Raw genomic sequence first — 71,843 nt, 5'->3', positions numbered from 1 at the left:
TTCCTTGCTTCTTTTTTGTTTTTCTTTCTAGTTTAATTAGTTGTAGTATTTAAAAGAAAACCCAAAAGGATTTCCTTGTTCTTCTTTTGCTTGTTGGGAGCTTTCCCGTGTAAATAGTTTTTCTTGTTTTTGTTTCTATCTTTAATTTGCTTTGCTCAAGGAAAACTAAAAACTCCAAAAATATTTCAGTGTGTTTCTCTGAAATTCTTTTCCTTTCATCGAGTCATACCGAGGAGAAGACCACGATGAAAACGTTAAGTGGCTCTCATATGCATTATTGTTGATCTAACAAAGAGCTCAAATTGCCTTGTCTTCTCCTCTTGAATAAAATGTTAGCAGATTCCAGCTTAGTCCATGGCACTCTTGCACTATTATTATTTTCATATCATTCGTTCGTGCAAGTGAAAGGCAATAATGACGATATTTGATGAACTGGCTGTGGCAGAGAGAAACGGGTATGAACTCAACTTGTTTTCTTTTTGTAAATATGTTTAACCTAGTGTCCATGATTCAGCCTATTATGATCAAACATGTTTGTAATGACAATTAGAGATTATAGTTTCTCATGACATGCTTAAGTAGCTAGGAGTGGATAATGATTTATCTTGGATGTCAACATGCATTAAAATGATTGTGATGTGGTATGATGATATGGTATCCTCCTCCGAATGTTTGAGTGGCTTGACTTGGCACATGTTCATGCATGTAGTTGAATCAAAACCAACATAGCCTCTATGATATTTATGTTCATGGTGTTCATATCCTACTCATGCTAGTATCCAATGTCACTTATGCATAATGCATGTTCATGACCGTGTTTGCTCTCTAGCTGGCTACGCTTCTCAACCTATTTGCTAGCCTTCGCCTGTGCTAAGCGGGAATACTACTTGTGCATCAAAATCCTAAAACCCAAGTAATTCCATATGAGTCCATCATACCTACCTATATGCGGTATTACCCTGCCGTTCTAAGTAAATTTGCATGTGCTACCTCTAAAAACTTCAAATAAACATATGTTTTTGTGTGCCTGGATTGTTCATAGAGTGATAGGAGGTAGTCAATATCTTCCATGCTAAGCGGGTTATTCTCATGATGAGTGTTTATTCACTCGTCCTTGCACGAGAGGGGCGGTAATAGGGATTCCCAGTCCCGAATTCAAAAATTGCAAATAATTAAACAAAACTCCCCCAGGACTGATGTTGGTATGGACGGTACCCGTGGATTTGGCTAGCCGTGGAGTGTGTTTGTTGGTGGAGGGGGAGTAAACCTTTACTATTATCGCTTGGGAACTGCCACTAATGTGTTTAGCATGGAAGATATCGATAATCAATGGTCACGAAGTAAACAGGAAGGGTGCATTTCTCAAAATTTCATTTATCTCCGTTTTAAAATATGAGCTCTGGCACCGCTGCAAATCATTGCTTCCCTCTGCGAAGGGACTATCTATTTACTTTTATGTTGTGTCATCACCTTCTCAAATAAGCGCCAGATCTGAGAGCACTATTGTCATCCTCATTCATTGTGTGTAGCTAATGTTGGATGTATCATGACTGGATCTTTTCTACCATGAATTATAATGTTTAGTCGCTGCTTGAACTTTGGAGGTGCTCTGTATTTATGCTTTGCGGTCTCAGAAAGGGCTAGCGAGATAACACTGTTGTCATATTATATCATGATTGCTTTAACAAAGTGTTGTCGTTTGAGATGCTTTATTATTGCTTGCTAGTTGCTTATGCCATTGATATGAGTTAATATAATTTTTAAGAGTTATTGTCGACATGGTTAGTCATAATCTTTGCTGAAAACCTGGGTGCTATCAAGCTTATTATGTAAACAAGAGCAAAAGAGTTCGTAAAAGTTTTTCTTTTTCACTTTCAGTTTATCAACTGAATTGCTTGAGGACAAGCAAAGGTTTAAGCTTGGGGGAGTTGATACGTCTTCGTCGTATCTACTTTTCCTAACGCTTTTACTCTTGTTTTGGACTCTAATTTGCATGATTTGAATGAAACTAACGAACTAACGCTGTTTTCAGCAGAACTACCATGGTGTTGTTTTTGTGTAGAAATAAAAGTTCTCGGAATGGAACGGAACTTTTTGGAGATTTTTTATGGAATAAAAGAAAAATACTAGAGCCAAGAACCATCGAAGGGGGACCCCTGGGTGAGCACAACCCACCAGGGCGTGCACCCCCCTCCTGGCGCGCCCAGGTGGGTTGTGCCCACCTGGTGGCCCCGCTGACCCTATCTCCGATGCTATAAAATCCTATTTTCAGAGAAAAAAATCAATGAGGAAGAATTATCGCGTTTCACAAGACGGAGCCGCCGTCGCCTCCTGTTCTTCATCGGGAGGCTAGATCTGGAGTCCGTTTGGGGCTTCAGAGAGGGGTATCTTTGATCTTCATCATCACCAACCCTTCTCCATCGCCAATTCCATGATGCTCCCCAACCGGAGCGAGTAATTCCTTCGTAGGCTCGCTGGTCGGTGAGAGGGTTGGATGAGATTCATCATGTAATCGAGTTAGTTTTGTTAGGGCCTGATCCCTAGTATCCATTATTGAAAGAACATGCGGTGCCCCCATGTTTGGTTTTGGTAATTGATGACAATCTCTATGGACTAATGGTTGCCTTGAGTTATATTTGAAGGATTTGTCCATAGGCATTTCTTGAAGTTCATGTGTTGGTTTCAAGGAGTTTATGTGGTGACCAAGGTGTTATTAAGGAATTATCCAAAGATTGGTCATGTGAGAGTTGAGCTTATTGCAAGCATGTCTTGTAGAAGAAGATTGTGTGATCATTCATGTATATCTTCAAGACATCATCCAAATGAAGAGAGTTGAAAAGATTCATGGTTGATCAAGACTAAGTCAAGAGTGAATCAACTTGATCAACTCACAAAGCGTAGAAGATGTACCGAGAGGGATCAAGCGATCCCATGGTGTGGTGAGCATTGTCAATTACGCTTTGTGTACTAACCCATGATCTTCGTGAGAGTTCTTTGTGGGGTTAGGTTGCGGTGTGCAAGTTCAAGCGAAGCATCATGAAGAGATCAAATGCTTGAAGCTTGCCGTCCATTGTGGTGACAATGGACTTGTGAAGATGTTGCGGTGTGCAAGTTCAAGTGAAGCATCATGAAGAGATCAAATGCTTGAAGCTTGCCGTCCATTGTGGTGACAATGGACTTGTGAAGATGTGCGGAAGAGTGGCTCACCCATAATGGAGCATGGGAGAGCAATCAACTAGTCTTCATCGAGCCAACGCAACCAAGAAAGGTGGTCCAACTTGAGGGAGTCAAGATCGTCATCATCTAGCTCAAGTGGACCATGTGCAAGGCAAAGGTTTGCTCTTGATAGGTTTTCTATTTTACCGGTCTCATGATGGTAGGCGGGAGACCGGGTTATAGGATCGATTGCCGTACTATCAAGGGGGGCTCTCGATGAGTAGCTTGATCGTATCATTCGTAGAGAGCTCAAACCATTGCATCCTTGCATCATCTTTATTGGTTCTTGTTTGGTTCTTCTCTTTGTGAGTTTTGGAGCTTATGGTCATCTTGATGACAATCTCGAGTTCATCGAAAACGGAGTTCACTCGCATCTTCTATGATGTTTTCGATGTTGGAGGTTATGCCGGTTCTTCTCGGTTGGAGGTTTCACTCCTCTATTTGTTGGCATACCTCCCCTGCCTCTTCTCGGTTGGAGGTTTCACTCCTCTGTTTTGATGCTACTCGTCTTCCTCAATCCAACAAGCTTGAGTTTGCTCAATTCGGAGCTCATATGCAGAAGTTATGGCAATTTTGGTTTCCTGGCGGTAGTACCGCGGGCCGGAGCGGTAGTACCGCTTGGGTGCTACAAGCGGTAGTACCGCTCTAGAGCGGTAGTACCGCTCCTGAGCGGTAGTACCGCTGGTAGCCCCCAGCTGTAGTACCGCTGCGGTCTCGTGCTAGTACCGCCTCGATTCGAGGGGTCTTTTTCGTGTCGGGTTTTACGGTACTAGCCGCGGCAGTGGGGGCTGTAGTACCGCTCGTTTGCGGTAGGTCCGCCCTGCCACCGCGGTAGTACCGCTCTGGGCCCAGCGGCAGTACCGCGAGGGGGAGCGGTAGTACCGCTTATAGGGCCAAGCGGTAGTACCGCTGGCCGAGCGGTAGTACCGCTCTCTGCGGGGCTGAAGTGGGGGTAACGATTGGATTGTTCCCCCCACTATATAAGGAGGTCTTCTTCCCCAATGAACCTTATCCTTTGAGCTCGTGTTCTTCCCCCATTGTTGACCTTCTTCGAGCTTGCTAACTCTCAATCCCTTCATGGATTCTTGCTAGTTTTTGAGGGAAAAGAGAGAGGAGATCTAGATCCACATTTCCACCAATCACTTTCTCCTCTATGTGAGGGGAACCCATTGGATCTAGATCTTGGAGTTCGTGGTGTTCTCCTTCTTGTTCTTCCTCTCATTTTCCTCCCTAGCATTAGTTGCTTCGGTGGGATTTGAGAGAGAAGGACTTGGGCACTCCGTGTGCCCTTGCCATTGCATTTGGTGCATCGGTTTGAGTTCTCCATGGTGATACGTGGAAGTTACAAGTTGAGAAGCTTATTACTCTTGGGTGCTTGGTGCCCTTGAGCTTGTTCCTCTTGGGTGCTTGGGCGCCCTAGACGGTTAGTGGTGTTCGGAGCTCAATCATTGTGGTGTAAAGCTCCGGGCAAGCGTCGGGGTCTCCAATTAGGTTGTGGAGATCGCCCCGAGCAATTTGACGGGTACTGGTGACCGCCCCCAAGGGTTGCCAAAGTGTACGGGTTCGGTGACCGCCCCCAAGGGTTGCCATTTGTACGGGTTCGGTGACCGCCCTCAAGGGTCCCTTAGTGGAATCACGGCATCTTGCATTGTGCGAGGGCGTGAGGAGATTACGGTGGCCCTAGTGGCTTCTTGGGGAGCATTGTGCCTCCACACCGCTCCAAACGGAGATTAGCATCCGCAAGGGTGTGAGCTTCGGGATACATCATCGTCTCTGCGTGCCTCGGTTATCTCTTACCCGAGCCCTTTACTTATGCACTTTACTTTGTGATAGCCATATTGTTTCTTGTTATATATCTTGCTATCACCTAGTTGTTTATCTTGCTTAGCATAAGTTGTTGGTGCACATAGGTGAGCCTAGTTGTTGTAGGTTTTGTGCTTGACAAATTAACCGCTAGGTTTATTCCGCATTTGTTCAAGCCTAAACCGTAATTATTTTAAAGCGCCTATTCACCCCCCCCTCTAGGCGACATCCACGATCTTTCAATTATGTTCTGAGATTGATGTTGCTATGACTTTGCCATGCTTAATGCTTGTCACTTTGGGCCCGGGTGCCATGATTTCAGATCTGAACCATTTATGTTATCACCATTATATCTATGTTCTAGATCCGATCTTGCAAGTTATGGTCACCTATTACGTGTTATGATCCGCAAACCCTGGAGTGACAATTGTCGGGATACTTTCCGGTGATGACCGTAATTTGAGGAGTTCATGTATTCATTTTGTGCTAATGCTTTGTTCTAGTTCTCTATTAAAAGGAGGCCTTAATATCCCTTAGTTTCCTTGTGTACCCCGCTATCACGGGAGGGTAGGACAAAAGATGTCATGCAAGTTCTTTCCATAAGCACGTATGACTATTTACGGAATATATGCCTGCATTATATTTATGAACTGGAGCTAGTGCCGTATCGCCCTAGGTTACAACTGTTATATGATGAATATCATCCAACGAATTCACCGATCCAATGCCTACGAGTTTTTCATATATTTTTCTTGCTAAGTTACTATTGCTATTTCTATTGTTACACTTGCTACAAAATCATTGCTATCATTGTTACCATTACTGTTACAACTACTATCAAAATTACCATACTACTGTGCCACTAATCATATTGCTGCAGATAATTAATCTTCAGGTGTGTTTGAATTGACAACTCAGCTGCTAATACTTGACAATATTCTTTGGTCCCCCCTTGTGTCGAATCTATAAATTTGGGTTGAATACTCTACCCTCGAAAACTGTTGCGATCCCCTATGCTTGTGGGTTATCAGTCACCGCCGCGTATGTAGCCTCCGGCTCTACTCTGCCGTCGTCTCCTCTTCCTCCTCCTTGTCTACCGCCTCCAACTCATCTTTCTGCCGCTGCAAAATCTTCTTGCGGGCGGCTTGCACGATCATCCTTGCGTCGGCATCCAAAGACTCCAAATAGAAGGATAACATCTTGGCGTCCTCCGCATCGGCTGCGATCATCACCTTCTTTTCTTCGAGCATTGCCTTCTTCTCCTCGAGCATGACCTTTTTCTCTTCGATCATGGCCCTCTTCTCTTCGAGCTCTATCTTCTTCCCTGTCGCCTCCATTAATCATTTGGACCTCTCAGCCTTTTTTCCTTATCGATGTCCGAGCACTTGACGTATGCCTCCTCCTTGGACAAGATGTCCTCGAACCTCACCGTCATCTTGACCGCCGCACCTTCTTGCTTCGCCCTCTCCTCCTCCCACTTCTTTCCCCGAAACTCTCTTCTAACCTTCTTGGTTGTTCTTTTGTTGGATCGGTTGGGTCACCGGTTTCTTTCTCGGTGGCTTGGGCAGCGGTCTTGGCTATGTATACGTTTCATTTTGGTCGCCCATTCAACTCCAACCAACAATGCATCATGGTGAATTTTTTTTCTCCAACTTATTAAACACCGTACACGCACGAGAAGGCTACAAAATAAAACACTGTCAACAAAACTATGCATATCCGGCCACAAAACTATGCATATCCGGCTAGTGATCAACAAAACTATGCATATCCGGCTAGTGATCAACAAAACTATGCATATCCGACCACCAAACGATGCATATCCGGCTAGTGATCAACAAAACTATGCATGTCTATCCAATGATCAACAAAACTATGCATATCCGGCAAAAGATCAACAATACTATTCATATCCGGCTAGTGATCAACAAAACTATGCATATCCATCTAGTTATCAACAAAACTATGCATATCCGGCTAGTGATCAACTGAACTAGGCATATCCGGCTAGTGATCAACTAAACTATGCATATCCGGCCAAATGAACTTACTTGCTCGGTGATTTGCGCACCACTAGGCCACCATGTGATGAGATGCGCCAAGTGGCCGCAATACTTCGACACGACCTATTGGATGGTGTACCATTGATGGTTGAGGCACTTTGATTCACGGCCGCAGGCGACCGCGTCGGAGTAGGGCGCGAAATGCTTGTCCTCATGGAACCATGTGTGAATGTTGGCCCAAGAAGTTGAGCCCTTTTGCTCTGTGCCATGGATCGGGTCGAGGCTAGTGGAAACCATGCATCGCACAAGTAGCTCATCCTCTCGCATGTTGAAGCTTTCTCCTCTACCCTTCTTCTTCGAATCGCCAGCAAAATCATCCGGATCATCGTCCTCGCCATCCTCCTCCTCCGTCGCCTGTCAAGCAACCCAATCCTGTTGTTGTGTACCCATGCTGGTCTGGGTGTAGGACTGCGTATCGGTTTGGGTGTAACCCCGCTCTGTGTGGGTGTAGTTGTTGGGGAACGTAGTAATTTCAAAAAAATCCTACGCACATGCAAGATCATGGTGATGCATAGCAACGAGAGGGGAGAGTGTGTCCACGTACCCTCGTAGACCGAAAGCGGGAGCGTTAGCACAACGCGGTTGACGTAGTCGTACGTCTTCACGATCCGATCGATTAAGTACCGAACGCACGGCACCTCTGAGTTCAGCACACGTTCAACTCGATGACGTCCCTCGAACTCCGATCCAGCCGAGCTTTGAGGGAGAGTTCCATCAGCACGACGGCGTGGTGACGATGATGATGTTCTACCGACGCAGGGCTTCGCCTAAGCACCGCTACGATATGACCGAGGTGGATTATGATGGAGGGGGGCACCGCACACGGCTAAAAGATCAACAATCGATTGTTGTGTCTATGGGGTGCCCCCCTGCCCCCGTATATAAAGGAGCAAGGGGAGGAGGCGACCGGCCAGGGAGAGGCGTGCCAAGGGGGAGTCCTACTCCCACTAGGAGGGAGTCCTACTCCCACTAGGAGTAGGACTCCTCCTATTCCTAGTAGGAGTAGGAGAGGGGGAAGGAAAGGGAGACGAGGAGAAGGAAAGAGGGGGCCGGCCCCTCTTGCCCTAAACCAATTCGGTTTGGGCCTTGGGGGGGCGCCCCACACTCCCCTTGCTGCCCTCTATTTCCACTAAGGCCCATGTAGGCCCATTAAGCCCTCGGGGGGTTCCGGTAACCCCCCGTACAACGGTATATATCCGATAACCCCCGGAACCATTCCGGTGTCCGAATATAGTCTTCCAATATACCAATCTTCATGTCTCGACCACTTCGAGACTCCTCGCATGTCCGTGATCACATCTGGGACTCCGAACTATCTTCGGTACATCAAAACATATAAACTCATAATATAACTGTCATCGAAACTTTAAGCGTGCGGACCCTACGGGTTCGAGAACTATGTAGACATGAGCGAGACACGTCTCCGGCCAATAACCAATAGCGCAACCTGGATGCTCATATTGGCTCCCACATATTCTACGAAGATCTTTATCGGTCAAACCGCATAACAACATACGTTGTTCCCTTTGTCATCGGTATGTTACTTGCCCGAGATTCGATCGTCGGTATCTCAATGCCTAGTTCAATCTCGTTACCGGCAAGTCTCTTTACTCGTTCCGTAATACATCATCCCGCAACTAACTCATTAGTTGCAATGCTTGCAAGGCTTAAGTGATGTGCATTACCGAGTGGGCCCAGAGATACCTCTCCGACAATCGGAGTGACAAATCCTAATCTCGAAATACGCCAACCCAACAAGTACCTTTGGAGACACGTGTAGAGAACCATTATAATCACCCAGTTACGTTGTGACATTTGGTAGCACACAAAGTGTTTCTCCGGTAAACGGGAGTTGCATAATCTCATAGTCATAGGAACATGTATAAGTCATGAAGAAAGCAATAGCAGAATACTAAACGATCGTGTGCTAAGCTAACGGAATGGGTCAAGTCAATCACATCATTCTTCTAATGATGTGATCCCGTTAATCAAATGACAAGTCATGTCAATGGCTAGGAAACATAACCATCTTTGATCAACGAGCTAGTCAAGTAGAGGCATACTAGTGACACTCTGTTTGTCTATGTATTCACACAAGTATTATGTTTCCGGTGAATACAATTCTAGCATGAATAATAAACATTTATCATGATATAAGGAAATAAATAATAACTTTATTATTGCCTCTAGGGCATATTTCCTTCAGTCTCCCACTTGCACTAGAGTCAATAATCTAGTTCACATCGCCATGTGATTTAACATCAATAGTTCACATCTTTATGTGGTTAACACCCATAGTTCACATCGATATGTGACCAACACCCAAAGAGTTTACTAGAGTCAGTAATCTAGTTCACGTCGCTATGTGATTAACACCCAAAGAGTACTAAGGTGTGATCCTGTTTTGCTTGTGAGATAATTTTAGTCAATGGGTCTGTCACATTCAGATCCGTAAGTATTTTGCAAATTTCTATGTCTACAATGCTTTGCACGGAGCTACTCTAGCTAATAGCTCCCACTTTCAATATGTATCCAGATTGAGACTTAGAGTCATCTGGATTAGTGTCAAAATTTGCGTCGACGTAACCCTTTACGACGAACCTTTTGTCACTTCCATAATCGAGAAACATACCCTTATTCCACTCAGGATAATTTTGACCGCTGTCCAGTGATCTTACTCCTAGATCACTATTGTACTCCCTTGCCAAAATTAGTGTAGGGTATACAATAGATCTGGTACACAGCATGGCATACTTTATAGAACCTATGGCCAAGGCATAGGGAATGACTTTCATTCTCTTTCTATCTTCTTCCGTGGTCGGGATTTGAGTCTTACTCAATTTCACACCTTGTAACACAGGCAAGGACTCTTTCTTTGACTGTTCCATTTTGAACTACTTCAAAATCTTGTCAAGGTATGTACTCATTGAAAAACTTACCAAGCGTCTTGATCTATCTCTATAGATCTTGATGCTCAATATGTAAGCAGCTTCACCGAGGTCTTTCTTTGAAAAACTCCTTTCAAACACTCCTTTATGCTTTGCAGAATAACTCTACATTATTTCCGATTCACATATACTTATCAGAAATGCTGTAGTGCTCCCACTCACTTTCTTGTAAATACAGGCTTCACCGCAAGTCTGTATAAAACTATATCCTTTGATCAACTTATCAAAGCGTATATTCCAACTCCGAGATGCTTGCACCAGTCCATAGATGGATCGCTGGAGCTTGCATATTTTGTTAGCACCTTTAGGATTGACAAAACCTTCTGGTTGCATCATATACAACTCTTCTTTAAAAAATCCATTAAGGAATGCAGTTTTGTTTATCCATTTGCAGATTTCATAAAGTGCGGCAATTGCTAACATGATTCGGACAGACTTAAGCATAAATACGAGTGAGAAACTCTCATCGTAGTCAACACCTTGAACTTGTCGAAAACATTTTGCAACAATTCTAGCTTTGTAGATAGTAACACTACTATCAGCGTCCGTCTTCCTCTTGAAGATTGATTTAATCTCAATGGCTCGCCGACCATTGGGCAAGTCAATCAAAGTCCACACTTTGTTATCATACATGGATCTCATCTCAGATTTCATGGCCTCAAGCCATTTCGCGGAATCTGGGCTCATCATCGCTTCCTCATAGTTCGTAGGTTCGTCTTGGTCAAGTAACATGACCTCCAGAACAGGATTACCGTACCACTCTGGTGCGGATCTCACTCTGGTTTACCTACGAGGTTCGGTAGTAACTTGATCTGAAGTTACATGATCATCATCATTAGCTTCCTCACTAATTGGTGTAGTAGTCACAGGAACAAATTTCTGTGATGAACTACTTTCCAATAAGGGAGCAGGTACAGTTACCTCATGAAGTTCTACTTTCCTCCCACTCACTTCTTTCGAGAGAAACTCCTTCTCTAGAAAGGATCCATTCTTAGCAACGAATATCTTGCCTTCGGATCTGTGATAGAAGGTGTACCCAACTGTCTCCTTTGGGTATCCTATGAAGACATATTTCTCCGATTTGGGTTTGAGCTTATCAGGATGAAACTTTTTCTTATAAGCATCGCAACCCCAAACTTTAAGAAACGACAACTTTTGGTCTCTTGCCAAACCAAAGTTCATAAGGTGTCGTCTCAACGGATTTAGATGGTGCCCTATTTAACGTGAATGCAGCTGTCTCTAATGCATAACCCCAAAACGATAGTGGTAAATCGGTAAGAGACATCATAGATCGCACCATATCTAGTAAAGTACGATTACGACGTTCGGACACACCATTACGCTGTGGTGTTCCGGGTGGCGTGAGTTGCGAAACTATTCCGCATTGTTTCAAATGAAGACCAAACTCGTAACTCAAATATTCTCCTCCACGATCAGATCGTAGAAACTTTATTTTCTTGTTATGATGATTTTCAACTTCACTCTGAAATTCTTTAAACTTTTCAAATGTTTCAGACTTATGTTTCATTAAGTAGATATACCCATATCTGCTTAAATCATCTGTGAAGGTGAGAAAATAACGATACCCGCCGCGAGCCTCAATATTCATCGGACCACATACATCTGTATGTATGATTTCCAACAAATCTGTTGCTCGCTCCATAGTTCCGGAGAACAGAGTCTTTAGTCATCTTGCCCATAAGGCATGGTTCACAAGCATCAAGTGATTCATAATCAAGTGATTCCAAAATCCCATCAGCATGGAGTTTCTTCATGCGCTTTACACCAATATGACCTAAACGGCAGTGCCAAAAATGAGTTGCACTATCATTATTAACTTTGCATCTTTTGGCTTCAATATTATGAATATGTGTATCACTACGATCGAGATCCAACAAACCATTTTCACTGGGTGTATGACCATAGAAGGTTTTATTCATGTAAATAGAACAACAATTATTCTCTAACTTAAATGAATAACCGTATTGCAATAAACATGATCAAATCATATTCATGCTCAACGCAAACACCAAATAACACTTATTTAGGTTCAACACTAATCCCGAAAGTGTAGGGAGCGTGCGATGATGATCATATCAATCTTGGAACCACTTCCAACACACATCGTCACTTCACCCTTAACTAGTCTTTGTTCATTCTGCAACTCCTGTTTCGAGTTACTACTCTTAGCAACTGAACCAGTATCAAATACCGAGGGGTTGCTACGAACACCAGTAAAATACACATCAATAATCTATATATCAAATATACGTTTGTTCACTTTGCCATCCTTCTTATCCGCCAAATACTTGGGGCAGTTCCGCTTCCAGTGACCAGTCCCTTTGCAGTAGAAGCACTTAGTCTCAGGCTTAGGTATAGACTTGGGCTTCTTCACTTGAGTAGCAACTTGCTTGCCGTTCTTCTTGAAGTTCCCCTTTCTTCCCTTTTGCCCTTTTCTTGAAACTAGTGGTCTTGTCAACCATCAACACTTGATGCTTTTCTTGATTTCTACCTTCGTCGATTTCGGCATCGCGAAGAACTCGGGAATTATTTTCGTCATCCCTTGCATATTATAGTTCATCACGAAGTTCTATTAACTTGGTGATAGTGACTAGAGAATTCTGTCAATTACTATCTTATCTGGAACATTAACTCCCACTTGATTCAAGCAATTGTAGTACCCAGACAATCTGAGCACATGCTCACTGGTTGAGCTATTCTCCTCCATCTTGTAGGCAAAGTACTGTCAGATGTCTCATACCTCTCGACACGGGCATGAGTCTGAAATACTAATTTCAACTCTTGGAACATCTTATATGCTCCGTGGCGTTCAAAACATTTTTGAAGTTCCGGTTCTAAGCCATAAAGCATGGTGCACTTAACTATCAAGTAGTCATCATACCGAGCTTTTGTCAAAACGTTCATAACGTCTGCATCTGCTCCTGCAATAGGTCTGTCACCTAGCGGTGCATCAAAGACATAATTCTTCTATGCAGCAATGAGGATAAACCTCAGATCACGGATCCAATCCGCATCATTGCTACTAACATCTTTCAACTTAGTTTTCTCTAGGAACATATAATAATAAACGGGGAGCAACATCGCGAGCTATTGATCTACAACATAGATATGCTAATACTACCAGAACTAAGTTCATGATAAATTAAGGTTTAGTTAATCAAATTATTAAAGAACTCCCACTTAGATAGATATCCCTCTAATCATCTAAGTGATCACGTGATCCATATCAACTAAACCATGTCCGATCATCACGTGAGATGGAGTAGTTTCAATGGTGAACATCACTATGTTGATCATATCTACTATATGATTCACGCTCGACCTTTCGGTCTCAGTGTTCCGAGGCCATATCTGTTATATGCTAGGCTCGTCAAGTTTAACCTGAGTATTCCGCGCGTGCCACTGTTTTGCACCCGCTGTATTTGAACGTAGAGCCTATCACACCCGATCATCACGTGGTGTCTCAGCACGAAGAACTTTCGCAACGGTGCATACTCAGGGAGAACACTTATACCTTGGTAATTTAGTGAGCGATCATCTTATAATGCTATCGTCAATCAAAGCAAGATAAGATGCATAAAAGATAAACATCACATGCAATCAGTATAAGTGATATGATATGGCCATCATCATCTTGTGCTTGTGATCTCCATCTCCGAAGCACCATCATGATCACCATCGTCACCAGCGCGACACCTTGATCTCCATCGTAGCATCGTTGTCGTCTCGCTAACTTATGCTACGACTATCGCTACCGCTTAGTGATAAAGTAAAGCATTACAGGGCGCTTGCATTGCATACAATAAAGCGACAACCATATGGCTCCTGCCAGTTGCCGATAACTCGGTTACAAAACATGATCATCTCATACAATAAAATTTAGCATCATGCCTTGACCATATCACATCACAACATGCCCTGCAAAAACAAGTTAGACGTCCTCTACTTTGTTGTTGCAAGTTTTACGTGGCTGCTACGGGCTGAGCAAGAACCGTTCTTACCTACGCATCAAAACCACAACGATTGTTTGTAAAGTAGGTGTTGTTTTAACCTTCGCAAGGACCGGGCGTAGCCACACTCGCTTCAACTAAAGTTGGAGAAACTGACACCCGCTAGTCACATGTGTGCATAGCACGACGGTAAAACCAGTCTCGCGTAAGCATACGCATAATATCGGTCCGGGCCGCTTCATCCAACAATGCCGCCGAACCAAAGTATGACATGCTGGTAAGCAGTATGACTTATATCGCCCACAACTCACTTGTGTTCTACTCGTGCATATGACATCTACGCATAAAACCAGGCTCGGATGCCACTGTTGGGGAACGTAGTAATTCCAAAAAAAAATCCTACGCACACGCAAGATCATGGTGATGCATAGCAACGAGAGGGGAGAGTGTGTCCACGTACCCTCGTAGACCGAAAGCGGAAGCGTTAGCACAAAGCGGTTGATGTAGTCTTACGTCTTCGCAATCCAACCGATTAAGTACCGAACGCACGGCACCTCCGAGTTCAGCACACGTTCAACTCGATGACGTCCCTCGAACTCCGATCCAGCCGAGCTTTGAGGGAGAGTTCCGTCAGCACGACGGCGTGGTGACGATGATGATGTTCTACCGACGCAGGGCTTCGCCTAAGCACCGCTACGATATGACCGAGGTGGATTATGGTGGAGGGGGCACCGCACACGGCTAAAAGATCAATGATCAATTGTTGTGTCTATGGGGTGCCCCCTGCCCCCATTTATAAAGGAGCAAGGGAAGGAGGCGGCCGGCCAGGGAGAGGCGCGCCAAGGGGGAGTCCTACTCCCGCTAGGAGTAGGACTCCTCCTATTCCTAGTAGGAGTAGGAGAGGGGGAAGGAAAGGGAGAGGAGGAGAAGGAAAGAGGGTGCCTGCCCCTCTTGCCCTAAACCAATTCGGTTTGGGCCTTGGGGGGCGCGCCCCACACTCCCCTTACTGCCCTCTATTTCCACTAAGGCCCATTAAGCCCCCGGGGGGGTTCCGGTAACCCCCGGTACTCCGGTATATATCCGATAACCGCCGGAACCATTCCGGTGTCCGAATATAGTCGTCCAATATATCAATCTTCATGTCTCGACCATTTCGAGACTCGTCGTCATGTCCGTGATCACATCCGAGACTCCAAACTATCTTCAGTACATCAAAACATATAAACTCATAATATAACTGTCATCGAAACTTTAAGCGTGCGGACCCTACGGGTTCGAGAACTATGTAGACATGACCGAGACACGTCTCCGGCCAATAACCAATAGCGGAACCTGGATGCTCATATTGGCTCCCACATATTCTACGAAGATCTTTATCGGTCAAACCGCATAACAACATACGTTGTTCCCTTTGTCATCGGTATGTTACTTGCCCGAGATTCGATCGTCGGTATCTCAATACCTAGTTCAATCTCGTTACCGGCAAGTCTCCTTACTCGTTCCGTAATACATCATCCCGCAACTAACTGATTAGTTGCAATGCTTGCAAGGCTTAAGTGATGTGCATTACCGAGTGGGCCCAGAGATACCTCTCCGACAATCGGAGTGACAAATCCTAATCTCGAAATACGCCAACCCAACAAGTACCTTTGGAGACACCTGTAGAGCACCTTTATAATCACCCAGTTACGTTGTGACGTTTGGTAGCACACAAAGTGTTCCTCCGGTAAACGGGAGTTGCATAATCTGATAGTCATAGGAACATGTATAAGTCATGAAGAAAGCAATAGCAGAATAATAAACGATCGTGTGCTAAGCTAACGGAATGGGTCAAGTCAATCACATCATTCTTCTAATGATGTGATCCCGTTAATCAAATAACAACTCATGTCAATGGCTAGGAAACATAACCATCTTTGATCAACGAGTTAGTCAAGTAGATGCATACTAGTGACACTCTGTTTGTCTATGTATTCACACAAGTATTATGTTTCCGGTGAATACAATTCTAGCATGAATAATAAACATTTATCATGATATAAGGAAATAAATAATAACTTTATTATTGCCTCTAGGGCATATTTCCTTCAGTAGTTACCAGAATGGGTGGGATCTAAGTCTTTCACCTGCCCGTCCTCATAAGCATCTCCTCCTCCGCCTCCATCATGCATGATGTCGAACATCTTCCTCTCCACGTCGTCGTACGCCTTCTCCCCCGCTTTAGGCATAACAGCGAACAACATGTGGGCACCCATGTGCTCCCCGCCCACCGTCCGTGCCAGGACGAGCTGTGGCGACAAAGACTCCAACATGAGCAGGGGCGCCGCATTTACGTCGATGATGTAAGGCACTTGCCTAGCGGCGGTTGTCATGGACTGCCTACTGAGCTGCTTGGCGGCGTAGTAGTATGGAGCCTTGTAATGCTCCGGCCATGGCGGTGGCTGGGCGTTGGGAGACACCATCGGGGCTCCGTGATCTCCACCACGTCCGCGACTAGCACGCCCACTGATGACCCACAAGTATAGGGGATCACAACAGTCTTCATGGGTAGTATTTCACCCAAATTTATTGATTCGACACATAGGAGCCAAAGAATATTTATAAGCCTTAGCAATTGAGTTATCAATTCAACCACACCCGAAAATCACTTCCTTGCAGCAATTTATGAGTAGCACAGTAATATGATAGTAGTGATAACAATAGTAACGGGAACAGTAGTAGTGATAGTGGTACAAGTTTGGTAGCAATCAAGCAGCAGCCGTAACAGTAACTTGAGCAAAGACAATAGTATTAAAGAGTAGGCATGGAGTAGCGATGGATATTTAGATGAGATTCAATATGTAACAGTCACAATATGGAGTGACACACAATAGCTCCAATTCATCAATCATATGTATTCTGTATATAGTCATACGTGCTTACGGTAAGAACTTGCATGCCATCTTTTGCCCTACCCTCACATGGTAGTGGGGTCCTAATGTAAACTAAGGGTAATTATGGCGCTCTTTTTAATAAATGATGGCAAAAAGGTGCTCCTTTTAATAGAGAACTGGAATAAAGCATTAACACATAGTGAATACATGAACTCCTCAAGTCAAAGTCATCCTCGTCGATATCCCAATTAATTGTCACCTTAGGGGTCTAGGGTTCAGAACGATTACTGGTGCATACAACTGATGACCCACAAGTATAGGGGATCTATCGTAGTCCTTTCAATAAGTAAGAGTGTCGAACCCAATGAGGAGCAGAAGGAAATGATAAGCGGTTTTCAGCAAGGTATTCTCTGCAAGCACTGAAATAATAGGTAACAGATAGTTTTGTGATAAGATAATTTGTAAGGAGCAACAAGTAACAAAAAGTAAATAAAGTGCAGCAAGGTGGCCCAATCCTTTTTGTAGCAAAGGAAAAGCCTGGACAATATCTTATAAGAAGGAAAACGCTCCCGAGGACACATGGGAATTATCGTCAAGCTAGTTTTCATCACGTTCATATGATTCGCGTTCGGTACTTTGATAATTTGATATGTGGGTGGACCGGTGCTTGGGTGCTGTTCTTACTGGAACAAGCATCCCACTTATGATTAACCCCTATTGCAAGCATCCGCAACTACAAAAGAAGTATTAAGGTAAACCTAACCATAGCCTGAAACATATATATCCAAATCAGCCCCTTACGAAGCAACGCATAAACTAGGGTTTAAGCTTCTGTCACTCTAGCAACCCATCATCTACTTATTACTTCCCAATGCCTTCCTCTAGGCCCAAATAATGGTGAAGTGTCATGTAGTCGACGTTCACATAACACCACTAGAGGAGAGACAACACACATCTCATCAAAATATCGAACGAATACCAAATTCACATGACTACTAATAGCAAGACTTCTCCCATGTCCTCAGGAACAAACTTAAGTACTCACAAAGCATATTCATGTTCATAATCAGAGGGGTATTAATATGCATATAGGATCTGAACATATGGTCTTCCACCAATTAAACCAACTAGCATTAACTACAAGGAGTAATCAACGCTACTAGCCACCTACAGGTACCAATCCCAGACTTGGAGACAAGAATTGGATACAAGAGATGAACTAGGGTTTGAGAGGAGATGGTGCTGGTGAAGATGTTGATGGAGATTGGCCCTCTCCCGATGAGAGGAGCATTGGTGATGACGATGGCGATGATTTCCCCCTCCCGGAGGGAAGTGTCCCCGGCAGAACAGCTCCGCCAGAGCCCTAGATTGGTTTCGCCAAGGTTCCGCCTCGTGGCGGCGGAGTCTCGTCCCGAAAGCTTGCTTATGATTTTTCTTCGGACGAAAGACTTCATATAGCAGAAGATGGGCACCGGAGGGCCAACAGGGGGCCCACGAGGCAAGGGGGTAGGGCACGCCCCCCACCCTCGTGGCCAGGGTGTGGGCCCCCTCTGGTATTTCTTCTGCTCAGTATTTTTTATTATTTCCAAAAACAACTTTCGTGGAGTTTCAGGACTTTTGGAGTTGTGCAGAATAGGTCTCTAATATTTGCTCCTTTCCAGCCCAGAATTCCAGCCGCCGGCATTCTTCCTCCTTATGTAAACCTTGTAAAATAAGAGAGAATATGCATAAGTATTGTGACATAATGTGTAATAACAGCCCATAATGCAATAAATATCGATATAAAAGCATGATGCAAAATGGACGTATCAACTCCCCCAAGCTTAGACCTCGCTTGTCCTCAAGCGGAAGCTGATAATGATAAATATGTCCACATGTTTAGAGGTAGAGGTGTCGATAAAATAAAATACGGACATGAGGGCATCATGATTAATCTTATAATAGCAACATATATGGATATTGTCATATGATTTCTTATGCTCAAGTAATAATCTATTCACAATGCAAAGTATGAATCAGAAACTTCATTGAGAACCAACAAACTATAATCTCAGTCATTGAGGCAATTGCAATTTATCATAACATCAGAAATAGTCTATGTCAGAGCTTTTTAGCAAGTCCACACACTCAACTATCATTTAGTCTTTCATAATTGCTAACACTCACGCAATACTTGTGGTTACGGAGTTTTAATCGGACACAGAGAAAGATAGGGGCTTATAGTTTCGCCTCCCAACCTTTTACCTCAAGGGTAATGTCAACAATAATAGTTCATGCTAACTTACATCCGATTATATATATATATATATATATATATATATATATATATATATATATATATATATATATATATATCAGGATCTTTCCAACATATTGTGCTTGCCAAAGGATAAAATGTAAAGGAAAGGTGAAGATCACCATGACTCTTGCATAAGGTAGAAGATAATAATAAAAGATAAGCCCTTCGCAGAGGGAAGCAGAGGTTGCCATGCGCTTTTAGGGTTGGATGCACAAAAACTTAATGCGAAAGAACGTCACTTTATATTGCCACTTGTGATATGGACCTTTATTATGCAGTCCGTCGCTTTTATTTCTTCCACATCACAAGATCGTATAAAGCTTATTTCCTCCACACCAATCAATCATACATTTTTATAGAGCAATTTTTATTGCTTGCACCGATGACAACTTACTTGAAGGATCTTACTCAATCCATAGGTAGATATGGTAGACTCTCATGGCAAAACTGGGTTTAAGGGTATTTGGAAGCACAAGTAGTATCTCTACTTGGTGCAAAGAATTTGGCTAACATGAGGGGGAAAGGCAAGCTCAACATGTTGGATGATCCATGACAATATACTTTATCTTAGATATAAGAAAACATAACCCATTACGTTGTCTTCCTTGTCCAACATCAACTCTTTAGCATGTCATATTTTAATGAGTGCTCCCAATCATAAAAGATGTCCAAGATAGTATATTTATATGTGATCAATAACTGGTTTGGCATCTTTCTCCAAATTTATTTTGTGTTGGCATAGAGTGGGACTAATGCCCTTAAGATCATCAAGAGTATATCCAATAGCAGCACGGTGCTTCTTCAGAGTTTTCAATATTTTTTCTTCCTCCTTCTCTGAAAGGTTAGCATTAATAATAACAGGATATATCTTCTTTTCATCAAGCTAAGCATATTTAAGAGTATCAGGCAATGGTTTAAGCTCAAACACGGGATCACCCTTGGGTGGAGGAGGATCCCCTAGGATTTCAACAGGCAAGTTGTGTTTCAGAATAGGTCCCTGTTTAAAGAATACTTCATCTATTTCCCTTCTTTCATTCATAAACATATCATTTTCATGGTCTAGCAAATATTGTTCTAAAGGATCACTAGGTGGCACGGCAATAGAAGCAAGACCAATAATTTCATCTTTACTAGGAAATTCCTATTCACGGTGTTGTCTACGAAATTTAGAGAAGTTAAACTCATGAGACATATCACCTAGACCAATGGTAACAACATCCTTTTTGCAATCTATCCTAGCATTAACGGTGTTCAAGAAGGGTCTACCAAATATAATGGGACAAAGGCTATCTTGTGGGTAACCGAGAACAAGAAAATCAGCAGGATACTTAGTTTTCCCACACAAGACTTCGACATCTCTAACAATTCCAATTGGTGATATAGTATCTCTATTGGCAAGCTTAATAGTGACATCAATATCTTCTAACTCAGCAGGTGCAATATCATGCATAATCTCTTTGTATAAGTCATGAGGTATTGCACTAGCACTAGCACCCATATCACATAAGCCATGATAACAATGATCACCTATTTTAATAGAAATAACGGGCATGCCTACCACAGGTCTATGTTTATCTTTAGCACAAGGTTTAGCAATTCTAGCAGTTTCATCACACAAATAAATAAAATGCCCATCAATATTATCAGCCAAGAGATCTTTAACAATAGCAATATCAGGTTCAACTTTAACTTGCTCAGGAGGTGCATAAGTTCTAATATTGCTTTTACGAATCACAGTTGAAGCTTTAGCATGATCTTTTATCCTAACAGGAAAAGGTGGTTTCTCAACATAAGCAGTAGGAACAATAGGATCATTATAAGTGATAGTCTTTTCTTCAACTTTAATAGGTGCAGCTACCTTTACTTCTATGGGAGGACGATATTTAAACCACTTCTCCTTAGGGAGATCAACATGAGTAGCAAAAGATTCACAAAAAGAAGCTACTATCTCAGAGTCAAGTCCATATTTAGTGCTAAATTTACGGAAAACATCGGTATCCATAAAAGATTTAACACAATCAAACTTAGGTGTCATACCTGACTCCTTACCTTCGTCGAGGTCCCAATCTTCAGAGTTGCGTTTAATTCTTTCCAATAAATCCCATTTGAATTCAATAGTCTTCAGCATAAGAGAGCCAACACAAGAAGTATCGAGCATGGTGCGATTGTTATCAGAAAGCCGAGCATAAAAAATTTGAATAATCATTTCTCTCGAGAGCTCATGATTGGGGCATGAATATAACATTGATTTAAGCCTCCCCCAAGCTTGAGCAATGCTTTCTCCTTCACGAGCCCAAAAATTATATATATAATTACGATCACGATGAACAAGATGCATAGGATAAAACTTCTGATGAAATTCCAATTTCAATCATTTGTAGTTCCATGATCCCATATCATCACATAGCCTATACCATGTCAATGCATCTCCCTTCAAAGATAAAGGGAAGACCTTCTTCTTGACAACATCATCGGGCATACCTGCAAGCTTAAATAATCCACAAACTTCATCCACATATATTAGGTGCTCATCAGGATGTAATGTTCCATCTCCTGTAAAAGGATTAGCTAGCAGTTTTTCCAACATACCCGAAGGAATTTCAAAGTAGACATTTTCATTTTCAGTAGGTTGAGGAGCAACTCTTTGCACTACTGGTCGGGGTGAAGATACCCCGAGCAAGCCCCTCAGAGGATTACTTTCCATAGTAACAAGTGACAATAAATTTCAGCACACTATATAAATTTTTTCTTACCAAATTCCACCTACCAAAGGGGCTTCACTCCCCGGCAACGGCGTCAGAAAAGAGTCTTGATGACCCACAAGTATAGGGGATCTATCGTAGTCCTTTCAATAAGTAAAAGTGTCGAACCCAACGAGGAGCAGAAGGAAATGATAAGCGGTTTTCAGCAAGGTATTCTCTGCAAGCACTGAAATTATAGGTAACAGATAGTTTTGTGATAAGATAATTTGTAACGAGCAAAAAGTAACAAAAAGTAAATAAAGTGCAGCAAGGTGGCCCAATCCTTTTTGTAGCAAAGGACAAGCCTGGACAATATCTTATATGAAGGAAAACGCTCCCGAGGACACATGGAAATTATCGTCAAGCTAGTTTTCATCACGTTCATATGATCCGCGTTCGGTACTTTGATAATTTGATATATGGGTGGACCGGTGCTTGGGTGCTGTTCTTACTTGAACAAGCATCCCACTTATGATTAACCCCTATTGCAAGCATCCGCAACTACAAAATAAGTATTAAGGTAAACCTAACCATAGCTTGAAACATATATATCCAAATCAGCCCCTTACGAAGCAACGCATAAACTAGGGTTTAAGCTTCTGTCACTCTAGCAACCCATCATCTACTTATTACTTCCCAATGCCTTCCTCTAGGCCCAAATAATGGTGAAGTGTCATGTAGTCGACGTTCACATAACACCACTAGAGGAGAGACAACATACATCTCATCAAAATATCGAACGAATACCAAATTCACATGACTACTAATAGCAAGACTTCTCCCATGTCCTCAGGAACAAACTTAACTACTCACAAACCATATTCATGTTCATAATCAGAGGGGTATTAATATGCATATAGGATCTGAACATATGGTCTTCCACCAATTAAACCAACTAGCATCAACTACAAGGAGTAATCAACACTACTAGCAACCTACAGGTACCAATCCCAGACTTGGAGACAAGAATTGGATACAAGAGATGAACTAGGGTTTGAGAGGAGATGGTGCTGGTGAAGATGTTGATGGAGATTGTCCCTCTCCCGATGAGAGGAGCATTGGTGATGACGATGGCGATGATTTCCCCCTCTCGGAGGGAAGTGTCCCCGGCAGAACAGCTCCGCCAGAGCCCTAGATTGGTTCCGCCAAGGTTCCGCCTCGTGGCGGCGGAGTCTCGTCCCGAAAGCTTGTTATGATTTTTCTTCGGACGAAAGACTTCATATAGCAGAAGATGGGCACCGGAGGGCCAACAGGGGGCCCACGAGGCAGGGGGCGCGCCCAGGGGGGTAGGGCACGCCCCCGACCCTCGTGGCCAGGGTGTGGGCCCCCTTTGGTATTTCTTCCGCTCAGTATTTTTTATTATTTCCAAAAACAACTTTGGTGGAGTTTCAGGACTTTTAGAGTTGTGCAGAATAGGTCTCTAATATTTGCTCCTATTCCAGCCCAGAATTCCAGCTGCCGGCATTCTCCCTCCTTATGTAAACCTTGTAAAATAAGAGAGAATAGGCATAAGTATTGTGACATAATGTGTAATAACAGCCCATAATGCAATAAATATTGATATAAAAGCATGATGCAAAATGGACGTATCAACAACTTGCAGGTAAGATCAACATCTCAAATATAGTCATGAAAAGCATAAGTGTTCAGATCTGAAATCATGACACTCGAGCCCTAGTGACAAGCATTAAGCATAGTAAAGTCATATAATGGATATTAGGGATTAAGCCCTAACAAATTGTCTCGATTACATAATAAATCTCATCCATCTCCATCTACGTCCAGTATGACTACAAAGAAATTTCTCACTAATGATGATGAGCATCATGAAATTGTTGATGAAGAAGGGTTGGTGATGACATGGCGATGGATCCCTCTCTCCGGAGCCTCGAACGCACTCTAGATTAAGGCTTATTACCATACGTTATCCATGTTTATTAGCTTGTCTGTTGCTTCTTGGTGTTCATTACCATATGTATTCTTATTCATGCTAACACCCTTTGAGGATAATTTATAAAACAAACATTTGTTAAATATACTGCCCATAGCTTGCTTAACTTCTTGGCTACAATTAGTCTTTGCGCCAATGGCACAACGTATCATCTAGTCTTGAGAATAGCATAGCCCTAGAAGACAGCCATTGCGATGTGCTTACAACACGATGAAATGTGGAATGTGTCCAAAGTACGTCACGACCACTCATGTCCTGCATCAAGAGTCACTTGTCCAACCAATGGCCCTTCTCGTCGCGTAGGGTTACCTTGATTATTAAGAATTACTTCAGACAAGAGCATTGGACGTTTAATGATTACATGTGATTTATCCCCAAGGTGTTTCTTTTCACTATCATACTAATCCTTTCTCCGTTGTTGTTCAGAATAGCGTTCCAAGCATCCTCGCTTCTTATCTCCTCCTTGATCGATCTACGAGATCCTGGGTACCTGCAGGACCATAGAACGAACACTGTTGCAATCGAACACATACAAATAATGTGAAATACACAAAGCATTCCAACGACCCCATACACAAATAGATAGGGTTGCAAGGCCATGCCTCAACCTATTGCCTTACCGAATTACTCACACATGGCAATCGGATCACAAGATGAACTCATTAAAGACAACATAAAGATAAATGATTAATCGATAATATGTCTTACAGCAGTTACCGATTGCTATACACCAATTACAAGTATGAATAATGTGGAGAGAATGGCTGCGGTGATGATGGTGGTAGCGACTATGGAGATGAGATGGGAATTGACGTCAGCTAGGGTTGGAGATAGCTTTTCGTTATGTGTTTCGCGAATGTTGGTTCTTTTGTTGAGATTCTGACGTTGTCTTCATTATAGAAAATTTCCAAGTGGACGCCTTGGTGCCGACATCATGCGGTATGACCGCTCGTATAAGCGTGTGTGCTCGTACCATGCGACGTCTTGGGTTCTGGATTGGTTGTAGTGCCTCCTATTGACTTGTCTTCTTCACCAAACTTCATATTTCTTTCTATGCTGCAATGACATTCTTCCATGTCTGAGCAAATTTTCCTGTGAAAACTCATTAAACAAAGTATTTTGCAACTTCTTCCACTTATTAGTCATTAGTAGCAATATCGGAGTGATCCTCTGAAAAATCCGGGATTACCCGGTTTAAACAATGATGATATGAGCGTAAAAATATCGATGATCACATCATCATGATGAGCGGTGAGGAAAGCTCACTTACATGAGAAAGCTCACAAGAACAAGTGGTTGTCGACCCCCATCGTTGATTGCGATGAATCCTTGCATTTCAGACACTCTCTCACGTTAGTATATTCAAAATAGAAGTGTGCGTACTTGAAGGGAGTAGGTCATCCCGAGGGTCATCATTTTGCAATTAAGCTGACCTCGCTCTTCAAATACGTACGCTTCCATTCAAAATATACTAACGCGAGATAGGGGAATCTTCAACATTCAAATTGGACACCGTATCCGTTTGTGTATCGATCGGACCAATCCACGCGCACTGGTGCAGGACCCAATCATTCAACCATGCCCGCATCCATTTCTAACTGAACTTTAACAAATCAGACGAATTTCATCAAATACGACGGAATTCAGCAAAGTTCAGACATAATTTACATAAACAAACGATATTTCGTCCGCTTAACTAAACCAAGGCTGAATGTAATTATAGGAAATATCACAGTTCATCCATGCAAATATCTCTAGTGCAACAGTAGTTCAAATTCAACAAAATAATCAGATGTTAAACAAGTTTTTCGAAATCATCAATTCCGAATTCAACGATACTAGAGCCCGACACATATTGTCTCATATAAACTGCCCCTTGAGTTTTATCCAACAATGTATGTGTGTGAATGGCCTGCCCTCGATCCCGTAGTACATCATGACAGGGCTTGCAGTCTATACAACGTGTACAATAACAATGAGTGAATAGATGAATTAACCAACATGTAGAGTAACAGGAAGCAACACTTACTATCTCCATGGTTGACGAGCCCAATGGCCACCTTATCTCCACTTGGTAAATCACAACACAAAACTTCATGAAGGAGTTGCAGATGGTGTACCACCTATGCGTTAGCGACTTCACATTGCGTGTATGAATGACGTGCATGTCGTAGGTCAACATAAATGGTCAACCGCGCATCACACAACAACTCATCCTCGATCACCGAGTGCCCCGCCATATCGTGCTTCTCTAGAAAACAATAAAAAGTTCAAGAAAAGAAAGCTCAATGGCATTTGATTGAAAACCTGTCCGGTGTGGTGCCCGTCATGGACGACATCGGCAAGGGTGCGAAGGGTACCTGGTTGCGAAAGGATTCCTAGATGGATAACAACATAGTTCAAGACGGGCGTGGGTTTGCGGACGGCGGAGAATGGCTAGGCGGTGGCAAGGGAGCTTCAGCTGCGGCATCGTCGTTATAGACGCGTGCACTGACTATGTTTTTCTGTGTGGTGAAAGTAGAGAGCGCATTTTTTTTTTTGACGCGAGCATGGTTCTTTGTTGATGACATTGTTGTCTGTCAGATTATGTTCGCAATATTTTCGGCAAGCAGTAAATGAACTTCAGCCCTTTTAATTTTTCACCATGTACTATGTGTGAAAGACTGTCAGAGTGCGTGTGTCTTGTCACAGTCTCAAAGCCCATAAAGCTAGCTAGAGCATCCAGATGCGGTGACCTATTCTATTCTGGAGCATCAGTCTATCTCCTTTGCACTATACCCCACTGCGTACTTGGAAAATGGCTTCTTCCTCTTCGCTCCTCTCGGCCGGCGTCTCCATCCTCCTGATCCAAGCCGTGGCGGTGGGCGTGGCCACCGCAGGAGACGCGCCGGCGCAGCTGCCGCGGTCGGAGCTGGCGGCGATCTTCAGGGTGATGGCCGACCTCCTCGGCGACCCGACGTGGCCGCAGCTCCACCCGCGGCCCTGCACGGACACGCCCTGGCCGGGCCTCCAGTGCGAGCTCGCCCCCGACGACAGCACCCGCCTCCGCGCCACCCGCCTCCATTTCGGCCCCGACGTCTCCACCCCGCCCTGCAGGCCCGGCGCCAGGCTCGCCGCCCCCGCGATCCTTGGCCTGCCCCACCTCAGGACCCTCTCCCTCTTCGGCTGCTTCGTCGACGCCGGCCCCGTCGAGCTGCCGCCGGTGCTCTTCACCAACGCCTCCTCCCTCGAGCAGCTCGTCCTCAAGTCCAACCCGGGCCTGACCGGCCGGATACCGGCAACCTTGACTAACCTGAAGAGCCTGCAAGTGCTTAGCCTGTCCCAGAACGGCTTCCACGGCGAGATCCCCAGGGAGCTCGGCGGCCTCGCCGCGTTGCAGCAGCTCGACCTCAGCTACAACAACATCACCGGCGAGGTACGTGCGTTGACCTCACGTGCGCCCTTAACTTCGTTACGAATGTGCATGCCGTGATTGGTGACACTGACACGTAGCATGAGTTTTTGATTCGGCGCGCGGCAGATACCGGAGGAGCTTGGAGGGATGGCGAGCCTATCCATCCTGGACCTGAGCTGGAACAGCATTGGCGGCGGCGTGCCGGCGGCGTTGGGTGGCCTGAAGATGCTGCAGAAGGCGGACCTGAGCTACAACCGGCTGGCCGGCGTTGTGCCGCCGGAGGTCGGGTCTCTGAAGGAGCTGGTGTTCCTGGACCTGAGCCACAACGGGCTCGCGGGGCCGCTGCCAGCCTCGCTTGCCGGGCTGGCGAAGCTGCAGTACCTGCTCCTGCAGGACAACCCCATCGGCACGGCGGTGCCGGCGGTGGTCGGGTCGCTGCGGCGGCTGCAGGTGCTGGGCCTGTCGGGGTGCAACCTGACGGGCCCGATCCCGCGGGGCGCGTTCGCGGCGCTGGGGAGCCTGATGGCGCTGTCGCTGGACCGGAACCGGCTGGACGGGCCGATCCCGGCGAGCCTCGGCGCGCTGCCGCACCTGGGGCAGCTCAACCTGAGCCAGAACCGGCTCGCCGGGGAGATCGCCCTGCCGGTCGAGTTCGTGGCGCGGCTCGGCAGGCGGCTCGACGTGCGCGGCAACGAGGAGCTGTGCGTCGGCCAGGGCAGGTACGGCGGGCTGCAGGCCAGCTACCTCAGGGCGCCGCCGTGCGTGGGACGGGGGAGCACCAACGGGACGGCCGCGCTGGACGAGGGCGCCGCGGGGGTTTACGGGCCAGTCGTTGGGTTGGTGTGCCACCTTCTTGTGTTGTTGGTACTCAAGCTGTGACGTCTCTGATGAAATATTTGAGCGGGCGATCATTCTTCACGAGATTACCGGGTCCAACGAGATGGATCGTTACGTGTTCTCTTGCAGTTTTATCCGACTGGATGAACGTATCCAAAATGCCAGCACCTGGCTCGATAGCTTTATAGGCACATCCTACAGCAGGGTGCCAATATTTGAGCACTTCTAAATCTTGCGTTTTAGCAACTTTAACATGTACACCAACTGTTCTTCCCTTTGTCCCGAATTACTTGTTGCAGAAATGGATAAAAAATGAATATATGTAAAAATTGGAGTTCACAAGTAGTATGGGACGGAAGGGGTATACAGTAAAATAAAATTTGCGTTGACATCCCATGCCGCCACACCATAGGGGGGAAAAATGAATCTTTTTTTTAATAATCACCGGGGGAGGAGTCCCTCCACCTAAATATATTGCTCAAAGTGGTCATAGTGCTAGGAGAGTAATCCAGTTTATAAGAAAAACCGGATCGAAAACCTTAACAACTTGACCCCGTTTAAGAGAAAAACCGAGCCGAAAACCAGACAAGTAACAAGTGTTACAAGAAAAGGAGAGGAACATGACGCCCAACATAAGGCAAGACCTAACTAGCAAACTAACAGGACCAGGTAGATGAGGGGTGCGTCGAGGGATCACAATACCAAGACTCTACAAACAGCCTAACGCATCGCACCGGTGTGCGTATCAAACCCCACGGCACAACAGAGGAGCATCCACAATCAACGGGTGCCAACGCTTAACGCGAACCTTGACTGAGAGCTCCGCCACGGAAGTTCAAGATGATTAGCAAGGCGGGGAGGCGTCATTGCGTCGTCATTGAGCAAAGATGAACCAAGACGAGACCAAGAGCCCGAGGCTCGCCTCAACAGAACAGGGTCATGAGCATGCAAAGAAGCAGGTCGGAGACCACACGTAGGATAGCCGGAGAGAAACACCTGAAGAAGAACACACCACCCTCGGTCCTGAGCAGGCCACACCACCACCACCACGCGAACCACCCTCAACCAGACGCAGCAACTGAAGCCGTCGTAAGACGACGCCTCCAAGGAGGTAGTGTTGTCAAGGACACAACACCGCCATCCGATCCGGCAAGCCCGATCTTAGGTTTTCACCCGGATACCACAAAGCAAAGTATTGTAGGTGCTAGAGCTCCACAACGGCACCTCCTGCAAGGAAAACGATGTCCATAGACGTCGTTGCCGCCGGCATCGACATAGTCGATGCAGGGCTCTCACCCGGAGTTTGAGCACACCCCTACAATAAGACGACAGCCGACCACCACCACCATCGAACCCTTCAAAAGACGAAGAAGCACGACAAGCCGCCGGAGCCAACCGCACCCTGCGGAGACCACCGACAGCGAAACGTCAGCACTAGGCGCCAGATCCATCAACGGCCGCCCGAGCGCAGGCCACCGGATGCAGCGCAGGCCACCATGCCGACAAGGAGCAGAGGAGCACTGCCCAAGGCCAGGAACCACCATGGTCTGGGATGCAGCCATACATCAGGTGTGCTGACACGCTCCACGCACGCCACCGCACACCCGTCAGAGACCAAAACCGAAGCGCCCGCCACGCCAACAGGAAGCAGTGAGATCATCATCAGCAGCAGCACCGCCATCATCCCCTCCACTTCCACCAGCACCACTCACGACCACCGTCCTTTGCCCCAAGCCGGACGACCACGGGCCGATCCAGACGGATACAGCCAGTCCAGCGAAACGCATCACCAACCAGCCTCCAGATCCACCCCAACACGAGCAGCGGCTGGCCCATAACCATCAGGGGTGGGGCCACAGGGAGGACGCCGCCGCGCGGACCACCATAGCACGCGAGGCCGGTACCGCGCACCCGGCGCTGCCACCTCGCGTGGGGCGATCCAGATCCGCCGACAACGCCCACCACGAGGCTGCCCTCGCCGCGCGACGCGGCCACAGGCGCCGCCGTCCACCCGAGCCACCGCGACGAGAGGCAGCCGGCCCGGATCCAACGCCTGCCGTCCACCGGATCCGCCGCGACGTGAGGCATTCAACCCCAATCCGCGAATACGCCCGCCGCGAGAGCCCCGCCGCCGCCATCCCTGGGGCACACGCGGCTTAGCCCGCGTCCCTCCAGCGGCGGCGAAGCAGGGGAGGGGGATGGGGGGTAGGAGCCGGCGACGGCGCAGAGGGGTTGCCCCCGAGTCGCCAGAGGAGGCGACGCGGGGGGAGGGGCAAAAAATGAATCGTTATCACTACCGGACATGGGGACGAACTCATAAACAACCACCTGTAGCCACTCGAAGCTAGCAAGAATCATCGGAGCTTGAGATCAAACTGAAGACATAGGGACTTCATAATAGCCGATTTTGTAATTCCTCAACTAAACACACCGGGAGAGTTACTCTTCTCAAAACATCCCTCAGGTTTGGACGTGTTTTGCCGTCAACGTGATCCTGTATCCATCCGTCTGATGCTCCGGACGTCCTTTTCCCCGTAAACCGAAAGCAAATCGGGGGACTTTGCGGTCATCTAGAGAGCTGCCACGCAAGCGTCTGACACTCCTGACCCATGCAAAACCCTCTCGCTTGCTCGCGCCTTTTCCCGCCCGAAGTAGTTGCTTCGCATTAACACCGATCTAGAGCGGACGTGACCTTTCACTGGTGCCAGCGTTGAGGTGGCTCGCCGGCCGAGGGCGTCACCCGAGCCGCGTGCCCGGTGTCCGCGTTTGTTCAATGCCGGAGAGACGTTACTGGACGGGACGGGACGGATATCTACTATGCATGTTCAATGCCCGTCTGTTCGTCTGCCGCCATTAAACAGGCACATCAATCGAGAAACCAACTCTGACGTCCACGCATTGACACACCCGTACGCTTGGCTCACTGACATCCGCTATTTAAAGGCAGACACTCCCAGCTCAAACCACACCACACCAAGTTCGTTCCGCATGCTCCTCCCGTGCACCACATCCGCCATGACCGCGAGCGGGAATGCATTGTGGCAGAGCCTCTCTACGGAGCAGAAGCTCCAGGTGGCCGCCCATGCCAGGTGAATAGAGGCCGGCATGCCGGCCAGCTCCCTGGAGGTCTTCGACGACGACCCCATGACGGAGACGGGCTACGACGACGACTCGGCACTAGCGCCCGCGCCCGTCCATGCTGGCTTCACCATGGAGCAAGCGTTGTTGCGCAGACGCACTTCAACGCCGCCATGGGGGAGGAGCAGCCGACGCCTATGTCGGTATTCCAGCAGGCACATGAGGAGTAGAAGTACAAACTCTTCCTCCTCGAGCAGCATCAGCTGGCGAAGGGCCAAATCTACAGCGAGGGAGGAAGCCATGGCAGTCATGGTCGCGGCGAACCCCAACTTCGTCACCGAGCAGCTATCGTTCTACGAGGCCGTGCACGCTCAGGTCCCCGCACGCAACGCTGTCCCGGCACAGTCGGACGTGATTGTGGTGTAGTCCGACGCGGAGGTGGCGCTGGCAGCGCAGGCGATCGCGGACGAGAATGCCGCCAACTGTGCATCCTACGCGCGGCCAACTAACTTTCGAGCACGTTAGTGGCACGACGAGCATGTCGTCCCGTCCACGTCCATCGTTGACCTCACGTCCACCACGACGGACAGGTCACGGACTCCGACAAGGAGTAGTGCATGGGAGGTGGCGGAGCCTCTAGTCCCAAGTGGGTCGGCCCGTCTCACATGTCCTACTCTTCCTCGTCGGCGACCGCGCCTTCACTTCACGGGTCTCATTCCCGCCGCTCATAAAGACAGTGAGATGTACCCGGCGAACACCTGAAGGGAACAAACAAGGACGTGGAGGATGGACGCCACCGTAGGCTAAGTTTAGGTCTGATCGCCTTTTTAATGAAAATATCAAAAATGTAATGAATGTGCTCCGATTTATATGAAAATCGTCCGGTTTGTTGAAATCCCCTTTGAAATGTATGCGCGCGTGAGTTGGATGGCCGGCTCCTGCATCAGTGTCTGTAGACTGGTCCTTACCGGTCCACGGATGGATAAGGTGTCCGATTTGGGGTCAGTGTTGGAGATGCCCTTAACAACCTTTCTTCAATATCTTTGGACTCACTCTCCTTCTTTTTTTAAAGCATGAACTTTATTTCTCAGATGATTGATAGATCATTTACAAGAATTTGAGGAAAAAAAACAAGGATCACAGAGTCCCAGAACGTAGAATATTTTCTGCTAAAAGAATTCTTCGCTAACACATTAGCAACTTCATTTGCTTCTCGGAGACGGTGAGCATATGATATCTTTGCAAAATCTATGGGCTAGCTCCTTGCATTCGAGCACTATAGCCACAACAGAACCCATATGGTCGCCTCCCTGTCGAACTGCCTCCACTGCAAAACTGATGTCAGATTATATCATCAACTTATGACACCCGATTCGTCCTGCTAAGCATAATCCGTTCCTGATTGTTGTTATCTCAGCCGCATTGACACTACTGATATGTGAAGGAGCCAATTAGCTACAACTATAAAGGTACCGTTTTTGTCGCGAGCAATCGCGCCTGTTGCACCTGAAAGTGTTTCATACTGGAACGCCACATCTACATTAATTTTAATAACATCACTGCCCGGCTTCTTTCACATTTGATCTTGCGTCCTCATAGGCTGATTTGTGGTATGTACTCTGGTCTTTGATATAAACTGTTGTTCTGTCAGGTGTCTGAATTGTTTCACCTTGCATATGTTGACGGTGTTGCCATCAAATATACCAAGAAGCTACCATGATCAATTCTGCTATAGATAATCCGTCCAGGAACGAAAGACCATCTCCCCTGCTCTCCTCTTCAACTAGCCGATGAAGGGCTCTCGAGGGGGTTATGTTGGGCAATATGTTTGTTTATTTTTCCACAACAAATTTCCCTGCATCCTTTCAGTTCCTCCCATGTCGGTCCTCTTTTTTAAAAAGAAAAACTTCTAATTTGGCTGACAATAGTGCAGGATTTGTTTGATTATTCATATAGTGGAATGTCTTTATTTGAAAATAACAAAGCTTTTACCAGCTTGTCGTGGGCCAGGAAGACGCCAGGGACAGTGCCCCGTCCGGCCGGGCGTGCAACCAAAACAGGCATGTCACTCACTCGCCACCCCTCTCTCCATCCCGCTCCCTTTGACCGTGAGGGTGTGAGACACTCCACTCCCCCCACCTCCTCTCTTCCCCGCCCCGCCGCCGCCTCCGTTCCTCCACCGCCGCCCGCATTTCAACAAACCCTACCTTTTCCTTGCAAACACAGCAGCAACTGGACGGACCCCTCGACCCGCCTTCGCTTGGTTTCTCTTCCGAATCTGCGCCGCCGCATTTGCTCCTCTTCCCCGTGCGTGCAGGGAAAAGGTGGCCGGACCGGACTCGAAGAGCACGGCGGTCGCCGGGTAAGACTCCTTGTTATCCTTCTTACACACGGTGCCGTTCTGACGCGACTGGTGACTGCGGCTGCTTGTTGGCATGGCGCTTCTTCAGGCCTTGAGGGTTCGTGCAAATTTGGTTGGTTATCGTTTCCAGGCAGCGAGTCAAATCGACTTAGGGTTGATTCGTGTTGGCGTTTTTCTAGTGTGTGTGTATATATGTATGGTGCACTTCAGTTTGGATTTGTTTAGGAGGCTGCGCGTTTCTGTCCCTTGGCACACATTTGCCTCAGATATGAGCAGATTGCAAGCACTGCCAGAGGCAGGAAATTGCTCGATTCTGCTGATTGCTTGGATTGGAACAAGCTCAGGGGCTCGAGGCTCGCTTAAACAGTTTGTCTTCAGCAGTTTGTTCCGGAAACTCCACTTAAATATGATTATAGCTGTCACTACACACATTTCATTTTGCATTTCAGATTAGTGGGATTCAGGATTTGTTGTGGTGCTCTTCTTCTAGAAAAGTTTACTAATCTTGAAGTAGAGTAGCTTATATTCTTTTTCTCTCCAAAAGAGTATGGTAGCACAAGCTGTGGAATACTTCTGTTTACATACTAGAAGCTGATGATCAGGCAATGGTTTTCTACAAGCCCCAACATTCTTTCGTTATTCAGATTTTGCATTTTTTTTCTTCAAATCTCTAATTCGTTATTAAAATCTGCTCTCGTTTCATTTTAAGTGTATCAGATATTCATATTAAGATCTTTGGGATTGTTAGACAGGATCAAGTGAGTTCATGATGCCTTTCCATATATGTCAGTATCGTACTCATAAGATATCTTTGAATATTAGTCTAAGAAAATCCAGGAGCATTTGCACATTGATTTGACAATTATAGAATTTTCGCCTCATGCCAATTTTTTCAGTTTTTCTCTTCTAAAAGGAGGGTGAAACCCCTGACCTCTGCATCATTGCGATGCACACAGCCATTCTTTGTTAGAATGTGTGCATCTGTCCCAAGGAGAGGATCTCTCCAAAATTTATTCTCCTCTCTCTCAGTCACTTGTCAACTGATCATCAGTTTCCTGTGTGGTAGTGAATTAGTGATTGATACCATTTTTGTTACTCCCTCTGATCCATACTCATTGTCGCTGATTTAGTACAATTTTGATATGGATCGGAGCGGAGGGAGTACAAGAAAATGACAAAATTGCACTGCAAAATCCTGCTACTCTTGCTTCAGTGTGTCCTCTCTCCAAAGAACCTGTGTACTATGGCCTGTCCTTTATCAAACAAATTGTCTATTGAATGTGCGCATTGCAAAACTAACACTGTTCCTCTATTTGTCTTCCCTCCTTGCAGGCCAACACTATCTCAATTCTTACCAAACATAGCTAAATTGTCAGAGTGCTGTGAATGGCTTCCAAGCTTCAGCTCCTGTCCTCCATTGCCACTAGAGTTGTTATTGCTTCACTCTTCCACCCTTGTGCATCCATTGAGATCCACCGTGAGCTCTCCGGCTGGTCCGATGGCATCGCTACGTGGTATGGTGACGCCAATGGCGCGGGAAGTGAAGGTAATAGATATATGATTTAATGGTACTAGCCCTGCCCAAACTGGGGTTTGAACTTTGAAGCTAATGTCTGATGCCTGCATGCCTGAATCACATATGCTGTTGTAGGTGGCGCGTGCGGATACCAGTATGCTGTCGACCAGCCGCCGTTCTCATCCATGATTGCCGCTGGCGGCCCTGTCATATACGACTCCGGCGATGGCTGTGGCGCGTGCTACCGGGTGCGTGTCTAGCTCTATGCAGCTGAGGCTACGAGCATGACTGCAAATTGTGTGACATTTGACATTCAGTAATCTTGATTTCATCAGGTGGTTTGCAGTGGCAATCAAGCTTGCTCTGGCATCCCGGTGACCGTCGTCATCACGGACCAGGGCCCCGGTGGCGGCCCATGCCTGAGCGGGCTAGTCGATGGACAGTGCCAGAATGAGGCAGCGCACTTCGACATGAGCGGGACAGCATTCGGCGCCATGGCAAAACCTGGCCAAGCTGACCAACTCCGCGGTGCTGGCCTCATTCAAATCCAGTACACTCGGTATGCATAAGTTGATGGAACATATATAGATCATGGTTACTCTTCACGGCCTCTTGCAATGGCCGTCTTTTATAGCCGCCATTAATCCGTCGTGTTAGCATTTGTGTCTGTACAGCGTGACCTGTGACTGGACTGGAGTAGGCCTGACCTTCAAAGTGGACAGCGGCTCGAACCCGAACTACCTCGCCATCCTGGTCGAGTACGAGGACGGCGACAGCGACCTCTACGCCGTCGACATCATGCAGAGCGGTGCCGGGGCAACCGGAGTGTGGATCCCGATGCAGCAGTCCTGGGGTGCGGTGTGGAAGCTTTCTGGGTCCACCCTCCAGGGCCCCTTCTCCATCCGCCTGACGTTCAGGTCCGGCAAGATGCTCGTCGCCGGCAACGCCATACCCACCGGGTGGAACCCCGGCGTGGCGTACCAGCCAGGCGGCGTGGCGGTGAGGGAAAGAGCGAGCGGCGGCCGTCGGCGCCACGTGTTTGAAGGGGGGTTGGGCTGGCTGCATCACCTCCTCCTGTTGCTGATGGTGTTGTTCCAGCTGTGATGCCATGTGTTGTGAGAATGTAAGCCGCGACCATCTAGCTAGTGTAGCTTAGCCTGGAGTCTTACAATCTCTGAAGTAGTATGGTTTATTAAACCTTATAAGTAGCTTGGCTGATCAAACAAGCGGCTCGTCCCCTGGAGAAGCGATGTTGTGATCTTCCTTTCACCATTGCAATTGGTGGTGAGGCCATGGCTTCTGACATGATCTAAGCTTTCTTGAGACTTGAACCATGTGACAAAGATGACCAAAATGCAAACAAAGATAACCAAAACACATAGTTATACCTTGCCCAGGATATTCAAAGATTTCTTCCAATAAACCCGAGTTCAGACCCTAGTAGCATTCAGCATAATACAGTACAGTTATGTAGCTCAAGTGTTAACTCAAGCAGGAATAAAAAATGGATACAAGCCTATACCACAATGAACACCTCGCTACAAGGCAAAAATGACAAATTAAAGGTTCTTCCAAGCCAGGGCAGATACAAATTAACGATGCTGAAACAGACGACGCCCTATTGGCATATTTGCTCAACGGCCGCAACAATCTGGGCAGGCTGCACGACGGTCGCATCCTCCAAAGTTGCGGCGTAGGGTGTCGGCACGTCCTGAGATGACAGGCACATGATGGGGGCGTCAAGGTAGTCCCAGAAGTTGTCGATGATGGCCGATCTCAGACTGGCGCCAATCCCGCCAGTGCGCATGCACTCCTCCACAATCAGCACGCGGTGGGTCTTCTTGATGGAGTTGCCTATTGTGTGCAGATCGAATGGCTTCAACGACCTAATGTCAATCACCTCAGGATCGTACCCTTTGTTCACCAGCGTCTTTGCAGCCTGCATCACATGGTACCTCATACGCGAGTATGTGAGGATGGTCACATGCTCACCAGGCCGTACCATCTCAGCCTCCTCCAGGCATAGAGTGTACTCCTCATCCGGAATTTTCTCCTTCAGGTTGTACAGAAGGACGTGCTCAAATAGCACGACAGGGTTCTCGCTCCTTATGGCAGCCTTCATTAAACCCTTGGCATTGTAAGGAGTGGAGCAAGCAACCATCTGGAGACCAGGGATTGACTGGAAGTATGACTCCAGGCGCTGCGAATGCTCTGCACCAAGCTGACGACCAACACCACCAGGACCTCGGATCACAAGTGGTATCTTGAACTGGCCGCCAGAGGTGTAATGAAGCATACCGCAGTTGTTTGAGATTTGGTTGTAAGCAAGGAGAAGGAAGCCCATGTTCATGCCTTCAACAACAGGCCTCAGCCCCTTCATTCCTGCTCCAACTCCCATGCCGGTGAACGAGTTCTCAGCAATTGGTGTGTCAAGAACACGAAGGTCTCCAAACATATCAGCCAAACCCTTGGTCACCTTGTAAGAACCCCCATAGTGACCGACATCTTCACCAAAGACACACACCGTTGGATCCGCTTGCATCTCTTCCATCAAACCCTCACGAAGAGCCTCAAACAGCAATACCTCATGACTACACAAAGGTAATTACACAATCAGGGACTTGCACTTAAGCATACAAAAAGTCATATTCATGATAATAAAATGAAGTGAAATCTTTGTTTATTGGGTAATATAAAATAGAAGAATGGAGAGTGTGGCATAGTTGAATTTTAAAGACCAAACCCCAGTTTAGAGGAGAGAGTTGAAACGCCAAAGCCAGCAAACGTGGCCAATAGTCAGCTGGTTCCACCCAACCCATTCATATCTTACACGGGGTAACTCAGGTAAGTCCAAGAGGCATCCTATCTCCTCTTGGTTCATCCTGAATTTTGGAAAATAAATCCAGTTTACTTAGCCGGACGTACATACGACAGATCCCACCAACTGAAGTTCACACAGGAGTTTGCATGATACTCCCTAGCTACGGGTTTGTGTTGACTTGATACTCTCTACCCACCAACAAATAGTAAAATATTGTGCCAAACCCAGGCCTTAAAAGATCTACTAATCAAAGGTTAAGTGCTTAACAAATCACAATCATGTCAGTTTTTATTGAAACATGGAAATAGAGTAACAGACTCACAGTAGAATACAACTTAAATTTTGTTAATAAGTAGGCAAAGAAGCAACAAGTCAACATGCATTGACTTTGTCAATTTTAACGAAAATAATATTAATTAGTGCCAAATCTAAGCTTGCAATTCACTGAAGCAGCCTGCTTACTCCCTAGATATACTGCAATATGTGCTCCTAGCCACTTGGCAACTACTTAATGGCTTGCTATTAGGATTATTAACGGGTACCAGTATGGTGTCTACCAGAAGATCGGGTGCATATCATCTATTAGGAAATTGGTCCTATGATCTTCTCCATCAATAAAAAGAAACTTAACTGACTGCAAAATCATGTGATTTCAAGTCACATCCACTCAAGCCCTCAAGCACAAACAGAACTGGCTTATTTAAGAACCTTATGAGACCCTTTTCTCCTGAATTTTATAAAGAAAATTATTTCTGATATGATCCTAATCAAAGGTAGAGAAGCTTCACCGCATGCTTTCCAAAACCCCATGTGTTTCCGAAAGGGGTCATATCAAAGTTTAAACAGCCCGCCCCTTCGGCAACCAAGGGAAGTTTGCAACTTAGCAGACAACTATAGTGACACCTAACACTAAAAACTACACAAGCCGTAACAAAATTGGAAGTCTGAACTGGAGTGTAGCCCAACACAGGCTAAGATCGCGAATCCAATCAAATCTAAGCTAAGTTGAGTCCAATACTCAAATTGTTAGCTCATGAGAGATGAAGAATCAATTGAATCGTTGGTATTGCACGAATCCGTTTTCCCCAAGATAGTTTTGCGTGGATCCCAATTCATCATGAGCACTCAGGAACACAGTTGAGCATATATCAGGCAGGCGAGGAAGTGTGTTGTTACAGTCTTACCCTTCAGACTTGGACGCCGCCTCGCTCGCCGGCGCATCAGCCTTGGTCTGCACACGAAACCACAGAGAAGATTAAGCGAACAGTCCAGCGCACCAGCAGATGCCAACAGGCAACGAAGTTACGAAGGAAAAGATTCTCAGAGCAGAACAGAGCACGCAACTGCAACGGCGGCGCAAGCCACCAGCCTGCCTCCAGGGCGCACCGCCGCGCCCGATCTGGCCACGCGCACGCTCCTCGCCGCTGCAGCAGAGAAAAACGCACGCAAAATCAGCGAAGAAGATCCAGCTAGCCACGCGCGAAGAACCACGGACGGGGCGGCGGGCACTACCTGACGCGGATTTGGGGCCGGCAGATCCCACCCGCGGGGTGGCGGCCGGGGCGGCGACGTGGAGCGACGAAGCGGCCGCCATTGCAGATGGGAGGGGTGGAGATCTGGGGGCTGGGGAGGGCGGCGGCGGCGGTGGTAGTGGCGTGTATGCGTGCGCGTGTTTATTTATAGAGGAGGGCGGGGAGGGGTTGGGCGTTGGTGGAATGCAGGTGGGCTGGCGGTGGCGGAGGAATGGAGGGGACGGCGGCGGAGTGAACGAGGCGCGGGGTGGACTATGGAGGGAGGGAGAGGAGACACCGAGAGAGGTTGATGATGGGGTCTAGGCCCTATGGGCCGATGGAGATGGATGAATGGATGGACGGATTTGATCTCAGCCGCTTGATTTCGTTTCTGACTCTTTGAACGAGAGTCCAATGCTTGGAATTATTTAGCGTGTTTTGCATAATCTAGAGATTCTTAACTTGAAACTGCAGTTTTTCTTTTGCAAAGATAGATATTTTTTTAGTAAAAACCTCAGCATTATGAGGCAGCCCAAGCAGAATAGGAAACTGCAAGCCCGTCCTTCTTTGGGAGCCTCACGACCTCCACGTCCAGGACGTGCCCGTGGCGCACCGCCACCGCCGCTCCTCAACCTTGTTTATGAGCCGGCCTCCCACAGTCAGGAAGCCACCCTGCTCGTCCAGAAGAACCGCCTTGGATTGAACGGCATCGCCAAGGTTGGCGCCTGAGCCTGAGAAGAGCGACCGCTATCCAATGCCATCAGAAACACTTTTGCAACCAAACCACAGGCCATCAGACGACCCCGTCCAACGCCCCACCTTACCAGGCCCACACCCGCGGCTAGAGGAATCGTCAGCGCATCGACGTCTGGCCGAAGGACAAAATCCCCACATAGCATGGTCGTCGTCGTCGCATCGTCGACCAGGTGGAGGAATGAAAGACTCACAAGATATGTGGACCCACGAGCACCAAAAGCCGCCAAATCGACGACGAAGCCCTAGAAGACGTTGTCGCGGAGGGGATGGCAAGGCGGCACGCTTATTCTCCCCGATAGCATCTCCGCCTCCACATCACCGCCATATTGGCGATGAAGCCCCAGAAGACACCGTCGCGGAGGGGATGGCGAGGTGGCGCACATCTTCTCCCCGACATCATCTCCGCCTCCACATCGCCGTCGACCAAAAACCTAACTACACCCACGTCAAAGCAGAGATCCGGGGTTTTCCCACCCTATAACTGCCGGAGGAGGGGAAGGGAACCCACGATCACCGGGAGGAGGTGTGAATGTACAAAAACAAGCGATATTTTAGACCTCGTTCCTCCTTTAAGAGGGTCTACTAGATCACGGGCCTATTGATGCCCACTCTTGCTCTGGATCTCAACCATGCAAAATCTGCTATGATTCACATAAATTTATAAATGTTCACACACAAATAGTTCAGTTCATGTAAGAATCATGAATTTTACCTGCGAATTAGAGACTCCTGATGGATCAACTCGTGTATTACATCTGTTTTCAATTTCTATGAAAGAAGATAAATGTAGAGTACACATTAGATTAGTGTTTGGAAGGTGGACAATTCTTGATGCAATTTTGTGTGGGTAACTCAAATTAGGTAAAAAGCTTGCAAGTATTAAAGTTAGCTAGATGAAGGGGGGAAGGGGATGAGAATTTTATTGCTCACGACTCACGAGAGTAAACAAGCATTTCCCATCGTGAACAAGTCTCGGACCCTCTCGCTGTCAAAAAAAAGAAAACAAGTCTCACACTCTCGGTAGTCGGTCACAAATTGTATCTACTCTTTTTGCGAGAAGAATTTTTTCCAGCTGATTTGATATCTACAGGTTGATTTCTTGGGTTCAACCTTAACAGATTTGGAAGGCATTAGTTGAGACAACATCTCTTTGCCAGGTGATTCCTTCACGACGAGGAACACATGAGACTGTGAAATCACAACTGATTTGGAAAGCCAAGGCTGAACCAAATCGCGGGTTCTAGCTGAGACAAAATGAGAGCTCTTTACTTGTGTTTCACTTTGGTAACAATCCAAACAAAGATTAACAGCGACAAATACCATAAACTTTGGTAACAAGCCAAACAAAGATTTGGAAGGCTGCAGCAGAGCCAAACCACAAGCACTTGCCTGGATTTCCCTTCACGGGAAACATATTCGGCTTCGCAAGGTCAGCCTCCCGATGACACTGGGAATGGAGTTGGCAAAGTATTTCTACCATGAAAGTTGGCATCCCATTGTTGGGTAAAGCAACTGCTCTGTGTAACCACAGGGCTCAAAAGAAACTTCAAATCAAATGCATTTCCATGAAATCACAGGTGACAAAACTAGACGACCATTTTGAGTAGACAAAACGGTAAGTCGGCAAAGAGGTTTGACAGCCCACATCTCAAAAACATACAAGTTGTATATGTCCACTCATGCTGCACCTAGGCAGCAACAGTTGCCAAAACTGCGATCACACTGCAAGTAGATCTATACCCACAGCTGCTCCTTGCGGTACTCTCTCACGATGACCGGCACACTTGTAGGTGGAAGCTGCAACAATGAGACAACCACATCAATTAGATGGACGAAACAATAGACACCACATTTTAATGCGTATCATGGAGACCTAAACAAACACAAGCATAAGGCATGCATATGTCTGACTGCAGAGAAAATAGTTAGTTCAAGATATCGGAAGCATATTAAAGACCTGCACCTAAATCAATGTGATTTGCAAGAATTGGTTTCACATAAGTACAACATTACTATCTATACCTACTACTACTAATAATTTTTGTGTTTTAGCCCCACAAAAATCTACATATCAACCCGCAGTCTTAGCAATTGAGAGTCAATCCATAGTCCTAATAAAAGCCAAAAACGGTTTGTATGGTTTAGCAAGCATGACTTTAGGCCGTTGCCTCCTTTAGCTAGGTACGTCACTGGGCCTACTCCTGGGCTTCCAAGGATCAACGAAAAATAATTGCTTTGGTTGGAGATCGAACTCACGTCCTCCCCTCTCCTCGATAAAACTACAACCAACTGACCTAGCTTATGCTTGTGCTATTATAAACGTTTTGTTTCACAATTAAATAGTCCCACATTGCTCCTTTATAACAAATTTCATCAGTTTATATACGCCATGAGTTGTCTGGAGAATCAATGAACCACCTCAAGAATTGACACACGAAGGTGAGGTGCGGACCATAGTTGCTAGAAATCCGGGTCGTGTGGGTCGAGGAACGGGGTCGTGGGTCGCTACCCCGCCGGAACGAGGTGCGACGAGTATATGGGACGTTGATTTGGAACATGGATCGCGATCCAAACAAATCCAGGTCGACGGACCCGGGTCGTGGTGATCTTTCCAGGGAAGGGAAAGGAAGATCCCGCCATTCCCCCGGAAAAGAATATGATCTGCGCCATGATTTATTTCCCTTCCCTCTTTGTCAGAAAAAATGGGGCTGCAAGTCAGATATTTACGGCGTGATTTTTTCATCAGCAAAGCTCTAGTCCCCGATTCAGTTCCAACTTCCAACCCTCGAGCCGTCCAGCACTCTCCTATTTTCCCATCCAGCCATTCCTTCTTCCTTGTGCAGTCTTTGTTCCCTCCCTAGTCAGCATCGGATTCTCAAGCGGCGAGCAAGGCGCGCATCCTTCAATGGCGGGACGAGCGGTACAGGAGAGGGCGCGTACACAGTAGCTCGACGACCGGCAGGCGAGTGGCGGATCGTGGGAGGGCAGACATCGGCAGTCCGACGGAGTTCAGAACTTTGGAGCGCAATTGCCAGGTACCTCGAATCACCATGAAATCCCGCCCGATTCCCCATACATGTTCTTGGCTGGCTTCTTGCAATCTTCGATACTGGGGTATCATGGGGCGATTGGGGTCGCGATCCACCCAACGACCCACCTCGACCCCACGTCGTTCCCGAACCTCGATTGGGGTCGATCGACCCCGGGTCACGGGACGCACCCTCGACCCGCAAACCTGGCTACTATGGTGCAGACCATGTTTTCCTATGGGAAGGAAGGAATTTAATGCCGTGAATTGTGCCCGATTACTGCACCTGCCAATAGGAAAGATTGAGGCCCAATAATAAATGAAAGACATGCACTGCACGCAGGTTGACTCTGCCTGGCTTGTTGGCTCGTGGGATATTGTGATGCATCGCTGCTGGTTGGTTTACTCCTGGAGTATGGCTGGTGATGGTATCTGTAGCCCCCTGAAAGAGAATGCACGTGCATGTGTGACCCCCACTAGCGTATTAGGATGTGGCAAGGCAATGTACGCTGAGAATGATGACGCGATTACATGGGAGGATGAGAGAGATTTGCCATTCCTCTTCTCAAACCTTGTAGTTATGTGGTGCAACTGAGACCGACTTTTTTATATATATAAAAGAATCGAGAAACACCGTTGAAATATTTTCTTTATGAAATAACACGGTGAAAGTATCTCAGAGTCTGGCATTTACTCAGTAGTGAAGCAAAATGACAAGTGCCGTGCGGTGATCGAGCTCATCGCCTTGGGATTGAGCATGTCCGGGGCGTTGTGATTAGGTGAACAATCATGGCCACCGTCAGCAAGTGCGGGAAGTTGGATAAGCGAACACCACCGACGAGGACGGGAAAGAGGATAAACATAAACTGGTGGGACGCCGTATTGAAATAGTGGACGGAGGAGAGTCTTAAGCCATGCTTACCAGACTAGAAGTGTGTGATTCTTTTTCTCCCGTTGCAACACATGGGCTCGTTTGCTAGTAAAAACTAACAAAAACAGATGCTAATAATGTATATTTTTTAATCGAACCATAAATGAAACAAAAGGTGTGGATGTTCAGAGCTGAACCGTGGCATGCCTAAATAACTTCTCGTCAGATTAATTGGATGTTACAAAAAGGAATTCAGTTGACTTGGGTCAAAGCTCAAATGTTAACTGCAAAGTTACCAGTTGGTTCTATAAAATCTGTAACACAAGTACATCGAGTTTACAACACTGATACTGTTTCTGTTTCTTAACAGAATCCTAAGCAGACAGCTGTTAGACAGCTTATAATAATGGTTAATTTGATCACTTAACAGCACAATGGAGTGCATCCGTAGTAAAAGCATCAAAGCGAAATAAACGGTATCCTAGAGCTAGTAAAATTTGGTAATAGAATGAACATTTGCCATACTGCTAATAGCCAAATTCAATAACTGTGTTTATGTGAGGACAACAAATTGAAAAGATACCATATATGAATAGTTTTTTTTTAGATATACAACTGCATTGACTACGACCAGAAGCTTAAGAGTATCTTACCATTCCATAATCCGTTATGATCATCGACACATAATCAGAAGGGGTTGCATCATACCTATCAGATGTGCAAAATTATTTTCATGCAAAGTAAATTAATGGATCTAAGAAACTATACCATAGATGGTATTCAGGTACATACGTGAGATTTAACAGTTGGAGATTCTCGTTGTCAGCCCAGTTCTTAAGATCGCCCAAGTCTGCCCTCCCAGGAATTTTCGAAATCACATCTGGATCACCTGAGCAAAAAAATTGTGTAAGAAACTTGTTACGCATGACCTGGATGTATACTTACAATGCATACACGAACATATGCTTACCAAGCTCATTAGCGCATATAGAATCAAGTTGCACCCTCTCATGAAATTTGTATGCCTCGCAGCAAACCAAAACAGGAATTCCAAATGCATGTGCCACCATAGCCACGGATGCTGTGCCAACTCGGGAATAAACTGTTCCATTTGATAATATTGAGGATGCACCCAAGAAGACTCTTGTAACTTCATGCATGATGTATGAAACTGCATTTATATGAGTATATGTGCAGTTAATGCCCTTTGCCACTAATCTACGCAGTAATCCTTGCCCCTCGAGCTTGGGACGAGAATCCACCACTATAACACGGAACTTCCTACCAAGTTCATGAGCATGCTCCAAAATCATTTCAACAACTGATGATGACCCATATGTTAGCAAGACATCATCGTCTCTGACTTTTGTGATGGCATGACTGACAATAACCTGATCTGCAACAACTATCTTCTCATTAATAAAACGATCAATATCAGACTGAAGACTGGCCTTGGCTTCTGACTCCGACAATGTAATTGGTAGCTTGGCAATCCTGTTTTTCAGGAACCTGATAGCATTGCCCATGCTAATTGAGAGTGGACGGCACTCGATAAAAAATGACACATAACTACTGACTTTTGCAGTAAGGTCTCTGCTGAGAGTTTTATTTGGCGGTGTGGAGTAATCTTTTATTGCCTCTCTGAACGCAAGAAGCATTGCTATGCAACGACCATTGCCACCAGATACCTCACCAGACAAATATTGGAGACCGACCTGAAAGATAGCGAAGAAGAGACGGGTCATTTAACGTAACAGAAATTAACATTCAGTCAAGCAAAATAAAAAAAACTTTGATAACTAGTTTTACCTGGCCTTCTTGGTATATTTAAGGACCAAGTTGAGCCAGTAAGTAATTACCAGATCAGCAAACTTATTAGCAACACATGTGGTGAGAGATATTGTTGATAGGACATCATCTTTTAATTAAAAGAAGGCAAGTTTTTTTTTTCTGATTTCTCTCTTCTCCACCACAGCATATAGCCTACGTGACACTTCTAAGATAACACCATTCACATCATATGATCCATTTGATGTTGTAGTTGGTGACTGTAAAGTGCTTCAGCGATCTCACAAACAAATTTACAATAATTAGGCATTATACACAAAAGGTAAACATGAGTTGTTTTGTTCTTGGCCAAAATGGTTGTTTACTAAAAATAGCTCCAAAACACTCAAGTTGTTCCTGGAGGAGCATGATACTTGACATTTGTAATAAAAGGGGCAGAGAAGGAAAATGATTGTTTCATAAACGTTCTAGCATCACACATTCTCCCATACATAAAATATTCTGTGCTTGAAATTAAACTAAGGGTAACACAAGGACAGAAGCATTTAGTTTCAGAACACAATGGAGAGAGAGGAACCAAAGATAGCTGCAGCTTATTGTTTTCATCTATGTCACGAAACTGCCACTAGTATTTATTAATTCTTGATAAATGGAATGTTGCATACTTAGTTTCCTATACCATAATCCGCCTAAATGCATGAAGAGTTAATGTGTGATGAACAAAAAATCATTATCACATGACCATACTTGAGATTGAAGAACAAAGATAACATTTTGGGTAAAGTAGATGAACAGCAATTACCTTGTACACAGAAGGATGAATTGGTTCCAGCTGAAAGAATTTTGACTCGAGGTCAGGAAGTTGAGTGCCATGGACGTACTGTGGCAGATGCCTAAACAATTCAACTCTGTTTCGAGCCTCTGATTGGTTGACAATTGCACGTTTTTTTGCTTTCTCCACCCGATGCACATCATCAAACTGCATTCTCGGATGAGGAACATCTTTTTTTCTATCTCTCTCTGGTTGGCGTTCAGTAACCTTCTTCTCAGAAGCAACTGTACTTGGAGCATGGGGCACATCTTTCTTCTGAGAAATTTTAGCTGGCTTGGCTTGCTTGGATGTTGCAGGATTAGCCCCAGAAGCAGCGCCTGTTGACTTTCCTGATAAACCTACAGTCCAAATTAATAAGACCGTCATGCTAGGAAGTTGTGACTACAATATAGATGTTTCAGATCATCATAAATAAATGTGAATCCATTAGAAAGTGAGCACTATTTACAATTAATTGCCTAAACCTATTTGGAAGTTAAAATTTTCACTTTGCAAAGCAGCACATCTGTCCCCAAGCCAAAATATGCCCAAAAACAGTGGGGGTGGATGAGAAGGTTTTATTATTACAGTACTATATATAAGGCTGAAAACAAGGTATTACCTGCCTCCTTCGCAGCAGCTTTCGCAGCACGCTGAGCCTCCTGAATAGCACGCCTCTCTGCTTTAGAAGGTTTCTGCTTTTGCGGAATGGACGCTGGAGCATCTTCATTCCTTATTTCAGCCAAATCTCCCTTGTTTGTTTCTGAAAGAAACAAACAACAAATCATGTGAAAATTAAAGAAAATCAAAATGTTTTTCAAGAACTTCCACAAATGTTAAGGCAAAACAGGTGTAATAAAAAGACACAGTATGTAGATACTATATCCACCTGATCTTGTTTTAGCAAGTGCAAGGTAAACAAAGTGACCTTCATTCCTCCAGACTAAAAGCTCAGTAAAACTAGTAAGATGAAGAAAAAATGTAGTCTATTAAAATTACTCACACTAGAGGCCACGCAAAATGCTAAAAGCAAGCTTGAGAAGCAACAACTATTTAGACCACTTAGTGCACCATTAAGAAGTGACAACCTGATGCCATGGCTCAGGAATGAAGTAAACTCGACTTTGCTACTTCTACAAGCAGCTCACAACTGGAAACAATTTACTTATACACTTACAACATGACATCTTAACCCCACCAAGCAGGATCACAACAAGCTAATACCCAACCTTATTAGTCCACACCAAAAGAAAGGCTTCACAGCTTCACTGCTTGCGGTTGCGGCTATGAAGTGTCCCATAATCATCAAACGTGATTCACCCTCAACCTCAGCGGCATGAACTTTACAGCTCAAGCACAAGCATGAACTCACAGCTGCATTTTGAACTGTAGTGTTTCTGTAGTTTCTAGGATTTCGGGATGGGATGATAATACCTTACTAAGTGGGCTCACATGGGCCTCTTTTCTCCATGAAATCATCTAATTCAATGTCTTAGTGATGAAGCATGAACTGAGTTCAGTACTTTTATTCTAGTCATCTTTATTTATTTAAAATCAAAGTGTTAAGGTTTTAAAACCATGGGACGTTTGGATCACAGGATAGAATTCTTCTAGCCTCCTTTTTCCAGGCTATACATTTAGAAGTGCTAAAAAATCATAGCATTTCATGGCAAGGCAGGGCTAGAAAATACTGCAAGGAGACAAGGAGAGCCAATTTGACCCGCTCTTATCAGCAGGACTCTTGTGATGTGTCGCCGAGTCCACGTGTGTCTGCATGGACGGAAATACACTAATCGCTGCTGCTATAATAACCGCGCCAATACAGAAACGAACAACAACACGGATGGATGCGGGCTTTGCGGACACGCCCGCATGCATCCCTACTCGTGATGCACATGACAACTGCCAACTTAACTAGTGTTTGGTTCTGTCAACAGATGACAGCAAAGTCTTGTAATTAAACCAAGTACGGGGCTGGGGCAAGTGCGGCTTAGCTGAAATGAGGTAGTTTGCCCACCTAGGGCCCCTTATACGCTTAGCCAAATGAAATTATCGTCCAGAGAATTTCTCACTCACAAGGCCACAATCCCCCAAAAGGCTATAAGTCAGAACCATTCCTCTACTTCATAGCGATGGCAACCGAATTAGCTAACTGATGAGGATGTGGGGTGATATTACTCCAATCGGACAGGGGCCGCGTACCTAGCTCCCCCGCGGAAGGGGCCAGGGACCTCGAATCCTCCTCTCCGAACTCGGATGCAGCGGCGAAGCGCATGGAGGAAGGCTGAGGCGCCGAGGACGCGAGGAGGAGGACGTCGGACGCCGGGGGAGAGGGGGAGTCGGGGGAGAGGTGATCCACGTGCCGCGGAGGAGGGATCATGACGGGGGAGAGCGAGCCCGGGGAGAGGTCCGACGCCGGAGGCGACCCGGCGGCCGCGCCAGGCAGTGATACCGCCGCGGCGGCGGCGGCGGGCGGCTCGGACGGGGCCGAAACGCCAGGGGTGACGAAGCCGACCTGGCGGATCTTGGGCTCGACGCCGCCGGACGTCGAGCGCGGCGGGCGGCGGAGATCCATCGCCGTCGCCGGGGGTGCGTGACTTCGCGTGAGGGTTTGGGGTTTGGACACGACGCACGAGACGAGGGAGGGTAGGAGGAATCTTCCGGGCTAAGCAGCGGTGGTGGTGAACCAGGCAGGGTGGGACGAGCCTGGTTTCGGTGGACATGGATGCGGTCTACCGAGCTCAGGCCCATCGGTTACTCAAAAAAAAAAAGCTCAGGCCCATCTATGTTTCGGTTTCTTTTAGACAGGCCCATCTATGTTTCAGTGAACGTCCGATTTTGCCCTAAAAATATCATGTCCATTGTTTTTCTTTTGCGGGGATCATACCGATTGAATTTAAATGAAAAGAAGGGAGAAATTCTACTTATCATAGTGTGCACTTTTGCTTTCCCATGTCAAGTTCCTATGCTGCATGTCCATATATTGATATACAGATTCAGTTTAGACTACTAATACGTATGCAAAATGTGTACAAGTTTCATCAATAAACACACAAGATTTGCATCCACAAGCTATCTTCGGGAAGAGTAGGGATGGAGCGGGAGCGCCTAACCGCTAGGAGCCGGCGAGGTCGACGACGTGCTCGCTGGGCGTGCGCATGGGAGGTTGGGAGGAGGCCATGCCAGTCGTGCTCCCGTGTCCACGGTGTCCTCTCGGTGCTTCCACGACGTGCTCCTCCGGCAATGGCCACGACCAACCTGAATCTAGGCCACAACATGCTCTGGGTGCAACCCACGGCAATTACCGTGGAAGAGCATGGCCATGATACGTCCATTTTGCATCATGCTTTTATATCGATATTTATTGCATTATGGGCTGTTATTACACATTATGTCACAATACTTATGCCTATTCTTTCTTATTTTACAAGGTTTACATAAGGAGGGAGAATGCCGGCAGCTGGAATTCTGGGCTGGAAAAGGAGCAAATATTAGAGGCCTATTCTGCACAACTCCAAAAGTCCTGAAACTCCATGAAAGTTATTTTTGGAAATAATAAAAAATACTGAGCGGAAGAAATACCAGAGGGGGCCCACACCCTGGCCTCGTGGGCCCCCTGTTGGCCCTCCGGTGGCCATCTTCTGCTATATGAAGTCTTTCGTCCGAAGAAAAATCATAAGCAAGCTTTCGGGACGAGACTCCGCCGCCACGAGGCGGAACCTTGGCGGAACCAATCTAGGGCTCCGGCAGAGCTGTTCTGCCGGGGACACTTCCCTCCGGGAGGGGGAAATCATCGCCATCGCCATCACCAACGCTCCTCTCATCGGGAGAGGGCAATCTCCATCAACATCTTCACCAGCACCATCTCCTCTCAAACCCTAGTTCATCTCTTGTATCCAATTCTTGTCTCTAAGTCTGGGATTGGTACCTGTAGGTTGCTAGTAGTGTTGATTACTCCTTGTAGTTGATGCTAGTTGGTTTATTTGGTGGAAGATCATATGTTCAGATCCTATATGCATATTAATACTCCTCTGATTATGAACATGAATATGCTTTGTGAGTAGTTACGTTTGTTCCTGAGGACATGGGATAAGTCTTGTTATTAGTAGTCATGTGAATTTGGTATTCGTTCGATATTTTGATGAGATGTATGTTGTCTCTCCTCTAGTGGTGTTATGTGAACGTCGACTACATGACACTTCACCATTATTTGGGCCTAGAGGAAGGCATTGGGAAGTAATAAGTAGATGATGGGTTGCTAGAGTGACAGAAGCTTAAACCCTAGTTTATGCGTTGCTTCGTAAGGGGCTGATTTGGATCCATATGTTTCATGCTATGGTTAGGTTTACCTTAATACTTATTTTGTAGTTGTGGATGCTTGCAATAGGGGTTAATCATAAGTGGGATGCTTGTCCAAGTAAGGACAGCACCCAAGCACCGGTCCACCCACATATCAAATTATCAAAGTACCGAACGCGAATCATATGAACGTGATGAAAACTAGCTTGACGATAATTCCCATGTGTCCTCGGGGGCGCTTTTCTCTATATAAGAGCTTGTCCAGGCTTGTCCTTTGCTACAAAAAGGATTGGTCCACCTTGCTGCAATTTATTTACTTTTGTTACTTGTTGCTCGTTACCAATTATCTTATCACAAAACTATCTGTTACCTATAATTTCAGTGCTTGCAGAGAATACCTTGCTGAAAACCGCTTATCATTTCCTTCTGCTCCTCGTTGGGTTCGACACTCTTACTTATCGAAAGGACTATGATAGATCCCCTATACTTGTGGGTCATCAAGACTCTTTTCTGGCGCCGTTGCCGGGGAGTGAAGCGCCTTTGGTAGGTGGAATTTGGTAAGGAAAAATTTATATAGTGTGCTGAAATTTACTGTCACTTGTTACTATGGAAAGTAATCCTCTGAGGGGCTTGTTCGGGGTATCTTCACCCCAACCAGTAGAGCAAAGAATTGCTCCTCAACCTACTGAACCTACTGAAAATGAAAATGTCTACTTTGAGATTCCTTCGGGTATGATAGAAAAACTGCTAGCTAATCCTTTTGTAGGAGACGGAACAATGCATCCTGATGAGCACCTAATATATGTCGATGAAGTTTGTGGATTATTTAAGCTTGCAGGTGTGCCCGATGATGTTATTAAGAAGAAGGTATTCCCTTTATCTTTGAATGGAGATGCATTGACATGGTATAGGCTATGTGATGATATGGGATCATGGAACTACAAACGATTGAAATTGGAATTTCATCAGAAGTTTTATCCTATGCATCTTGTTCATCGTGATCGCAATTATATATATAATTTTTGGCCTCGCGAAGGAGAAAGCATCGCTCAAGCTTGGGGGAGGCTTAAATCAATGTTATATTCATGCCCCAATCATGAGCTCCCAAGAGAAATGATTATTCAAAAAATTTATGCTCGGCTTTCTGATAACAATCGCACCATGCTCGATACTTCTTGTGCTGGCTCTTTTATGATGAAGACTATTGAATTCAAATGGGATTTATTGGAAAGAATTAAACGCAACTCTGAAGATTGGGATCTCGACGAAGGTAAGGAGCCAGGTATGACACCTAAGTTTGATTGTGTTAAATCTTTTACGGATATCGATGTTTTCCGTAAATTTAGCACTAAATATGGACTTGACTCTGAGATAGTAGTTTCTTTCTGTGAATCTTTTGCTACTCATGTTGATCTCCCTAAGGATAAGTGGTTTAAATATCATCCTCCCATAGAAGTAAAAGTAGTTGTACCTATTAAAGTTGAAGAAAATACTATCACTTATAATGATCCTATTGTTCCTACTGCTTATGTTGAGAAACCACCTTTTCCTGTTAGGATAAAAGATCATGCTAAAGCTTCAACTGTGGTTCGTAAAAGCAATATTAGAACTTATACACCTCCTGAGCAGGTTAAAGTTGAACCTAATATTGCTATTGTTAAAGATCTCTTGGCTGATAATATTGATGGGCATGTTATTTATTTCTGTGATGAAGCTGCTAGAATTGCTAAACCTTATACTAAAGATAAACATAGACCTGTGGTAGGCATGCCTGTTATTTCTGTTAAAATAGGAGATCATTGTTATCATGGCTTGTGTGATATGGGTGCTAGTGCTAGTGCAATACCTATTGACTTATACAAAGAAATTATGCATGATATTGCACCGGCCGAGTTAGAAGATATTGATGTCACGATTAAACTTGCCAATAGAGATACTATTTCACCAATGGGAATTGTTAGAGACGTTGAAGTCTTGTGTGGGAAAACTAAATATCCTGCTGATTTTCTTGTTCTCGGTTCCCCACAAGATAGCTTTTGCCCCATTATATTTGGTAGACCCTTCTTGAACACTGTTAATGCTAAGATAGGCTGCAAAAAGGATGTCGTTACTATTGGTTTGGGTGATATGTCTCATGAGTTTAATTCCTCTAAATTTCGTAGACAACACCGTGAAGAGGAATTGCCTAGTAAAGATGAAATTATTGGTCTTGCTTCTATTGCCGTACCTCCTAGTGATCCTTTAGAACAATATTTGCTAGACCATGAAAATGATATGTTTATGAATGAAAGAAGGGAAATAGATGAAGTATTCTTTAAATAGGAACCCATCCTGAAAAACAATTTGCTTGTTGAAACCCTAGGGGATCCTCCTCCACCCAAGGGTGGTCCCGTGTTTGAGCTTAAACCATTGCCTGATACTCTTAAATATGCTTATCTTGATGAAAAGAAGATATATCCTGTTATTATTAGTGCTAACCTTTCAGAAAAGGAGGAAGAAAAATTATTAAAAACTCTGAAGAAGCACCGTGCTGCTATTGGATATACTCTTGATGATCTTAAGGGCATTAGTCCCACTCTATGTCAACACAAAATAAATTTGGAGAAAGATGCCAAACCAGTTCGTGATCACCAACGACGGCTAAATCCTAAGATGAAAGAAGTCGTCAGAAAGGAAATACTAAAGCTCCTCGAGGCAGGTATAATTTATCCTGTTGCTGATTGTCAGTGGGTAAGTCCTGTCCATTGTGTCCCTAAGAAGGGAGGTATTACTGTCGTTCCTAATGATAAAGATGAATTGATTCCGCAAAGAATTATTACAGGTTATAGGATGGTAATTGATTTCCGCAAACTAAATAAAGCTACTAAAAAGGATCATTACCCCCTTACCTTTTATCGATCAAATGCTAGAAAGATTATCCAAACATACACATTTTTGCTTTCTAGGTGGTTATTCTGGTTTCTCTCAAATACCTGTGTCAGCCGATGATCAATCAAAGGCCACTTTTACTTGCCCTTTCGGTACTTTTGCTTATAGACGTATGCCTTTTGGTTTATGTAATGCACCTGCTACCTTCCAAAGATGCATGATGGCTATATTCTCTGAGTTTTGTGAAAAGATTTGTGAGGTTTTCATGGATGATTTCTCCGTCTATGGATCCGCTTTTGATGATTGCTTAAGCAACCTTGATCGAGTTTTGCAGAGATGTGAAGAAATTAACCTTGTCTTGAATTGGGAGAAGTGCCACTTTATGGTTAATGAAGGTATTGTCTTGGGGCATAAAGTTTCTGAAAGAGGTATTGAGGTTGATAAAGCCAAGGTTTATGCTATTGAAAAGATGCCATGTCCCAAGGACATCAAAGGTATAAGAAGTTTCCTTGGTCACGCCGGTTTTTATAGGAGGTTCATTAAGGACTTCTCAAAAAATTCCCGGCCTATGACAAATTTATTACAAAAAGATATATCATTTGTCTTCGATGATGATTGTGTAGAAGCATTTGAAATACTTAAGAAAGCATTGATCTCTGCACCTATTGTTTAGCCACCTGATTGGAATTTACCCTTTGAAATTATGTGTGATGCTAGTGATTATGCTGTAGGTGCTGTTCTAGGGCAAAGAGTTGATAAGAAATTAAATGTTATTCAATATGCTAGTAAAACTCTAGACAATGCGCAGAGAAATTATGCTACTACTGAAAAAGAATTCTTACCAGTTGTATTTGCTTGTGATAAGTTCAGACCTTATATTGTTGATTCTAAAGTAACTATTCACACTGATCATGCTGCTATTAAACATCTTATGGAAAAGAAAGATGCTAAACCTAGACTTATTAGATGGGTTCTCTTGCTACAAGAATTTGATTTGCATATTATTGATAGAAAGGGAGCTGAGAACCCCATTGCAGACAACTTGTCTAGGTTAGAAAATGTGCTTGATGACCCACTACCTATTGATGATAGCTTTCCTGATGAACAATTAAATGTCATAAATGCTTCTCATACTGCTCCATGGTATGCTAATTATGCTAATTACATTGTTGCTAAATTTATACTACCTAGTTTCACATACCAGCAAAAGAAAAAGTTCTTCTATGATTTGAGACATTACTTTTGGGATGACCCACATCTTTATAAAGAAGGAGTAGATGGTGTTATTAGACGTTGTGTACCTGAGCATGAACAGGAACAGATCCTACGCAAATGTCACTCCGAAGCTTATGGAGGACACCATGCTGGAGATAGAACTGCACATAAGGTATTGCAATCAAGTTTTTATTGGCCTACTCTCTTCAAGGATGCCCGTAAGTTTGTCTTATCTTGTGATGAATGTCAAAGAATTGGTAATATTAGTAGACGTCAAGAAATGCCTATGAATTATTCACTTGTTATTAAACCATTCGATGTTTGGGGCTTTGATTATATGGGACCGTTTCCTGCCTCTAATGGATACACACATATTTTAGTTGTTGTGATTACGTTACTAAGTGGGTAGAAGCTATTCCAACTAGTAGCGCTGATCATAACACCTCTATTAAGATGCTTAAAGAAGTTATTTTTCTGAGGTTTGGAGTCCCTAGATATTTAATGACTGATGGTGGTTCACATTTTATTCATGGTGCTTTCCGTGAAATGCTTGCTAAGTATGATGTTAATCATAGAATTGCATCTCCATATCACCCACAGTCTAGTGGTCAAGTATAATTGAGTAATAGAGAACTCAAATTAATTTTGCAAAAGACTGTTAATAGATCTAGAAAGAATTGGTCCAAGAAACTTGATGATGCATTATGGGCCTATAGAACTGCATATAAAAATCCTATGGGTATGTCTCCGTATAAAATGGTTTATGGAAAAGCATGTCACTTACCTCTCGAACTAGAACATAAGGCATATTGGGCTATTGAAGAGCTCAACTATGATTTCAAACTTGCCGGTGAGAAGAGGTTATTTGACATTAGCTCACTCGATGAATGGAGAACCCAAGCCTATGAGAATGCCAAGTTGTTTAAAGAAAAAGTTAAAAGGTGGCATGATAAAAGAATACAAAAGCGTGAGTTTAATGTAGGTGATTATGTATTGCTATACAACTCTTGTTTAAGATTTTTTGCAGGAAAACTTCTCTCTAAATGGGAAGGCCCTTACGTTATCGAGGAGGTCTATCGTTCCGGTGCCATAAAAATCAATAACTTCGAAGGCACAAATCCGAAGGTGGTGAACGGTCAAAGAATTAAACATTATATCTCAGGTAATCCTATAAATGTTGAAACCAATGTTATTGAAACCGTAACCCCGAAGGAATACATAAGGGACACTTTCCGGAATGTTTCAGACTCCGAAAAGGAATAGGTATGTGGTACGGTAATTAAACCGACTCCAAAACAGTTCTAATGGCATTTTTTCTCCGTTTTGGAATATCTAGAAAAATAGAAAAATAAGAAGCAGTCCGGGAAGGACACGAGGGTGGAGGGCGCGCCCTACCCCCCTGGGCGCGCCTCCCTGCCTCGTGGGCACCTTGTGTGCTCTCCGGACTCCGTTTTCTTGCACGATACGTATTTTGGTCGGTGAAAATTCATTATATAATCTCCCGAAGGTTTTGACTCCTGTATCACGCAAATATCCTTTGTTTTTGTTTCGAGCTGTTTCTGTAGCAGGTTTGGAGCAAGATGTCATCTCAGGATTCCGACGGAGAGAGCTATGTCTCACACCTCATTGCTGACCCAAAGACCTATGGGGATCTATCTCCTTGTGGTCGAACTAAGGATGAGGAGGAGGATGCTCATTTGATGAGGATCAATGATTCAAGTTCGGAGGAGGAGGATATCCCTCTACCTCAACCTGGGGATATGCACGTGAAGTTCAAGAAATCTAGTCTCCCTAAGAGGGCTAAACTATCTAACAACCGATCTATTCCTTCTCGTTTTCGGCAGAAAAGCAAACGAGATTTATGTGACAAGATCTTGAAGCTGGAGTCAGAGGTCGATGATTTAAAGGAGGAAATTGCTCTCCACAATTACAATATGAAGAAGCAGAAAGCACAATTTACATCATCACCTCCGAAGAAGGAAACATAATCACATGGGTATGGGCACTCCCCTTGGCAACTGCCAAGCTTGGGGGAGGTGCCCGGTATCGTATCACCATCACACTCCTATCTTTACCGTTTTTCTTAGTTCGATCCTTTTAGTAATATCTTGATCTAGTAGAATAAAGTTTTGGTTAGATCTAGTTTTGAGTTTTGCTTTATGATCTTTCTATGTAATCGAGTCCGTGAGCTATATATAATAAAGATTAGTGTTGAGTCAAGGGCTTGATTATTTTGCTATGATCTTGAGTGAATAAAAGAGAAAAGAATAAAAAGAAACAAAGAGATCATATTGATTTTATGGAGAGTAATGACTTCACATAGAAAGAGTATGATGATTAAAAATTGTTGAGAGTTGACAAACATAGCTTTGGTCATCGTTGCAATTAATAGGAAGTAATAAAGAAAGAGAGGTTTCACATATAAATATACTATCTTGGACATCTTTTATGATTGGGAGCACTCATTAAAATATGACATGCTAAAGAGTTGATGTTGGACAAGGAAGACAACGTAATGGGTTATGTTTTCTTATATCTGAGATAAAGTATATTGTCATGAATCATCCAACATGTTGAGCTTGCCTGTCCCCCTCATTCTAGCCAAATTCTTTGCACCAAGTAGAGACACTACTTGTGCTTCCAAATACCCTTAAACCCAGTTTTGCCATGAGAGTCCACCATATCTACCTATGGATTGAGTAAGATCCTTCAAGTAAGTTGTCATCGGTGCAAGCAATAAAAATTGCCCTCTAAATATGTATGATTGATTGGTGTGGAGGAAATAAGCTTTATACGATCTTGTGATGTGGAAGAAATAAAAGCGACGGACTGCATAATAAAGGTCTATATCACAAGTGGCAATATAAAGTGACGTTCTTTCGCATTAAGATTTTGTGCATCCAACCCTGAAAGCGCATGGCAACCTCTGCTTCCTCTGCGAAGGGCCTATCTTTTATTATTATCTTCTACCTTATGCAAGAGTCATGGTGATCTTCACCTTTCCTTTTTACGTTTTATCCTTTGGCAAGCACAATGTGTTGGAAAGATCCTGATACATATATCTAATTGGATGTAAGTTAGCATGAACTATTATTGATGACATTACCCTTGAGGTAAAAGGTTGGGAGTGTTGGAAATATGCCCTAGAGGCAATAATAAATGGTTATTATTATATTTCTTTGTTCATGGTAATTGTCTATTGTTCATGCTATAATTGTATTGTCCGGAAATCGTAATACATGTGTGAATACATAGACCACAACGTGTCCCTAGTGAGCCTCTAGTTGACTAGCTCGTTGATCAACAGATAGTCATGGTTTCCTGACTATGGACATTGGATGTCATTGATAATGGGATCACATCATTAGGAGAATGATGTGATGGACAAGACCCAATCCTAAGCATAGCATAAAAGATCGTGTAGTTTCGTTTGCTAGAGCTTTTCCAATGTCAAGTATCTTTTCCTTAGACCATGAGATCGTGCAACTCCCGGATACCGTAGGAGTGCTTTGGGTGTGCCAAACGTCACAACGTAACTGGGTGACTATAAAGGTGCACTACGGGTATCTCCGAAAGTGTCTGTTGGGTTGGCACGGATCGAGACTGGGATTTGTCACTCCGTGTGACGGAGAGGTATCTCTGGGCCCACTCGGTAATGCATCATCATAATGAGCTCAATGTGACTAAGGCGTTAGTCACGGGATCATGCATTGCGGTACGAGTAAAGAGACTTGCCGGTAACGAGATTGAACAAGGTATTGGGATACCGACGATCGAATCTCGGGCAAGTAACATACCGATTGACAAAGGGAATTGTATACGGGATTGATTGAATCCTCGACATTGTGGTTCATCCGATGAGATCATCGTGGAACATGTGGGAGCCAACATGGGTATCCAGATCCCGCTGTTGGTTATTGACCGGAGAGGCGTCTCGGTCATGTCTGCATGTCTCCCAAACCCGTAGGGTCTACACACTTAAGGTTCGGTGACGCTAGGGTTGTAGAGATATGTGTATGCGGAAACCCGAAAGTTTTTCGGAGTCCCGGATGAGATCCCGGACGTCACGAGGAGTTCCGGAATGGTCCGGAGGTGAAGAATTAGATATAGGAAGTCAAGTTTCGGCCACCGGGAAAGTTTCGGAGGTTACCGGTATTGTACCGGGACCACTGGAAGGGTCCCGGGGGTCCACCGGGTGGGGCCACCTATCCCGGAGGGCCCCATGGGCTGAAGTGGGAGGGTAACCAGCCCCTAGTGGGCTGGGGCGCCCCCCATGGGCCTCCCCCCTGCGCCTAGGGTTGGAAACCCTAGGGTGGGGGGGCGCCCCACTTGCCTTGGGGGGCAAGTCCCCCCCTTGGCCGCCGCCCCTTGCCCTAGATGGGTTGTGGCCGGCGCCCCCCCCTCCCAGGGGCCTATATAAAGGGGGGAGGGAGGGCAGTAGGAACACAGCCTTGGGCGCCTCCCTCCTCCCCTGCAACACCTCTCTCTCTCTCGTATAAGCTCGGCGAAGCCGTGCCGACATCCCGCTGCATCCACCACCACGTCGTCGTGCTGCTGGATCTCCATCAACCTCTCCTTCCCCCTTGCTGGATCAAGAAGGAGGAGACGTCGCTGCACCGTACGTGTGTTGAACGCGGAGGTGCCGTCCGTTCGGCACTCGGTCATCGGTGATTTGGATCACGGCGAGTACGACTCCGTCATCCACGTTCATTGGAACGCTTCCGCTCGCGATCTACAAGGGTATGTAGATGCACTCCTTTCCCTCGTTGCTAGTATACTCCATAGATGCATCTTGGTGAGCGTAGGAAAATTTTTAAAATTATGCTACGATTCCCAACAGTGGCATCATGAGCCAGGCCTATGCGTAGTTACTATGCACGAGTAGAACACAAAGCAGTTGTGGGCGTTGATGTTGCCAATTCTTCTTGCCGCTACTAGTCGTTTCTTGTTTCGACAGCATTGTAGGATGAAGCGGCCCGGACCGACCTTACACGTACGCTTACATGAGACAGGTTCCACCGACTGACATGCACTAGTTGCATAAGGTGGCTAGCGGGTGTCTGTCTCTCCTACTTTAATCGGAACGGATTCGATGAAAAGGGTCCTTATGAAGGGTAAATAGAAATTGGCAAATCACGTTGTGGTCATACGTAGGTAAGAAAACGTTCTTGCTAGAAACCTACAAACCACGTAAAAACTTGCAACAACAATTAGAGGACGTCTAACTTGTTTTTGCAGCAAGTGCTATGTGATGTGATATGGCCAGAAGATGTGATGAATGATATATGTGATGTATGAGATTGATCATATTCTTGTAATAGGAATCACGACTTGCATGTCGATGAGTATGACAACCGGCAGGAGCCATAGGAGTTGTCTTTATTATTTTGTATGACCTGCGTGTCATTGAATAACGCCATGTAATTTACTTTACTCTGTTGTTAAACGCGTTAGCCATAGAAGTAGAAGTAATCGTTGGTGTGACGACTTCATGAAGACACAATGATGGAGATCATGATGATGGAGATCATGGTGTCATGCCAGTGACGAAGATGATCATGGTGCCCCGAAGATGGAGATCAAAGGAGCATAATGATATTGGCCATATCATGTCACTATTTGATTGCATGTGATGTTTATCATGTTTTTGCATCTTATTTTCTTAGAACGACGGTAGTAAGTAAGATGATCCCTTATAATAATTTCAAGAAAGTGTTCACCCTAACTGTGCACCGTTCCGAAGGTTCGTTGTTTCGAAGCACCACGTGATGATCGGGTGTGATAGATTCTAACATTCGAATACAACGGGTGTTGACGAGCCTAGCATGTACAGACATGGCCTCGGAACACACGCAATACACTTAGGTTGACTTGACGAGCCTAGCATGTACAGACATGGCCTCGGAACACGGAGGACCAAAAGGTCGAGCATGAGTCGTATAGAAGATACGATCAACATGGAGATGTTCACCGATCTTGACTAGTCCGTCTCACGTGATGATCGGACACGGCCTAGTTAAACTCGGATCATGTTTTACACTTAGATGACTAGAGGGATGTCTATCTGAGTGGGAGTTCATTAAATAATTTGATTAGATGAACTTAATTATCATGAACTTAGTCTAAAATCTTTACACTATGTCTTGTAGATCAAATGGCCCACGTTGTCCTCAATTTCAACGCGTTCCTAGAGAAAACCAAGCTGAAAGATGATGGCAGCAACTATACGGACTGGGTCCGGAACCTGAGGATCATCCTCATAGCAGCCAAGAAAGATTATGTCTTAGAAGCATCGCTAGGTGAAGCACCAATCCCTGAGAACCAAGACGTTATGAACGCTTGGCAGCAGCGTGCTGATGATTACTCCCTCGTTCAGTGCAGCATGCTTTACAGCTTAGAACCGGGTCTCCAAAAGCGTTTTGAGAAACATGGAGCATATGAGATGTTCGAGGAGCTGAAAATGGTTTTCCAAGCTCATGCCCGGGTCGAGAGATATGAAGTCTCCGACAAGTTCTTCAGCTGTAAAATGGAGGAGAATAGTTCTGTTAGTGAGCACATACTCAGAATGTCTGGGTTACACAACCGCTTATCCCAGCTGGGAGTTAATCTCCCGGATGACGCGGTCATTGACAGAATCCTCCAGTCGCTTCCACCAAGCTACAAGAGCTTTGTGATGAACTTCAATTTGCAGGGGATGGAAAAGACCATTCCTGAGGTATATTCAATGCTGAAATCAGCGGAGGTGGAAATCAGAAAAGAACATCAAGTGTTGATGGTGAATAAAACCACTAAGTTCAAGAAGGGCAAGGGTAAGAAGAACTTCAAGAAGGACGGCAAGGGAGTTGCCGCGCCCGGTAAGCCAGTTGCCGGGAAGAAGTCAAAGAATGGACCCAAGCCTGAAACTGAGTGCTTTTATTGTAAGGGAAGTGGTCACTGGAAGCGGAACTGCCCCAAATACTTAGCGGACAAGAAGGCCGGCAACACCAAAGGTATATGTGATATACATGTAATTGATGTGTACCTTACCAGTACTCGTAGTAGCTCCTGGGTATTTGATACCGGTGCGGTTGCTCATATTTGTAACTCAAAACAGGAACTACGGAATAAACGGAGACTGGCAAAGGACGAGGTGACGATGCGCGTCGGGAATGGTTCCAAGGTCGATGTGATCGCCGTCGGCACGCTACCTCTGCATCTACCTACGGGATTAGTTTTAAACCTCAATAATTGTTATTTAGTGCCAGCTTTGAGCATGAACATTGTATCTGGATCTCGTTTAATTCGAGATGGCTACTCATTTAAATCCGAGAATAATGGTTGTTCTATTTATTTGAGAGATATGTTTTATGGTCATGCCCCGCTGGTCAATAGTTTATTTTTGATGAATCTCGAACGTGATGTTACACATGTTCATAGTGTGAATACCAAAAGATGTAAAGTTGATAACGATAGTCCCACATACTTGTGGCACTGCCGCCTTGGTCACATTGGTGTCAAGCGCATGAAGAAGCTCCATGCAAATGGACTTTTGGAGTCTCTTGATTACGAATCATTTGACACGTGCGAACCATGCCTCATGGGTAAGATGACCAAGACTCCGTTCTCCGGAACAATGGAGCGAGCAACCAACATATTGGAAATCATACATACCGATGTGTGCGGTCCAATGAGTGTTGAGGCTCGCGGAGGATATCGTTATGTTCTCACTCTCACTGATGATTTAAGTAGATATGGGTATGTCTACCTAATGAAACACAAGTCTGAAACCTTTGAAAAGTTCAAGGAATTTCAGAGTGAGGTTGAGAATCAACGTGACAGGAGAATAAAATTCTTACGATCAGATCGTGGTGGAGAATATTTAAGTCACGAATTTGGTGCACACTTAAGGAAATGTGGAATAGTTTCACAACTCACGCCGCCTGGAACACCTCAGAGAAACGGTGTGTCCGAACGTCGTAATCGCACTCTATTGGATATGGTGCGATCTATGATGTCTCTTACCGATTTACCGCTCTCATTTTGGGGCTATGCTTTAGAGACTGCCGCATTCACTTTAAATAGGGCTCCGTCGAAATCCGTTGAGACGACACCGTATGAATTATGGTTTGGGAAGAAACCTAAGCTGTCGTTTCTAAAAGTTTGGGGATGCGATGCTTATGTCAAGAAACTTCAACCTGAAAAGCTCGAACCCAAGTCGGAAAAATGCGTCTTCATAGGATACCCTAAGGAAACTATTGGGTATACCTTCTACCTCAGATCCGAAGGCAAGATCTTCGTTGCCAAGAACGGGTCCTTTCTGGAGAAGGAGTTTCTCTCGAAAGAATTGAGTGGGAGGAAAGTGGAACTTGATGAGGTGATAGTCACCCCTTCCGAACCGGAAAGTAGCGCAGCGCGGGAAAATGTTCCTGTGGTGCCTACACCGACTGGGGAGGAAGTTAATGATGATGATCATGAAGCTTCGGATCAAGTTACTACTGAACTTCGTAGGTCCACAAGGACACGTTCCGCACCAGAGTGGTACGGCAACCCTGTCCTGGAAATCATGTTGTTAGACAACGGTGAACCTTCGAACTATGAAGAAGCGATGGCGGGCCCGGATTCCGACAAATGGCTAGAAGCCATGAAATCCGAGATAGGATCCATGTATGAAAACGAAGTATGGACTTTGACTGACTTGCCCGATGATCGGCGAGCCATAGAAAATAAATGGATCTTTAAGAAGAAGACGGACGCGGATGGTAATGTGACCATCTACAAAGCTCGACTTGTCGCTAAGGGTTATCGACAAGTTCAAGGGGTTGACTACGATGAGACTTTCTCACCCGTAGCGAAGCTGAAGTCCGTCCGAATCATGTTAGCAATTGCCGCATACTATGATTATGAGATATGGCAGATGGACGTCAAAACGGCATTCCTTAACGGCTTCCTTAAGGAAGAGTTGTATATGATGCAGCCGGAAGGTTTTGTCGATCCTAAGAATGCTAACAAAGTATGCAAGCTCCAGCGCTCAATCTATGGGCTGGTGCAAGCATCTCGGAGTTGGAACATTCGCTTTGATGAGATGATCAAAGCGTTTGGGTTTACACAGACTTATGGAGAAGCCTGTGTTTACAAGAAAGTGAGTGGGAGCTCTGTAGCATTTCTCATATTATATGTGGATGACATATTATTGATGGGAAATGATATAGAATTCTTGGAAAGTATAAAGGCCTATTTGAATAAGTGTTTTTCAATGAAGGACCTTGGAGAAGCTGCTTATATATTAGGCATCAAGATCTATAGAGATAGATCAAGACGCCTCATTGGTCTTTCACAGAGTACATACCTTGACAAGATATTGAAGAAGTTCAATATGGATCAGTCCAAGAAGGGGTTCTTGCCTGTATTGCAAGGTGTGCAATTGAGCACGGCTCAATGCCCGACCACGGCAGAAGATAGAGAAAAGATGAGTGTCATCCCCTATGCCTCGGCCATAGGGTCTATTATGTATGCCATGCTGTGTACCAGACCTGATGTAAACCTTGCCGTGAGTTTGGTAGGAAGGTACCAAAGTAATCCCGGCATGGAACACTGGACAGCGGTCAAGAATATCCTGAAGTACCTGAAGAGGACTAAGGATATGTTTCTCGTTTATGGAGGTGACGAAGAGCTCGTCGTAAAGGGTTACGTCGACGCTAGCTTCGACACAGATCTGGATGACTCGAAGTCACAAACCGGATACGTGTATATTTTGAATGGAGGAGCAGTAAGCTGGTGCAGTTGCAAGCAAAGCGTCGTGGCGGGATCTACATGTGAAGCGGAGTACATGGCAGCCTCGGAGGCAGCACAGGAAGCAGTCTGGATGAAGGAGTTCATTACCGACCTAGGGGTGATTCCCAATGCGTCGGGCCCGATGACTCTCTTCTGTGACAACACTGGAGCTATTGCCCTTGCGAAGGAGCCCAGGTTTCACAGGAAGACCAGGCATATCAAGCGTCGCTTCAACTCCATTCGTGAAAGTGTTCAAAATGGAGACATAGATATTTGTAAAGTACATACGGACCTGAATGTAGCAGATCCGTTGACTAAACCTCTCCCTAGAGCAAAACATGATCAACACCAGGACGCAATGGGTGTTCGATTCATCACAATGTAACTAGATTATTGACTCTAGTGCAAGTGGGAGACTGTTGGAAATATGCCCTAGAGGCAATAATAAATGGTTATTATTATATTTCTTTGTTCATGGTAATTGTCTATTGTTCATGCTATAATTGTATTGTCCGGAAATCGTAATACATGTGTGAATACATAGACCACAACGTGTCCCTAGTAAGCCTCTAGTTGACTAGCTCGTTGATCAACAGATAGTCATGGTTTCCTGACTATGGACATTGGATGTCATTGATAACGGGATCACATCATTAGGAGAATGATGTGATGGACAAGACCCAATCCTAAGCATAGCATAAAAGATCGTGTAGTTTCGTTTGCTAGAGCTTTTCCAATGTCAAGTATCTTTTCCTTAGACCATGAGATCGTGCAACTCCCGGATACCGTAGGAGTGCTTTGGGTGTGCCAAACGTCACAACGTAACTGGGTGACTATAAAGGTGCACTACGGGTATCTCCGAAAGTGTCTGTTGGGTTGGCACGGATCGAGACTGGGATTTGTCACTCCGTGTGACGGAGAGGTATCTCTGGGCCCACTCGGTAATGCATCATCATAATGAGCTCAATGTGACTAAGGCGTTAGTCACGGGATCATGCATTGCGGTACGAGTAAAGAGACTTGCCGGTAACGAGATTGAACAAGGTATTGGGATACCGACGATCGAATCTCGGGCAAGTAACATACCGATTGACAAAGGGAATTGTATACGGGATTGATTGAATCCTCGACATCGTGGTTCATCCGATGAGATCATCGTGGAACATGTGGGAGCCAACATGGGTATCCAGATCCCGCTGTTGGTTATTGACCGGAGAGGCGTCTCGGTCATGTCTGCATGTCTCCCGAACCCGTAGGGTCTACACACTTAAGGTTCGGTGACGCTAGGGTTGTAGAGATATGTGTATGCGGAAACCCAAAAGTTGTTCGGAGTCCCGGATGAGATCCCGGACGTCACGAGGAGTTCCGGAATGGTCCGGAGGTGAAGAATTATATATAGGAAGTCAAGTTTCGGCCACCGGGAAAGTTTCAGAGGTTACCGGTATTGTACCGGGACCACCGGAAGGGTCCCGGGGGTCCATCGGGTGGGGCCACCTATCTCGGAGGGCCCCATGGGCTGAAGTGGGAGGGTAACCAGCCCCTAGTGGGCTGGGGCGCCCCCCATGGGCCTCCCCCCTGCGCCTAGGGTTGGAAACCCTAGGGTGGGGGGGCGCCCCACTTGCCTTGGGGGGCAAGTCCCCCCCTTGGCCGCCGCCCCTTGCCCTAGATGGGTTGTGGCCGGCGCCCCCCCCCCTCCCAGGGGGCCTATGTAAAGGGGGGGAGGGAGGGCAGTAGGAACACAGCCTTGGGCGCCTCCCTCCTCCCTGCAACACCTCTCTCTCTTGTATAAGCTCGGCGAAGCCGTGCCGACATCCCGCTGCATCCACCACCACGCCGTCGTGCTGCTGGATCTCCATCAACCTCTCCTTCCCCCTTGCTAGATCAAGAAGGAGGAGACGTCGCTGCACCGTACGTGTGTTGAACGCGGAGGTGTCGTCCGTTCGGCACTCGGTCATCGGTGATTTGGATCACGACGAGTACGACTCCGTCATCCACGTTCATTGGAACGCTTCCGCTCGCGATCTACAAGGGTATGTAGATGCACTCCTTTCCCTCGTTGCTAGTATACTCCATAGATGCATATTGGTGTCCGTAGGAATTTTTTTAAAATTATGCTACGATTCCCAACAGGGAGGTGAAACTATAAGCCACTATCTTTCTCTGTGTCCGATTAAAACTCCGTAACCACAAGTATTGCGTGAGTGTTAGCAATTGTGAAAGACTAAGTGATAGTTGAGTATGTGGACTTGCTGAAAAGCTCTGACATAGACTCTTTCTGATGTTATGATAAATTGCAATTGCTTCAATGACTAAGATTATAGTTTGTTGGTTCTCAATAAAGTTTCTAATTCATACTTTGCTTTGTGAATAGATTATTACTTGAGCATAAGAAATCATATGACATTATCCTTATATGTTGCTGTTATGAGAATAATCATGATGCCCTCATGTCCGTGTTTTATTTTATCGACACCTCTACCTCTAAACATGTGGACATATTTATCGTTATCGGCTTCCGCTTGAGGACAAGCGAGGTCTAAGCTTGGGGGAGTTGATACGTCCATTTTGCATCATGCTTTTATATCGATATTTATTGCATTATGGGCTGTTATTACACATTATGTCACAATACTTATGCCTATTCTCTCTTATTTTACAAGGTTTACATAAGGAGGGAGAATGCCAGCAGCTGGAATTCTGGGCTGGAAAAGGAGCAAATGTTAGAGACCTATTTTGCACAAATCCAAAAGTCCTGAAACTCCATGAAAGTTATTTTTGGAAATAATAAAAAATACTGAGCGGAAGAAATACCAGAGGGGGCCCACACCCTGGCCACGAGGATAGGGGGCGCGCCCTACCCCCCTGGGCGCGCCCCCCTGCCTCGTGGGCCCCCTATTGGCCCTCCGGTGGCCATCTTCTGCTATATGAAGTCTTTCGCCCGAAGAAAAATCATAAGCAAGCTTTCGGGACGAGACTCCGCCGCCACGAGGCGGAACCTTGGCGGAACCAATCCAGGGCTCCCGCAGAGCTGTTCTGCCGGGGACACTTCCCTCCGGGAGGGGGAAATCATCGCCATCGCCATCACCAACGCTCCTCTCATCGGGAGAGGGCAATCTCCATCAACATATTCACCAGCACCATGTCCTCTCAAACCCTAGTTCATCTCTTGTATCCAATTCTTGTCTCTAAGTCTGGGATTGGTACCTGTAGGTTGCTAGTAGTGTTGATTACTCCTTGTAGTTGATGCTAGTTGGTTTATTTGGTGGAAGATCATATGTTCAGATCCTATATGCATATTAATACTCCTCTGATTATGAACATGAATATGCTTTGTGAGTAGTTACGTTTGTTCCTGAGGACATGGGATAAGTCTTGCTATTAGTAGTCATGTGAATTTGGTATTCGTTCGATATTTTGATGAGATGTATGTTGTCTCTCCTCTAGTGGTGTTATGTGAACGTCGACTACATGACACTTCACCATTATTTGGGCCTAAAGAAAGGCATTGGAAAGTAATAAGTAGATGCTGGGTTGCTAGAGTGACAGAAGCTTAAACCCTAGTTTATGCGTTGCTTCGTAAGGGGCTGATTTGGATCCATATGTTCCATGCTATGGTTAGGTTTACCTTAATACTTATTTTGTAGTTGCGGATGCTTGCAATAGGGGTTAATCATAAGTGGGATGCTTGTCCAAGTAAGGACAGCACCCAAGCACCGGTCCACCCACATATCAAATTATCAAAGTACCGAACGCGAATCATATGAACGTGATGAAAACTAGCTTGATGATAATTCCCATGTGTCCTCGGGGGCGCTTTTCTCTATATAAGAGCTTGTCCAGGCTTGTCCTTTGCTACAAAAAGGATTGGTCCACCTTGCTGCACTTTATTTACTTTTGTTACTTGTTGCTCGTTACCAATTATCTTATCACAAAACTATATGTTACCTATAATTTCAGTGCTTGCAGAGAATACCTTGCTGAAAACCGCTTATCATTTCCTTCCGCTCCTCGTTGGGTTCGACACTCTTACTTATCGAAAGGACTACGATAGATCCCCTATACTTGTGGGTCATCAGACCACCATGGGAACTCTGGTGGTCGTCGATGATGCACGTGTGGTGGTGAGGTAGAGGCGTCGCCAGGCGAGGAGGAGGTGAGGGATCTTGGCCTCCCCTGGCCGTTGTTTGTTGCTCCATTTGGCCGCATCACAGGGTCCGGATCCAGTGGTTATTGTAGGATGGTGATAACTCACTAGAGTAGGGGATCAATTCTAAATCTTTTAAGTAGAGTGTCGAACACAATGAGGAGCAGAAGAAATTGGTTGATGAAAATAGCAAGGAATCAGTGTAAAAGCTACAAAATTTGTTTTGTTGTTTGTTTGATCAAGGGAATAATTTCAAGAATGAATTTTGTAGTTTGTAGTTGTTTTCACCTAGTTCAATTATTTTAACTTTCATTGATTTGATAAGTGTTGTGTGGTGGAGCCTAAACTTATGTATAGTTCTTACTTCAACAAACTACACACTTATGATTGTACTTTTCAGGCAAGCAGCCGCAAAAACAAAACAATGATTAAGATAACGTCTAATCATAACATTAAACTTTGGAGTCCCCACTTACTCCTCATGCAAAAAAAATCAAACTCAGTGCATGGTAATATATGTCACCCCGACCACCCATTCTAAACACACTTATCACATAATGCTCTTCAATAGGCCCATAAAGATAAAGTGATATGCAGCCGATGTTCGCACATCACCACTAGAGAATTACAACTCAACATAATATCAAAAATATTAATCTTTACTTAATTTCACTGAAGCCCACACAAATTATTGTTTTTATTTGAAAATGACTGGTAGTTGTTCATTGAATATACCTAGATGCCTAGATATAAGGATATTCAATTTGGATGAGCTTCCTAAGCTTTATCAGGCACTGATATTTACTGCAAGCGTTTCTTCTAAAGCCCACACAAAGTATTGTTTATGTAAAGGATGGACTAGCATTCTCGCCCAAGGCTTAATAGTCCAAAGTTCAGAATGCATTTCCGATAATTAGATATTTGTGGCTTGTGCTACATTCAAGATCCGGCTTTTTCTACAACTAATCATCTGGTTGCCACCAGGCATTTATACATTTCATCTATTGCGGCGCGAGAGAGGGATCATGGGGGAGGAAGCAGAGTAGCGTCAGGCGTCAGCAGTGGGTGCCACTGAAGGGAGGGGAACAATGGAAGGCGCAGAGGAAGGGGAGAAATGGGAGGCCCATAGGAAGGCGGAGTAGTGGCAGGTGGCGTGGAGGTTGGGGAGCTTGGTGATGACGGTGTGGCGCAAGGTCATGGCGGTTTGCACCGGTGCTGATAATGCGACTTGAGAAAGGTGTGGTAGATCACGGGTGTCGCTACACCCTCATGAATAGTAAATTAAAAAAACTAGAATACAAAATAAAAAAATTGAAAACTTTGCGACATCAAATATGCTCAAACGTTTTAGGTGCTTGCAAATTTTTGTCACGAAATATCATGAAGAGAAAGGTGTACCCATGAGACACAAAAATCAGTGCCAAAAGTGCTCAAAACTTTGAACACTGGAATCTCTTTCTTGTGTAGAGCTCCTTGAATGTTTTTTTGCATGAAATCTTGCAAGCGCCTACAAAGTTTGAGCATATTTGATGTCACAAAGTTTCAGATTTTTTTTCCTGTTTTATTTGAATTTATTGTTCATTGAGGGTGTAGGGATGCCCGGGAGATGAGAGTTGGAGAAGATACGGCAAGATGGAAGGGAGTGAATGGTGGGTCTGTAGGCAATGGTTTGCATGTGAGTAGAATAGTTTTTTCTTTCGTAAAAATAGACTTTCAGCTAGTTTCACATTAAGACCATTTGACAATTATATTTTTAGTGAACCATTTGTTCTCATTTATAGAAATTTGTTTGTTTGAAAGAAGTATGTTGCATGTAATTATTTGTCAATACTTCACGGGAAAATACGGGCGTACCTCCAAACCATACCTACTAAGTTTCCTTGGTCAAACAAAGCTTAGGTGTATACACTATGGCATGAATTGGTTCCTTGGTAAAATGTTTGTGGCTCGAAATTGGTGGGGTTATTTAGTTGAGTTTAGAGAACATTTGTGAATTATAGCACTTGTTTGATTACTGTATATGACGGACAAGATTGATGTTGAACCACTAGAATATGCAAACCCTCATTGCAACGCATATTGTTTTTTGCTATTGTAACACTAAAAGGAATACATTGGTTTTCTTTTTTTCTTTCGGTTTTTCTTTCGGTTTTCCTTTGGTTTTTTATTTTTCTTTTTCATTTATTTTTTATTTTTTACTATTTCCTTTTTAAAATGCGTGAATTTTTCTCAAGTTTCTGATTTTCTTAAATGAATGAACATTTTTCTTTTTTTTGTCTCATCAGTTTCTTCAAATGCATGAACTTTTTAAAATTTTGTGAACTTTTTCCAAATTCGCAACCTTTTACAAATCCCACAAGCTTTTTTTGAACTCATGAACTTCTCCAAGTTCATGAACTTTTTCCAATTTTCTTGTACTTTCAGGGTTTAACTTTTTTAAAAACTTTATGAACTTTTTCCTCTTTTTTATTTTTTTAAAATCTTTGAACCTTTTCAAATCCACAGACTTCTTAAAATTCAGAAACTTCTTCTCAAATTAGTGAACTCTTTGCAATGTCATGAACCTTTTTAAAATCTGCAAACAAAAAAATCAGAAAACTTGCTCCAAAACTTTCAGCTCGCTTTGTGAATCGAACGAACGAGTCCACGTGAATGAATCAAACAGTAAACGTGAACGAATATAACATGTGCGAAAGAGTGGGGTTTGTGAAGCAGCCCGCTTAGGCGCGTAGTGGGCACCAGATCGACTAATCGGCGCTGGTTGAAGGAGTCCGTGTTTGGGTCGGTCTATTTCATTGTCAGTAGGCAGTAGCTGGGGTGATCGTTTCAGTGTTCGTGGAGTGCACAAAAGTCTATGTTAGTAGCCGGCCAATTTGTTTTTCCACTGTAATTACTGCCGATGTTTTCTTCACAATGGTGTGGAGTCTAT

General features: G+C 45.1%; 4 protein-coding genes across 4 annotated transcripts; 2 read left to right on the top strand and 2 right to left on the bottom strand.

The window, feature by feature from the left end:
* Nucleotides 1-26,591: 26,591 nt before the first annotated feature.
* On the top strand, nt 26,592-28,287 carry LOC123125499 (receptor like protein 29). The gene is made up of 2 exons (XM_044545978.1): nt 26,592-27,280; nt 27,386-28,287. The coding sequence occupies exons 1-2, from the start codon at nt 26,663-26,665 to the stop codon at nt 28,136-28,138; spliced, it is 1,371 nt and encodes a 456-aa protein (XP_044401913.1). The 5' UTR covers nt 26,592-26,662; the 3' UTR covers nt 28,139-28,287.
* A 4,974-nt stretch (nt 28,288-33,261) lies between these two features.
* On the top strand, nt 33,262-36,298 carry LOC123122723 (expansin-B12). Its single transcript, XM_044543050.1, has 5 exons — nt 33,262-33,536; nt 34,869-35,082; nt 35,188-35,300; nt 35,388-35,611; nt 35,727-36,298. The coding sequence occupies exons 2-5, from the start codon at nt 34,923-34,925 to the stop codon at nt 36,154-36,156; spliced, it is 927 nt and encodes a 308-aa protein (XP_044398985.1). The 5' UTR covers nt 33,262-33,536; nt 34,869-34,922; the 3' UTR covers nt 36,157-36,298.
* Nucleotides 36,299-36,418: 120 nt separating this feature from the next.
* Nucleotides 36,419-39,724, bottom strand: LOC123122721 (pyruvate dehydrogenase E1 component subunit beta-4, chloroplastic). Its single transcript, XM_044543049.1, has 4 exons — nt 39,386-39,724; nt 39,218-39,297; nt 39,058-39,104; nt 36,419-37,643 (listed from the first exon to the last, which is right to left on the bottom strand). Exons 1-4 carry the CDS (start codon nt 39,465-39,467, stop codon nt 36,671-36,673), a joined length of 1,182 nt encoding a protein of 393 aa, XP_044398984.1. The 5' UTR covers nt 39,468-39,724; the 3' UTR covers nt 36,419-36,670.
* Nucleotides 39,725-41,680: 1,956 nt separating this feature from the next.
* Nucleotides 41,681-49,296, bottom strand: LOC123122720 (translation initiation factor eIF-2B subunit delta). The gene is made up of 7 exons (XM_044543048.1): nt 48,841-49,296; nt 47,261-47,401; nt 46,630-46,997; nt 45,010-45,754; nt 44,832-44,928; nt 44,693-44,747; nt 41,681-41,937 (listed from the first exon to the last, which is right to left on the bottom strand). Exons 1-7 carry the CDS (start codon nt 49,211-49,213, stop codon nt 41,875-41,877), a joined length of 1,842 nt encoding a protein of 613 aa, XP_044398983.1. The 5' UTR covers nt 49,214-49,296; the 3' UTR covers nt 41,681-41,874.
* Nucleotides 49,297-71,843: the final 22,547 nt, after the last annotated feature.

Source organism: Triticum aestivum, chromosome 5D (assembly GCF_018294505.1).
Source record: "Triticum aestivum cultivar Chinese Spring chromosome 5D, IWGSC CS RefSeq v2.1, whole genome shotgun sequence".
Lineage (NCBI taxonomy): Eukaryota > Viridiplantae > Streptophyta > Magnoliopsida > Poales > Poaceae > Triticum > Triticum aestivum.
The sequence above is the reverse complement of the archived record's forward strand: the minus strand, read 5'-3'. Positions and strand labels throughout refer to the sequence as shown.

Bases quoted from the DNA above. Each gene is read 5' to 3' on its own strand.
- LOC123125499 (XM_044545978.1), top strand. From the start codon at position 26,663: ATGGCTTCTTCCTCTTCGCTCCTCTCGGCCGGCGTCTCCATCCTCCTG. The intron at 27,281-27,385 runs GTACGTGCGTTG...GGCGCGCGGCAG, and splicing joins ACAACAACATCACCGGCGAG to ATACCGGAGGAGCTTGGAGG.
- LOC123122723 (XM_044543050.1), top strand. From the start codon at position 34,923: ATGGCTTCCAAGCTTCAGCTCCTGTCCTCCATTGCCACTAGAGTTGTT. The intron at 35,083-35,187 runs GTAATAGATATA...ATGCTGTTGTAG, and splicing joins CAATGGCGCGGGAAGTGAAG to GTGGCGCGTGCGGATACCAG. The intron at 35,612-35,726 runs GTATGCATAAGT...GTGTCTGTACAG, and splicing joins ATTCAAATCCAGTACACTCG to CGTGACCTGTGACTGGACTG.
- LOC123122721 (XM_044543049.1), bottom strand. From the start codon at position 39,467: ATGGCGGCCGCTTCGTCGCTCCACGTCGCCGCCCCGGCCGCCACCCCG. The intron at 39,298-39,385 runs GTAGTGCCCGCC...TCTCTGCTGCAG, and splicing joins CGGCCCCAAATCCGCGTCAG to CGGCGAGGAGCGTGCGCGTG. The intron at 37,644-39,057 runs GTAAGACTGTAA...ACCTTTGTGTAG, and splicing joins GCGGCGTCCAAGTCTGAAGG to TCATGAGGTATTGCTGTTTG.
- LOC123122720 (XM_044543048.1), bottom strand. From the start codon at position 49,213: ATGGATCTCCGCCGCCCGCCGCGCTCGACGTCCGGCGGCGTCGAGCCC. The intron at 44,929-45,009 runs GTAAGCATATGT...TTTTTTGCTCAG, and splicing joins TATATGCGCTAATGAGCTTG to GTGATCCAGATGTGATTTCG. The intron at 44,748-44,831 runs GTATGTACCTGA...CACATCTGATAG, and splicing joins CTCCAACTGTTAAATCTCAC to GTATGATGCAACCCCTTCTG.